The sequence below is a fragment of the Rhinatrema bivittatum genome, chromosome 4 (assembly GCF_901001135.1).
Source record: "Rhinatrema bivittatum chromosome 4, aRhiBiv1.1, whole genome shotgun sequence".
Taxonomy (NCBI): Eukaryota; Metazoa; Chordata; class Amphibia; order Gymnophiona; family Rhinatrematidae; genus Rhinatrema; species Rhinatrema bivittatum.
This window is the reverse complement of record NC_042618.1, coordinates 99,769,014-99,841,102: the sequence shown is the minus strand read 5'-3', so window position 1 is coordinate 99,841,102 and position 72,089 is coordinate 99,769,014. Positions and strand designations below refer to the sequence as shown.

The 72,089-nt window shown below is 43.4% G+C and overlaps 1 long non-coding RNA gene across 1 annotated transcript; it reads right to left on the bottom strand.

Moving 5' to 3' along the window:
• Window positions 1-22,519: 22,519 nt before the first annotated feature.
• On the bottom strand, window positions 22,520-63,498 carry LOC115089333. The gene is made up of 3 exons (XR_003856080.1): window positions 63,339-63,498; window positions 49,030-49,163; window positions 22,520-22,940 (listed from the first exon to the last, which is right to left on the bottom strand). It is a non-coding gene; the product is annotated as an uncharacterized LOC115089333 (long non-coding RNA).
• Window positions 63,499-72,089: the final 8,591 nt, after the last annotated feature.

Sequence of the window (72,089 nt, the reverse complement as noted above, 5' to 3'; positions counted from 1 at the left end):
CTGATGCTGGAGGCAGACTTGGACATTGTTGCTGTTACAGAGACATGGTTCACAGATTCTCATGTTTGAGATAAGGCCATATTGGGCTATAACTTGTTAAGGAAGGACAGAGAGGACAGAAAAGGGGGAGGAGTAGCTCTTTATGTCAAAAACAATATCCAAGCAACTGAACAGCAAGGAGTGTAGGGGAGAGAAGAAGCATTATGGGCCATCCTAAAAAAAAGATGGTGCATCCATTTTTAGTGGACTGGTTTACAGGCCTCCAACTCAAACGGAAGAACTAGACAGGGATCTGGTCAAAGACATCCAAAAGGTGGGAAAGAAGGGAGAAGTGTTCATTGTTGGAGACTTTAATCCGAACGTAGACTGGAGAATCCCTTCTGCAGAATCTACCAGAAGTAGAGAGATAGTGGATGCACTGCAAGGGGCTTTGTTCAAATAAATGGTAATGGAACCCATGAGGGAAGGAATTATACTCGACCTAGTGCTCAGTAATGGGGATAAGGTCTCTAATGTCCGTGTGGGTGCCCACCTCAGCACCAGTGATCATCAAACAGAATGGTTTGAAATCACAAGTAGGATACGGAGAAGTCTCATGAAGATCCAAGTTTTGCATTTCAAAAATATGAATTTTGTCGAAATGGGGAAGCACCTGGAGGTAGAACTAGAAGACTGGGAAAAAATGGGAGAGATGGAACAACAGTGGGCCAAACTAAAAGGAGCAATTAGAAAGGCAACAAATCTATAAGTTAGAAAAGTAAACAAAAGTAAGAGAAATAAGAAACCTATCCTGTTCTCAAAGGAGGTGACTGATAAAATAGAAACAAAAAGAACAGCATTCAAGAAATATAAAGGATCTCAAAAAGAGAAACATAGGGAAGAATATGTGGTGAAACTGAGGGAATCAAAGAAAGTAATTAAGTAAGCAAAAAGTCAGGCGGATGAAAGGATTGCTAAAGAGGTAAAGCAAGGTGACAAACATTTTTCAGATATATCAGAGAAAGGAGAAAGATCTGAAGCAGTCTAGTGAAATTGAATAGAGATGTGAATCGGAACCAGAATCGGTTCTGATTCCGGTTCCGATTCACATCGTGGGGTTTTTTTCGTCCGGCCCGATCGCGGTTTTATTTATCGGCTGAGCCCGAGCCGATAAACAAAAAACCCACCCCAACCCTTTAAAACTAATCCCTTAGCTTCCCCCACCCTCCCGACCCCCCAAAACCTTTTTACAGGTACCTGGTGGTCCAGTGGGGGTCCCGGGAGCGATCTCCCGCTCTCGGGCCGTCGGCTGCCACTAATAAAAATGGCGCAGATGGCCTTTGCCCTTATCATATGACAGGGTATCCGTGCCATTGACCGGCCCCTGTCACCTGGTAGGAGCACTGGATGGCCCGCGCTATTTTTAAAGATGGCGCCGGCCATCCAGTGCTCCCTCCATGTGACAGGGGCCGGCCAATGGCACGGATACCCTGTCACATGGTAAGGGCAAATTGCCATCAGTGCCATTTTGATTAGTGGCAGCCGACGGCCCGGGAGCAGGAGATCACTCCCGGGACCCCCACTGGACCACCAGGTACCTGTAAAAAGTTTTTTGGGGGGTTGGGAGGGTGGGGGAAGCTAAGGGATTAGTTTTAAAGGGTCAGGGTGGGTTTAGGGGTTATTTTTGAGTGCTTTTTTTCCCGCCCTCCCCCAAAACGATAAGAGAACCCCCACGAACAATTTCATGGGGTTTTCCTATCATTTTGGGGGAGCCCCCGATTTCTGACGATTTTGAAAATATCGTATGATATTTTCAATCGTCCGAAGCCCGATTCACATCCCTAAAATTGTAAGGTGACAAGGATCAATGTGAGGAGAGAGATGAAGAAATGGTGGAAATATTAAACAAATACTTCCGTTCAGTGTTCACTAAAGAAGACCCTGGAGAAGGACCATTGCTAGTTAACAAGACTGTGGAAGGGGGTGGAGTAGATGAAACTCCATTTACAAAAGAGAATGTATGGGAGCAGCTAGGAAAACTGAACGTGGACAAAGCCATGGGGCCTGAGATTCATCCCAGGATACTGAGGGAACTCAGAGATGAGCTGGCAGGTCCGCTGCATGACCTGTTAATAGATCCCTGGAAATGGGAATAGTACCGAGTGATTGGAGAAGAGCGGTGGTGGTCCCGCTTCACAAGAGTGGGAGCAGAGAGGAGGCTGGAAACTACAGGTCGGATAGCCTCACCTCGGTGGTGGGAAAATTAATGGAAACTCTGCTGAAGGAAAGGATAGTGAACTAACTACAGTCAGGAGGATTGCTGGACCCGAGGCAGCATGGATTCACCAGGGGAAGGTCCTGTCAGACAAATCTAATTGATTCTTTTGATTGGGTGACTAAATTGGATTGAGGAAGAGCACTCAATGAGATCTACTTGGATTTCAGCAAAGCTTTTGAGACGGTCCCACATAGGAGGCTTGCGAATAAAATGAGAAGCTTGGGAGCGAGTGCCGAGGTGGTGGCATAGATTACAAACTGGTTGACAGATAGAAGACAGTGTGTGATGGTAAATGGAACCTACTCTTAAGAGAGAGTGGTGTTAAGCAGAGTGCCACAAGGATCAGTGTTGGGACCGGTCCTGTTCAGTATCTTTGTGAGTGACATTGCGGAAAGGATAGAAGGTAAAGTTTGTCTATTTGAGGATGATACTAAGATCTGCAATGGAGCAGACACATTGGAATGAGTAGAGAGAATGAGACAAAATTTAAAGAAGTTTGCACAGTGGTCGAAGATATGGCAGCTGGGATTCAATGTCAAGAAGTGCAGAGTCATGCATCTGGGGTATAGTAATCCAAAAGAGTTGTATGTGATGGGGGGGGGGGGGGGTGAAGGGCTATTGTGCACGGAGCAGGAGAGGGACCTTGGGGTGATAGGGTCTAGCAATTTGAAGATGGCGAAGCAATGTGACAAGGCGATGGCTAAAGCCAGAAGAATGATGGGCTGCATAGAGAGAAGAATAACCAGTAAGAAAAAGGAGGTGATAATCCCCTTATATAGGTCATTAGTGAGGCCTCATCTGGAGTATTGTGTTCAGTTCTAGAGACCGTATCTCAAGAGGGACAGAGACAGGATGGAGGTGGCTCAGAGAAGGGTGACAAAAATGGTGGGGGGTCTCCCATCCATTGACTTATGAGGAGAGATTGAAGAACTTTAAATATATATATACACTTGAGGAGAGGAGGTACATTAAAACCTCTCAGATACCTGAGAGGTTTTAATGATGCATAATCGACAAACCTTTTCCATTGGAAAGAAATCAGTAGAACTAGATGTCACGTAATGAAACTCCCTGGAGGACGACTCAAAACCGTCAGGAAATATTTCTTCCCAGAGAGGGTGGTGGATGCCTGGAATGCGCTTCCAGAGGAAGTGGTGAAGACTAAATCAGTGAAAGATTTCAAAAGGGCATGGGATAAACACTGTGGATCCGTAAAAGTTAGAGGATGAAAATGAATAAAAGAGTGCATGGGGGCAACGCGCTGGTGTGGTAGTTACTACTCTTAAACAATAAGCCCGATACTTCTGATGCAACTCCAACATTGCTCTCTGCTTCAATGGCAAGATGTAATGGGAAATTGGACTCAGGTAGCAACCAACAAGGGCCCTGACTTTGACGGTTTGGGAAACTAAATATGGGGGTGACCCGTATGGCGCGGCAGACTCTAACATAAGCTTGTTGGGCAGACTGGATGGACAGATTGGTTCTTTTCTACCATCATTATCTATGTTTCTATGTCTCCAAAATGAAAAGATAGTCAAAAAGGAAAAACAACTCAGAATTGAAACTCCTCTGCATTGGGTCATTGACTGATCTATCTAGCTATTGGAGGCGAGATAGGGAGAAGCAGAATCTTCCCTACCCCTTAATCTAACCTTACACAGGGACTCCCCAAATGTGCTGTGAAGGGGTACTAAGGCTCTCACAGGAAAGGGTTCAAAAAATGGATCAAAAAGAGTAAATAAGCCAAAGTAGGTCAGATAAAAAGGCTGATCCACAAGAGAGGGCAACTCAGGAAAATCCTTTGAACTATGTTAGCAAAAATAATCAACAGGAGCTAGGGACACCCTCGCTTTTGAAACAATAACCATTAATCCAACTAAGAATCCAACAAAAATCCACACAGGGCTTATATACTGCTAAAGCACACCATCTGTAGCTCCCACTTGGGGAAGTAAACGCTGGCCGATTTGAAGATATCCCTTAAGCAGCAGTATGCAGGGGTCAGAATCAGGCAAGTCAGGCATGAAGTCTTCTACAGGGGTCAGGAGCAGGCAGGATAGGCATAGGTCTTCTGCCTGACCAGCCACCTTCCCTTCGGGTTGGGCCTTCCACTGCTGATGGCTGGCAGGTTTTATGTGGGGGGTGGTATGCAGTGGCAGGGGCCCCACTGGAACTGGCAGGCAGTGAGAATCAAGGGATATGAAGGTGTCCTTGCCACATTGAACACAAACAGGAGTGATTATCAATAACCCAGGGATGGACAAGTAAGCTCAAGACAGAATAGCTCTAGAGACCAAACAAGGAACCAGACAAAGCACAGAACAACAAAAGATAGCATAAGAGAACCTCACAGACAAGAGGCCACTGGAAAGCCTGACACAGGCAAGGAAGGTCACTGGGAGGCTCAACACAGGACAGGACAGAAGCTAGGAGCATGCAGGCAAGGAAGGCCATTGGGAGGCCCAACACAGGACAGGAGCAAAGCTAGGAGCATGCAAGCAAGGAAAATCACTGGGAGGCCCAACACAGGACAAGAGCGAAGCTAGGAACACGCAGGCAAGGAAGGCCACTGAGAGGACTTACACAAGAAATAGCAAATAACCTGACAAGACATTAAGAACAAGGAATCTCAGAACAGGGATACTAGTCAAAAAGTACATGGACAAGGGACCACAAGCAGAGAAGAGACTCCATGCTGAGGTGTGGAGTAACCTGTAAGGGAGGGTTTTATAGGGCTGGCTTTGTTGCATCATACAGCCTTCAAGGTAGAGGCTAGAGTGGGACCAAGCATTGCCCAGTGAGACCCCCTGCTGGCAAGGGGGAATGCTCAGCAACCAGCATCGTTAAACAAAACCAAACCTTTCCACTAAATATCTCGGAACCCCCCCACCTAGATAATACATTCCTTTTGGTAAGGAAACTAAGATTCCTTACATAGTGGAAAGGTTCACAGGTGTTCTTGGCAGTGCACCCAGATGTGGTTAGAATTTTTAAAGGGGTTAAACATCTCAGGCCTCTTTTCAGGGGTAGTTCCCTTCTTGAGATTGCGACTTGGTATTAAGAGCTTTATGTATAATACCTTTTGAGCCCATCGGAGAGGTTTTCTTTGAAGGATCTTACTTCATATTCTAGTGGCAATTTGTTCAGCATAGCATATTTCAGAATTGTAGGCCTTGTCCTGCAGGGAACCTTAAAGTTTTGTTTGGAAGGGTCTCCATTCCTACAGTGCCCTCTTTCTTGCCAAAAGTGGTCTCCTGTTTTCCCTTAGAACAGTCAGTGGAGTCGCCTTCCTTTAGAACAGTGGTTCTCAACCTTTCTAATGCCGTGACCCCGTAATACAGTTCCTCATGTTGCGGTGACCCCTCGCCCCGCCCTCGCCCTGCGAGGGCGGGGCGAGGCTGGATTTTAGTGCATACTTATTTATTATGACATTTATAAACAGAACCACCATTCCTCATAAAACAATAAAATTAAGAAACATAAAGCATCAGTTATAATAGTAAAACCATACTAATAAAAGAATATTTTAAAACTACTGATAAATAGAATTTCTATTAATTAAAATCATATACATTTTTATAATTTCCCAAACACCAATAATATTTCAAAACAGCACATATATCAAATAACACACAATAATTAAAACTAATAAGGATTTTAAAAAGCCCCTGCTGTCCATACATGGGAGCTCTTGATTTCCAGTCACCCTGATATTGTCGAGGATTAGGAGGTTATCCTCTCTCTCTCACACATACACTCACATGTCCATTCTCTCTCACACATACACTGTCACATACTTACACATTCATGCTCTTATACCCACCATAACCTCTCATTCTCACAGACACTGACACACTCTCAGGGTGTAAGACACTCTCTCTCTCCCCCCCCCCCCCCACTCACACACACTCTTACTCCCCTGGATTTTCTCATACACACTCATGCTCTCACTCTTACTGGCTCCCTCACAACCTCAGAGCCTCTCAGATAAAACTCTATGCAGCAGAAATAATGCTGAATGTTGAGAATTGTGTTATGCAGACTAATCTGGAAAATGCACTAATTTCTACATGAGTCATAATGAATCAGTCCTCAGCTGCAGGCTTCAATTGATTATCCTGGCTCCCTTTATGTTTGCCAAATACAGTTCATGTGTAACAGCAATCCTAATTCTCCACCAGATCAAGCTGATTTCACATCCCACTTCATACTTTGTCACCTCCAGCTGAGTCAAACAATTAACCTAATTACTGCCACTGCTGCCACGTGGCTATTGGGGAGGCACTGATTGCTGCTATTGGCACTGAAGCCCATTCTGCTGCCTCCTCTGTGCAGGCCCCGTGGGTTTCCACTTCCTCCATGTTGATCTCGTACATTGTGAGATCCGCCATAGAGAAAGTGCTACTCTTGCACATTCCCAAAGATTACATGTACCAATCAGTAAAAAGTAATTTTATTTTTTTTTTACATCTGCTTCCCTTTATTTTTTTGCCATTTCCTTTTATATTGCCTTTTTTTCTGTTTCTTTTCTCTCCACCTGTCTTCTTCCCTCAAACACACAGTCAGGTTCTCATTCTCACATGCATTTCTCTCTCAAACACACATACACACACAGGATCTCACTGTCACATGCTCTTTCTGTCATGCAATCATTCATACACAGAGTCTCTCACTGGCACAGGCTGTCTGAGTCTCACACACAGGCTCTCACACCCCCACATGCTGCCTTGCTCAAGCACAGGCTCTCACTGTCACATGCTGTCTCTTTCACACACACAGAGGCTCTCACATGCTGTCTCTGCAAACACACACAGTCTCTCAATTCACTCTCACACACAATCTCTCAACTCATCTCATACTCGCACACCTCTCTCTCACCTCTGGGCCTCTTCTTTACGGGTTACCACAGGATGGGCTCTGCAGCGGCCCTAGTCTTCCCGGCCCCGCTGCTCCTCTTCTGCACGCGGCTGACGCGCCTCCTCCTTCCTGCCCGTGTGGCTCTGGCAACATTTGTCTTCCGGGGCAGGGCGGGCAGGAAGTAAGTAGGAGGAGCACCGTGACGCGCTCCCTTTTGGGGTTGGAGGAGGCAGGTCTCCAGCTTCGCCCCACCTCCCCGCAGCAGCCGCGGCGCCGCGGACCGGCAAAAAACCCCAACGGCCTGGTACTGGTCTGCGGACCGGGCCGTTGGGGTCGGTCCGCAGATCAGTTTTGGTCAAACGACCAAAACACAGGCGACCCCTGTGTTTTGGTCGTTCGACCCCCGCCGGGGTCGCGACCCACAGGTTGAGAACCGCTGCTTTAGAAGGTTGAGTACAGATGCTAGCTCTCTCCATATGCTAGAAGGGTACAAAGAGTACTCCTTAAGTACATTAAAAGGACACATTTTTTTCCACAGGTCCTATCATCCGTTCATGTTATTCATCAGTCTCAGAAAGGGGAGAAAGCTTCAAAAGCTACTATTATTAGGTGGTTTAAGGAGGCTATTGCTACAATGTATGTTTGTAAGAGACTGGAGGTACCTGGAGGTCCCAAGGCTCACTCTGCTAGAGCCTTGGAGATTTCTTGGGCAGAATACCAGTTGGACTCACTGCAGAATATTTGCAGAGCAGCAAGCTGGTTCACTTTGCATTCATTTTCCAAGCATTGCTGTTTGGATGCGCAGACTATGGACACAGCCTCATTTAGAGTGAGCATCTTGCGTGCAGATCTTTCAGATTCCCTCTCAGGATAGAAGTGCATCCCTCGCCTCTGGAGTGGTCTGGTAAGGACAACGAGGAAGGTAAAATTAGGTGTCTTACCTGCTAATTTTCTTTCCTTGAGTCCTACCATACCAGTCCAGTTTTTCACTCTTTTGTGTACATAGTCCATGCAGATATATTGTGAACTGCCTCGCGACTAATAGTTTGCTGATAAGTTATTCTCTACTTCTCACCCCTGTTCGTGGGGAGAAGTTGATCTTGGGTACAATTATGCTGAGATACTGCAGGTGGCACAGTTCCTTATGAAGGTCTGACTCAGCGAAGCTTTTGTTCTCTGTCTTCAGCGAAGAAAAACCCATGCGTTTGGACTGGTCTGGTGGAACTCAAGGAAAGAAAATTAGCAGGCAGAAACTTAATTTTACCTTTTATAACTAAGCAGTGTAACCGACTGTTCATCTCTCTATGTAGCTAAGTTTGTAATTATAACTACATTTTGTCAACAAATATAATTAAGTTATTTTTTGTGAAAAGGCTCACAACTTCATGTGATTGGCTCTTTCCAAAAATAGAAACACAATGAGTGACAGGAGCAGGTTTGTTAAAACATTATAGTTTAAAGCTTGTTGAAAACTGTCCTTAAATTTGAACTAGTTCCATTAACTTTATTGTATTGCTATTATGCAGTTCCCTGAATATATTTATTGATACATTTTTATTCAGGATATAATTACGCTGTTATGGGTCCAAAGTAATTGGAAAAGTAATTTTGACAAAGTAGTTACTTTGTTTTTCAGTAACTTGTTAGCGTTAGTAACTTTTCCAACACTACTGGCCTAGAGACCAACTCTGTGTTTGGTCTCTAGGCCAGGGTCAGACAACTCTGGTCCTCAAGAACCACCAACAGGCCTGCTTTTCGGGACCTCCATCCTGAATATTCATCAGCTATATTTGCCTACATGTGGTTAATTTGTATATTCCGATTACCCTGGAAACTGGGCCTGTCGATGGCTCTTGGATTGCCTGCCCCTGCTCTAGGCTGCACTGCCAGCCTGTTATTCCTGGATTGGCAATGATTAGCTGAATTACCTGTTTATCTGCTTTTCAGAAAAACAACTCATCAGTTGAGAAAATTAAATCATGGCTAGGAACAGGATGCTGACTAACCTGGATTTAATTTTGAAATACCTAGTGGTCTGCCAACAAAGGGTTTAAGGCGGACAATCGTTTCACCTCATCCAGCACAGAAATACAGGCCACCAAACAAGCTGTGGGTGATATTATTAGACTAAATACATTTGTGACTGGCTTTTGAGAGTTGTACTTCCTTCATCACTTGTTAGTTGATCTTTATTTGTGCATATCTAAGTGGGCTATTTACCACTTTATGGCTGAGATCAAGCTTAAGGCCTGAGTCATGCATTTAGGATTGTCCCTTCTTGGCCTTTTGTCTGAGATTTAGAACCTGTACAATGCAAGGAGGGGGTAGAGGAGGTTAACGCCCTGTCACCCGACCCCACTGGGGACATGAAACTAGGAGGATTAAATCTCCAGTGACAAAACAAAACAATACACTTTACTTCATCCTGCCTGACTGAGACGCATTTTCTTTTTTTGCAATGGAAGCAGATACTATTTGACAAGCAAAACAGGGGGAAATGAGCTAACAAAAGAAAACCCCAGAAACTCAAAGGGTTGTAGAATTTAACAATGCAGTTTAATAAGGTCTGAGTCTGGGGCCAAAGATCTCTGGCAAGTAATTTAAAAACATAGTGGCCTGTGGAAGAAACTATGACTCGGGCTTACTGGTCTGGGAGCGAAAAGGCCTGCAGATATTTTGCTGAACAAGTTAATTCTTTCTCAGAATTACAGTAGTCCCTTTTTTTTCCCCCTTTGAAATCCGTGTCAGCATTCTTTGGTTTTTTTTTTTTTTTTTCCTTTGTCCCTCTGTGTCTCTGTTTTGCCCAAGGGTTTCTGAGCCTCACAAAGGCTGCTCTGTCTGTTGCTGGGCTCCTGTAAGAGGGAGTCGCATGCTTTTCCTTCTAACCTCACAGTTGTAAACGAAACATCCATCTGTGGCCAGAGCTGACCTTGTTTACGTCTGAAGGCCAAATCAAAACAGCAACAGTGGTGAAAGCAGCCCAAGACATGCTCCGAAGGCTCATTGCTTCAGTTAATGGGTACCAGAGCTCTGTACATCAGAAGTCGGTGGCTTTCTAGAACAGGCTTGAAGAAGTTTTAGCTGTCGATGCCGAGAAAATGGGAGACGATACTGCTAAAAAATGAAGTACTGGGCATGTGGCTAGGCATGGTTTAATGAAAAAAAAAAGCCAACAGGATTTAGTAATGGGAAGTCATGCCTCATCAATGTACTAGAATGTTTTGAAGGTGTAAATAAACATGTGGCTGGATTTTCAGAAGGCATGAGATACTGCACAAGTAATTAAACAGTCATGGGAAAAGATGCAATGTCCTCTTCTGGATTGTTAACTGGTTAAAAGAGAGAAAACAGAGAGTAGGTCTAAAGGGTCAGTTTTCACAATGGAGAAAGGTGATTATTAGTGAAGTACCCCCAGGGATCTGTAACTGGGTCCAGGGTTGTTACCATATTCATTAATTAATTGGATAAAGGAGCAACAAGCAAAGTGATCAGATCCGTAGATGACACAACATTTTTCAAAGTTATGAAAACATGAGCAGTCTGTAAGAAACTGCAGAAGAACCTCGTCAGTTGGGCATCTTAATGGCAAATGATACTTAGCGGATAATTTTAAAAGGAGTTACCCATGTAACTGTGATATGCTATTGTAGCAATTTTAAGGCTTCATTTACGCATGTAAATATCCCACAAACAATTCAATGGCATATATTATAGCAATTTTCAAAAGTCCACTTACATGGGTAAAGTGCCTTTACATGTGTAAAACCCAATTTTAAGTGTGTAAATGCTTTTTAAAATCAGGCCCTCTGTGTAGAAATGTGTACAGTGATATACAGAAAAAATACATTTAGGAAAAATAACCCTAACTATATGTACACATTGCTGGGTTTACAAAGAAATGTGACAGCAGAAAAATATGATATGGCCTATGTAGTCTGCCCATCCCAAACCCAACTACTCAGTAGGGATGTGAATTGGTTCCAGAATTGGTTCCGGTTTCGGCATTGTGGACCCGTGGGAAATCTTCGTTTCCTGCAGTCCAGAAGGGGTTTTTTTTTCAGCTGTCCCAAGCCAAAAAAAACCCCAAACCCACCCTGACCCTTTAAATCTAATTATTTAGAATCCCCATCCTCCCGATCCCCCCCCCCCCCCCAAAAAAAAAACTTTCCTAAAGTACCTGGTGGTTCAGCGGGGGTCCCGGGAGCGATCTCCTGCTCTCGGGCCATCGGCTACCAGTAAACAAAATGGCGCCGATGGCCCTTTGCCCTTACCATGTGACAGGGGCTATCGGTGCCATTGGCTGGCTCCTGTCACATGGTAAGAACAATGGATGGCCGGTGCCATCTTAAAATATCCATACGATATTTTCATCCATCAGAAAAACGATTCACATCCCTACTACTCAGCTCTACAATCCCTACTTCTCTGTGCTTACTGCTTATCCCATGCTTTCTTAAACATATATACTGTCCCTTGTCTCCATCAGTTCCATTGGAAAGCTGTTCCATGCATCCATCACCCTCTCTGCATTGAAACTGTATTGGATTTAAATATCTCTATCATCTCTCCCCTATTTCACCTTTCATCTATTTCACCCCGTTTAGATCTTTATGTCTGTTCTCATATGCTTTAGAATGAAGATCATTGACCATTTTAGTAGCCACCCTCTGGACCAGATTTATATTCTTTTGAAGATGTGATCTCCAGAATTATACATGGTATACCAAATGAGATCTCACCAGGCACTTACACAAGGGCAATATCATCTCCTTTTTTTCTGCTGACCATTTCTCTCCTAAGCATCTTTTTATCTTTTGCCATCGGCTTATCTGCCTGTTTGGCCATCTTAAGATCATCAGGGTATGATCACCCCCAGATCCTGCTTTTGTTTTGTGCTTAGAAGAATTTCACTGCCTATACCATACTGCTCCCTTGGGTTTATGCAGCCCAAATGGCCCCAGTGTACAACTCTGCACTTTATAGCATTAAACCTTAGCTGCCAGCCTCTAGCCCTTTCCTCAAGCTTCACTGGATCCCTCCTTATGGCTTCCACACCTTCCTAGCTGTCTATCCTGTTAAAAGTTTTGGTATTCGCAAAAAGACAAACTTTTCCTTTGAATATTTCTGCAAAATCACTTATGAAAATGTTGAAAAGAACTGGTCCAAGGACCAATCCCTGCAGCACACCACTAGTAATGGCCCGCTCCTCGGTATGACCTCCATTTATCACTACCTTCTGTTGCTGCCCACTCAACCAGTTTCTAATGAAGTCAGTCACTTTAAGGCTCACACCAAGGGCAGTCAATTTATTTATAAATCACCGATGCAGAACCGTGTCAAAGGCCTTACTGAAATCAAAATACAGTACATCTAGTGCTCTCCTCTGAGTCAAAGAAATTGATTAGATTTGTCTGATAAGACCCTACCCCTGGTAAAACCGTGCTGCCACAGATCATGTAATCCATTGGATTCCAGAAGCTGCCCATCTTCTGTTTTAGCAGTGATTCCATGTATTACTTTACCATGCTATCTAACCAGCTTGTAGTTCCTAGCATCCTCCTTACTCCTACTTTTGTGAAAAGAAACCACATCCACTTGTCTCAGGACCTTTAGAACTACTCCTGACTCTAAAGAAGCATTAAGAAGATCAGCCAGTGTTGCTGCCAGAATTTTTCTAAATTGCCTTAATGCCCTCGGATTTATCTCATCCAGTCCCCTTGTGTTATCTATGTTTAGTTTAGCTAGCTCCTCACATTTGTTTGCGGGTTCAATATTAGGTGTCACCATTGAAGAAATGGATTTTGGAATCATTGTGGACAAAATATTGAAATGCTCAGCTTAGGGTGCAGAAGCAGCCAAATAAAAAGGAAATAGAATGTTAGGAATTATTTGGAAAGGAATAGATAATAAAACAAAGAATAGCATAATGCCTTTGTATAGATCTATGGTGCAACTGCACCTTGAGTATTGTCATACCTGGGAACTTTTGACTTCCAGTCACCCTGAGATTACCATGGATTAGCGGAGGAGGGGGGACACTGCACAGTGGGACCGGATGCTCACAAATTTGCTCTCATAAACACTCTTACAGGTTCACACTTACTTTCACTGCTCATTCTCTCACATTCTCACATGTCCATTTACACCTTTACTTCTGCCAGTCTCCCACCAACACACACACACTCACTCACATCTCTCCCTCTTCCATACACACATGCCCACTCACTTTCACACCCGTGCTCACTTGCACTCAGCTCTCTCCTACTCACCTACATACACTCTCAGATCTCTTCTTCCATAACAAATAGTTACACACTCACTCACTCTCACAGACATGCTCATTCATTCTCTCTCCCCCCCTTTCAAAACACACTAGCAACAGCAGACTCTAACTTGGGCTCCTGGAGCAACATCAGCCTCTTCCATCTCCTGTGCTGCGGAAGTGGATGCTGCCTGTTTATTACTCCTTGTTTGATGCACGGGTAGGAAATCGCAATGTCGATGTTAGTGATGCGCCCGCCGGGAGGGCAGAGTTAGCAATCTGTTACAGAGTTGCTCCTCCAGAGAGGAGGAGTTAGCAATCTGTTAGTGCTTACCCCGGCAGGAGGGTGGAGTTCGCTATCTATTGTACTATGCTACAGGGATAGCAATCTATCACGCCCTCGAGGAGCGAGTACCGGATCCCGTCTTGGCAATCTGAAATCAAGAAGAGAGAGAGCGGAGCCCCCAAGGAGCGCGTACTCTTGGTAAGTTTGAAAAGGCCGAGCAGTGGAGAAGGTTTCCCCTTGCTGACTCGGATCGTTGTTGCAAGTAGTGTGGACTGCCAAAGCAAGTCCTGTTGGAGTTCCTTGCTAACTCGTTTAAGGTTAGCAAACAAAGACCTTTTAAATTGAAAATGGATGATGTCACTACAGGGGGACGCCCCCAAGGTTCGCGCCCTTGCTGGTACAAGTCTGGAGCGCGTGCGCACGCGCGCCCTTACATCATCAGGAACATGGCGGATCCGTAGCGTCAAGCCAGCCCGGGGACTCCGGGACCAAGAGGCAGGGAGAAGCCGCGGCAGCATCTGTCCGTCAGAGCCGAAGGGAGTCGCCACAAAGGTAGAGAGGGTGGAGCAAGGGCAAGAAGAGGCACGAACGCAACAGTCGATTGGCCAAGGCAAACAGGATGGGGCGGGCAAGCGGCTGGATACAGGAAACAAGCTGTGCAGGAGTAGGTGGTGTCACGAGGAAGCGAAGTTAAGAGTTAAAAAGGTCCAGAGATGGTAGAAATCACTGTCGAGTTCCTCCTTTTTTCAGCCACCAAGACGAATGACGTTCCTTTCTTCTTTCTGGGTCCAAGCAGATTGGTTTTGCTGCAGCACCCGGAGATTTCTGGTATTGGCCCGGAGACCCGGTAATTCATTTAGAATTCCGGAGTCTCCGGGCCAAATCCGGAGAGTTCCCATGTATGAGTATTGTATGCAGTTCTGGTTGCCCCATCTAAAAAAAGATATAGTGAAACTAGAAAATGACAGAGAAGGGCATAAACAATTATTATGGGGGATTGAATAGCTCCCTTCTGAAGAAAGGTTAAAGGGGTTAGGGTTCTTCATCTTGGAAAAGAGAGGACTGAAAAGGGAATATGATAGAGGCCTATAAAATTATGTATGGTATGGAACAAGTTAATAGAGAATGGATATATATTCTTTCAAATCATTTTAGGAGTAGGGGGACACCAAGAAATTAGCTAGTAGCAGATTTAAACAAATTTAAGAAAGTATTTTTTCACGCAATGCACAATTAAACTATGGAATTTGTTGAAAAATAATGTGGTCAATGCTAGTAGTATAGCTGAGTTAAAAAAAAGTTTTGGACAAGTTTATGGAAGATTGTTCCGTAAATAATTATTAGCCAAATAGGCTTAGGTGTCTCCACCTCTTACTTCTGGGAGTGAGCAACATGGAATGGACTTTCCTATAAGGATCTACTGGGTACTTTCAAATGAGCCACACAGTCCACCGTCAGAGACAGGATGCTGGGCTTGATGAACCATTGGTCTGAGCAAGCATGGCATCTCTTTTCATGTTCTCTTTCTTTTAAACCATTCATGAATCATGGTTACAGCATACTAATCAACTACCGGTAGTTTTGTAGTACTAACCTCATGCATTTGTTGACTAGCTTGTGGGAGTTAACATTCCCTTCCTTAGGTACAAATCTAAAGATCTTTTGCTGTCATCTATTCATTTTGTTCTGAGCTGAGGAAGGGAGTATTGGCTCTCAAAATCCAATAAAAAGTTGTCAACTTATATTTTTTGTTAACCTTTGTTCCCATGCATTCAAGTGGGCTAATAAGGCTACCACACTACTTTATTGTAACTTTCTGTAAATACTAGTTTTGTGGTCTCACTAAAAATTAAAACAGCATAAAACAGCATAACATTAAAACATCCCAGCTGTGCTGAATCTCGCTGAGGTAGGGATGAGGCTCAAAGGGACAGAGCAGAGAAAAACTGCTCTACTCCCTATTCCAGCCTCTACCACTCTGTGCCCTTCCTCCCAACCCATCCAGGAAGTAAAGAAAAGCCACTCTGTACTCTAATCCAGCCCCTCCCTCCCTGCCATTCAGAGACATGAAGGGAGGAGGTGAGCCTGGAGCAACAGAGCACAGTAAAAATGGCTGTGCCTTAGATCTTCTGCTCTGTTATCCATTGTATGGGGGAGGGAGGGAGCAACAGCACCACTAGTGCCTAGGTGCAGCAAAATCCTAAATCTGTTACTGCTTGTGAGTTATCTACTACATCATCTGTTTATATTGGTCTGTGTGACTTGAATTGCTAGCTGCTTACAGCTCCATTTTACCTTGATTATAAAAGCAGTGCTATTTCACAGCTCTGGCAAAGAAGAAACCTCCCTGATTTTTTTTTTTTTTGAGAAGGCATTCTCTTATCTAAACAAATTATTTTGTTCCACAAATTCTAACAGGCTGTGATACTTTTTGAAATAAACAGGAAGCAAGTAAATACATATATAGTAATATGTAAGCTCTGCTAGCTCAAAACAATTCAGTTCTAGTTAATTAAATACAGTCCAGCACAGTGTCATGAAACCCATTTTCAACATTCTCCCATTCATATGAATATTTGCTATGGTAATCTTCTTTAATTAGTCCAAATCATTGTATACAAAATTGATTCTTATTCTTTTGAAATAGTTTGGTCAAGGCATCTTCTGTTGAGATGTAGTTTAGTTTAAATTTTGTTTTTTCTTTTATCTCTTATCAATAAAAATTTAAGATCAATGTGTTTTGTTTGTGTGATGGAATAATCTACTGGAAGTGTGCCCTGAGGCCAGAGTGGCCAGTACACTGGCAAGATGAGTTAAATAAATTACAACTGGAACAACGACATGGCATCTTCTGCCTGTGTGAGTACCCTCAGGTGCTGGTGATCTTCAGGGCTTTAGAGGTAGAGCCCTGAACCAGGACTTGGCAGGAACACAGTAAGAAGCACAAACAAACTGGAAACAGGAAGATCAGATGAGACAAAATAGATCTGGAGAAGCAAGAAATATGCCAGAGTTAATTCAGTGAAACAAACTCAGGAAGAAGGATTCCAACAAAGGGGGAGGGGGGGGGGGGCAGAAAACCAAGCTGACTGGAAGCCTGGAATTATATTTGGTCAGCAGGAAGTGTGGGCCAAGAAGCTGGGAGGCCTGACCAGCTGGGCCTTGCAGCTTACAGAGACTCCTGCTGGGAGGAGTTGAGAACTGCCTATCAGGACCTCACAGTTTGCTGATGTTGAAACTTACTCTCTGCCAATTTCATCGCAGATTGGCTGTCAACTGCATTTCTTCAGTACTTGTTAAATCCAAGTTCTTCCAGAATTTTAGTTAACCCTTTGCCTCTTTCATAATTTTATATAGAGCGATGTATTCAGTTTCACAAATAGATAAACTCAGTATGGAAGCAATATTCAGCCGCACCACTGAATATAGCTATCTTAAAGATAGCCAGATAACTTTAGCTGGCCAACTATAGGACAGTGATGGGTAATTAGGCTACTTTTGTTAAAGCCACCAAAATACAAATAAGGGGGATTCAATGTATTCCTGATAAAACTATGGTGTTCGGAATCCCTACTCGAGGTTTGAATCACTTTCTGGTTTACTCTAATAGAGACAGGTACCTTTTTTGCTTTTATAACGTGACTTCAAAAACTTATATGACCTGAAGGTCAACTCTCCTTTAAAACCACTCTACTCAAATTATGTGAGCAACAGGCCAATCAAACTTATCTTATTGCTTGCAAAAGGTGGTTCTAAAAGGCTGAAGTCCCTCTTCGAATAGTAGAGCTGCATGTCCGCCTGACATGGTCAGCGATGGTGGTTAGGATAAGCCAGGAATGTGGTTAACTCTCCAGCTCCTGAAGCAGACACAGAATCCCCGTTGTTTGTTTTTTGGTGATTATTTTAAGGGGATTCTCACAGAGGCCTATATATATTTTTTGGTGGACACTACTTTTGTTATAGTCCATAACATCCCTCCTCAATGCTCCCCAATACCTTGGTATGACCATTATCTGATCACATCTGAACTCTATATCCCAGCCAACTCAACCCCCCCACCACCCAAAACTACTATCCATTTCAGAAAATCCTGCTCATCGGAAGACCTCAGCTTCTCTCTCAACACTGAACTTGTGAACATAGACCTGACCGACGCAAACTCAGCCATCACCACCTGGTTTAACATTACCAACAAGGTGGCAAATCAGCTATGCCCGCAGAAGGAAAAAGAGTTAAATTTCTCCCTCAAGAACAAAAAACCCTGGTTCACCCCAGAACTAAGGAACCTTAAACTAGAACTACGACATAAAGAACATCAATGGCGCAAGAATCCTAACACAGCCACCTTATCAGCCTACAAATCAGCTATGCACAACTACAGAAACACAATCCTTCGTACAAAGAAAGACTTCTATGCTCGCAAAATCCACCATTTCTTCTTCGACGCCAAGGCCCTGTTCTCTTATGTCAAAGATCTTACTCAGCCAGCCTCCCTCACCATCCCAGATGACCAAGCCCAATCCAAATCCTCAGAATTGGCTATCTTCTTTCAGAATAAAATCTTAAACCTCCTAGCCCCACTCGCCTCAAAGACACAACTACCCCCTCCTCATTCCTCCACCTTCACCCAGAAAACAAATTTCAATTCATTCGAATACACTTCCTCCCTCGAAATAGAAAATATTCTAAAAAAGATGAAACCGGCCTACCATCCAACTGACTCCATCCCTTCTAAATTACTGCTCAACATTCCTAATACAATTGCTAAGCCTCTCGCCGAAATTCTCAACTGCTCTCTATCTCATGGCTCAGTTCCAGATTCTCTCAAACTCGCCTCCATTAAACCCCTGCTAAAGAAACCGAACCTAAATCCAACCGACCCGGCAAACTTTCGACCCATAGCCAACCTCCCATTCATCGCCAAACTCTTGGAGAAAATTGTCAATAAACAGCTTTCTGAATTCCTTGAGGAACACAAAATCCTCACCCCTGCTCAGTTTGGTTTCCGCAAAGCAAGGAACACGGAATCCCTTCTAATCTCCCTTACTGATAACATACTCCTAGGCCTCGATAAAAAAACAACATACGTCTTGGCCTTACTCGATATCTCAGCGGCATTCGACACCGTGAATCACTCCATCTTAATAAAAAGTCTCTCCAACATCGGCATAGCAGGAACTGTCCTCAGCTGGTTTAAATCCTTCCTCCACAACAGGAAATTTAAGGTCAGAATAAACAACAAGGAATCTCAACCTATGAATTCAACACTTGGAGTTCCACAAGGGTCATCGCTTTCTCCTACATTGTTCAATATCTATCTTCTCCCCCTCTGCCAGCTTCTCTCAAATCTAAAACTTACTCACTTTATCTACGTGGATGATGTCCAGATTCTTATTCCAGTCACCGAATCTCTGAAAAAAACCCTCGACTTCTGGAACAGCTGTTTACACTCCATCAACCTCCTATTGTCCAGCCTAAACTTAGTTCTTAATACTTCTAAAACTGAACTCTTACTCATCTCGCAAAATGATAACAATTTGGCCCTCAGCAACCTACTGGCTCCCAACTTGACTTCCACCACACATGTGAGGGACCTCGGAGTCAAACTCGACAACAGGCTGAACCTCAAATCATTTATCAATAATACAACTAAGGAAGGTTTCTACAAACTGCAAATTCTAAAAAAGTTTAAACCCCTCCTGCACACCCACGACTTCCGCTCGGTACTTCAAGCTATCATATTCTCTAAAATTGACTACTGCAACTCTCTCCTACTCGGCCTTCCTGCTTCCACTACAAAACCCTTACAGATGCTACAGAACTCCACTGCAAGGATTCTGACGAATACCAAAAGAAATGAACATATTTCTCCGGTTCTAAAGAGCTTACACTGGCTCCCCGTCAAATTCAGAATCATTCACAAAGTTCTAATGCTGATCCACAAATCTATCCACATGCAGACCCCACTGGATCTAATCTTCCCGCTTCGACTACACACGTCAGCCAGACCTATAAGAGCAGCACACAAAGGCACACTCCACGCTCATCCCTCCAAGACCACTCTCAGAAAACGGGCCCTCTCCACAGCAGGGCCCACACAATGGAATTCCCTACCACCTGACCTGCGCCTAGAAACCTGCCAAAAGACATTAAAAAAAAAGCTTAAGACCTGGCTCTTCAGCCAAGCGTTTCCCTGAAGAACTGAAGCACGCCATATGACTCTTTATACCTAACCGCATTACTTAACACAGATATCGTTATTGTTACTTTAATGTTAATGTTATTAATGCTATTACTCTTCCTCCACCTCTATTCTTGTTTGTGACTCTCCCCAGAGTTGTTTCTCCAGGTCATTTAGCCAGATAATTCATAAGTTATCTGCCTAAACGGCTTTGAATATGGTCTCCCATCTGTTTAATCACTTTCCAGTTAATTGCTGCTTACAATAGCTTGTATACATAACTTCTGGTAGGTCTTCCATCTTGAGTCCAAGAATTCCAACCTGCAACTGAATAACCAATTATTCTTTCTCTCATAACACAAAATATTATATTTTGTTCCTTGAAGATATCTAAGAATAAGTTTGGCCATCTTCCAGCGTTCAGTTGTATAGCAAGTATTAAAGGAGCTCAAATAATGAACAGGAAATATAATATCCGATTGATGCATCTTGTACAGGCAACACACTCTTCCAATAAGACTCTGGTATGGAACATCTGGATGATCTATTCCTTGTAGATCTTCCTTTTCTTTATGATTTAGCTCAATGGAAGTTGATACTGGCTTACAGTCAATCATGCTAAAGATTTTTTAGGACCTCTTCAATATATTTCTTCTGACTGACTGACAATTTTTTTGTCTCCATTTCTCTCTGTGCCAATGCCTAAGATTTGACTTACTCTCCAAAATCTTTTAGTTCTATCTTGGTCTCTAGAAAAGTCTTTACCCTTGTAGAAACTTGTTGCTTGTTGTTTCTACTAGAAAATCATCTGCATAAATAAGTTAGTATAGCATATTCTTCTCCATATCGCAGTGTATAGATGCTTCGATCTGATTCTATTTGATAAAAAAACCTTTGTCACATAGTATTAGGTCTAATATCTTATCCCATGCATTACCTGATTGGAAACTCAAAAAGGCAAGAGGTTGATTAAAACAAACTCCTGTCATATTTTCCTCTGCAACAGTCACTGGAGATTACTCCATATAAACAACTTCTTTTAGTGCTCTATGAAGGTATGCTGATTATACATCAAATTGTCACATAATTAAATTTTCTTCATTTACTAAAGCCAATAATAATCTAACCATTGATATTTTCATTATGGGTGAATGTGTCTTGATAGTCTTTTTCATATTGCTGATCATAACCAACTGCCACTAAGTATGCTTTATATCGTTCCACATCATCTTTAGGACTTAATTTTAATTTAAATACCCATTTTGATTTAATAACTTTCATGTCCTTTCTTGGCAGCAGGTCTCAAATTGTATCCTGCTGTGAGATGAAAGTTCTTCAGCTATAGCCTCCACCACATATCAAGCTTCAATGCATATTGGTTCTTTTACTTAATAAGGCACACTGTTGCAATAACACTTTGCTTCTGCTTTGGTTTTGTCACGGTTTCGCCTGCTATGCACCCTCACTGTGCCCTGGTTCTAATTGCTATGATGCTTCCCCACCAGTAGAGGCCTCCAGCAAGCTCTGCTCCTAGCTACCTGAGCCACCTCCTCACTGACCACCTGGCTCAGCAATTCCTGCATTACTTAAACCAGCCTATCCAGTCCATCGATGACTCTTCATCGAGTCACCTCGGCTCTTTGATCAGGCCACTTTCTTGCTACCCTGTCTTGCCTTACGACCTACCCAGGCTTCCTGTCTTGCCTTGCAGCATACACAAGCTTTCTGCCTTGCCATGTGGCCTCTTATGGCCTCCTGTCTCACACTGTGGCCTTCCATGCCTCCTTGCCTTGTTCTCTGGCCTTCCAGGCCTACTTGCCTTGCTTTCTGGCCTCCCAGGCATCCCAGTCTCCTTGCCTTGTTCCCTGGCCCCCTGGGCCTCTCTGCTTTACCTTATGGCCTCTGGACCTCCTAGATTCTCCTAGCCAACCCTATGCCCTGTTGGGCTTCTTTGTTCATTATTCCCTGTCCTTGTCTAGTCCAGTCCTGTCCAGTCTTTGTTCTGACTTACTCTGCCCTGTCCAGTCCTAGTTCTATCTTGTACAGCCCTATCCAGTTCCTTGTCTGTTTCACTGTCCTTGCTCTTGTCCCTGGCTCAGCTCTGAACCTGTATGCAGTACCCAGCCTGACCTGTATGCAGTCCCCAGTCGGAGCCAGTAATCACCCTTGTCTGTTTCCAGCTCCTGCCACACCCTCATTATCAACTCAGCCTCCAGCCTTGTCTGTATCCAGCTCCTGCCAAGCCCCAGCACTAGCCCAGCTTCCAGCAGAGACCAGCCATGATGTCCACCAGGAGACAAGCCCTAGCGGCCCCCAGAACCCAAGGGCTCATCCTGAAAGAGAGGGGTTGGCTAGGCAGAAGACCAGCAGTCGTCCAGCCCTGCAGGCCTGAACTACTCCTGTGGGAGTTTATCCTGACTCCAGCCTGGCACCACATGACAAGTTTAGGTACTGATGTATCAGGGGGTCACAACTTATGCACTGAGCTCAATTTTCAAACCTAGCTGCTGGTTGAATAAATGGATGTGAGGAGATTAATGCTGGGATTTTGTTAACTGTGTGGGGGGAGCTACACAGTTTATAAAATACTACATATTTCTGCTCCGAAAATACATGCATATATTTCCAAAGCAAGAAAGCACATACTTTAGCTTCCCATTTTATAAACATGTGTACATTTCATTTTCATTTTATTAAAATTTGTTGATCACCTGTCACAAAATAGGTCTAGGCGATTCACAGTAAAAACATACACAATGTAATTTGATAACGTACAATACAGAAAGCAAACATACTATTAACATTCAAAAAAATAAAAAATAACAGACAGTAGAGACATTTGCCGGAGGAAGATAGTATTGTTAATATTCCCTAACCGTGTAATTCCATCATTATATATTTGAACAAGTCATAAGCATATTGAAGGAAGGAGGCTATCTTCTATATGCAACTCGTCGATTATTTAGAACATGCTGCATGTTGAAGCAGGAAGTCTTTTAATAAACGTCTACATTTTTTCAGATGATCTTGTGTACGCAACTCAAATGGGAGGAGATTCCACAAAGCTGGAGCAGCTACAGAGAATGATGTTTCTCTAGGAGAGGAAAGATGCGCAAGACGAACAGAAGGTATATCAAGTATTTTTACATGCAAAATAATTATGACACTGCGCAAATAAACACCCAGAATTAAACATGAAAGCAAGTATTTTATAAAGTATGTGCGTATACCATTGAAAATTCTTGCGCATGTATTTAGAATCACCAGTTCACCGACTCCTTCTCTAGTTCACCTAGCCCCTTCTAGCACATCATCCTGAACCCCATGAGTTTACCCCAGCCTCCCACCCAAAAACTGCAGTCAATAGACAATCCCAATTTCACTTGTGCGAGTTAATTGGGTATGAAAGTGTATGAAGAAGTTCAGTAATGTCTACATGTATACCTTTTACAAAATAGCATCTACTGGAGTACTTCAGAACCCTACCCCTGAATGATCCTAGGCAACTCATTTTTTTTCTCAGTAAAATGTATGCATGACATAAAAAATATGCATATACTCTCAAAGTTTATAAAATAGCATGTATGCACAAATATGTACTCCTTAACTGCATTTAAACTATCTTTACATGTAAAACCCCTTTGAAAATTCACTCCTGAATGGCTTGCTTCCTGCTTGTTTCTGATGAGATTTCACTATGCGTGTCTGCCATAGCCGATGGAAGTTCATATGATAACTCTATCTCATTATCAATTGACTTTTCATCATGGCTTCTTGGTATTTCATTAATATGATATTGTCCAGTGTTCTCTTCCTGTGGGAAATAAGTGACTTGATCATAATCCCTCGAACTGTCACCTCCATTTTCTAGAATTTCAGGTCTTGTTCTTGACTCAAAAAACTTTAGATCTCTGCGTGTCAGAAATCTCTTCATTTTGAGTTCATACAAGCAATATCCTTTCCTGTTTTCATAAAAAAGAACAAAGCTAGTAGGTTTGCTCATTGCATCTAATTTTTTCTGATATTGCTTGGGAATCCAGCATTCAGGCCTACATGAGACATCCAAACACATGGAAGTATCCCACTGATTGCCTCTTGAGTATCCATATTTCTTGTGATTTTTCTTTCAGTGACCTGTTGTTACAGATTCTTATACGAGTAGCAGTACTTACTGTTTCAGAATTGTTCATCATGTTCTGCATTTACATTTTGGGATAGTGAATATGGAGCTTTGTTTTCATGATGAATTCCAAACTCCTGTTGGTGTGATATAGATGGTTTCTCGAATGTTTACTTTTGACACGGTCCTCACATGGTTCAGAACTCCTGTTTTCAAGTAAATACCTTTGATTTTCCCAACTTTGCTTATAGATTTTAGATTGTCATAGTTTAAATGTGCAAGGTGTTCGTGCCACAACTTGGTATTAATTTCTTGTGCAATATTTTCATGATCGCTCACTAGCTACATATATATCTGTGGCATTCATCCAATAAATGCCACAGAGATGCAGAGAACAAAAGTTATTTGTCATTTTTGACATCACAACTATCCTGTCAAAAATCACTTTCAGTCCAGCATCTGGTAATTAGGAAACATATGAAATTGTCAAATAATTCAGGTACATAGAGTACATCTTCAGCTATCAGACTTTCATAGCCTCTGTCTCGATACGGCTTGAACTGAATACTTCCTATTTCCACTGCTTCCGTGGATGTGATGTGCCAATGGCCATTGTTATAGGTCTGTCCTGTGCTGCTGTATAGATTGCAAGTAATTCACTCTGTCCAGTTAAATGACTTGAGGCACCAGAATCTACTGAAATTGGCTCTTTGTTGTAAATTTGTCTCTCGACTCTAGATCGGGGGTTCCCAACCTTTCAGGGAACACGGACCCCTTTTCAGCTTCAAAACGTTTCCTGGACCCCCACACACTTCTCTTTCATTTTATCAGGCCATAACAAAACTCGATATGCACTCCAGAATCATTCATAATGTTTAAAGCTTTGATCTAAACTGAATACGTAGAAGGACAATTTGCACAACTATTTAAATATTGTCCTCATAATTGAAGGTCGAGGCCATTCCACCTTTCAATCCAGCTGCAATAGGGGAAAGGAAGGAAGTTCATAAAAGTTCCAGGCTGGCAACTTGGTGCCACCTGGCAGAAAATCATCCCTGGTACCTGCAGATCTGCAATCTCCTTTTCAAAGGGAAACTGCCGCTGTCCCTCCCTCCCTCTCTACCTCTGTCCAGTAAGATTTCTGGGGGGAGGTTCTCTCCTCTCCCTGATAGGCTGCCATCCAATCTCACTCACCTTAACCAGGCCAATCATGGCTTCCTGTCCCCCTCTTTCTCTTCCATTTCTTCATTCCTGTCTTTCTTCCCTCCGACTTTCTTCTTATACTGTCAACACCAGTTCCATTGCCTCCTATCTTCCTTTGAGCCATTCTACTCACTCTCCTTTCTCTCTGTCAGGCCACTGGCAGAGCAGTTGGCAGTGGTGGGAAATGTTTCTCACCACTGTGATAACCCAGCTTTCCTTTGCTTTCCTCAGTACCGTGTTTCGCCACAAGGGCTGCATCGGGAGGGACAAAGCCTAAAATTGTAACGGTAAACGCTGTGACCTTAGTATGTAAAGAAGGTAATGGAGCCCTGCAGAGGATTTCAATTCAAAGGCATGAGATTCAAAGGGTTTTATCGGCAACTCCTTCCAGGAGGATTTCTGGAGGGAGGAGAAACGTGTGAACTCTACCGAGTGTAACAATCAGTATGGCGACTCTGAATCTCATGCTTTAGAATTGAAATCCTCTGCAGGGCTCCTCTCCTCTTTCTTTGCGTCAGCAACAGAGATGAACCCGGAGGATAGGGCCATTGGGGAGACAGACTTGGAGCAAGAGTCAGTCTCCCCGGCCGAAGCCATCTCTTTCAGCCCCAGGGCTCCCAGTACTCCTACCCCACCAATATTATCTAAAGAAAATAATGGATTTTTTGCCCCAGTTTCAAAGGTAGTTATTAATTTGGGTAAAGGGACGGAGAACATTGCTGTTGGGGGTGATGAGGAGGATAAGTCTGTAACGGACTCAATTATACCTTCTAGGATATCTGAAGTTACCATGGATACTCTTTGGGCTGCTATTAAGTCTCTCGAGACTGCTATAATTAAGTTAACGAAAACTCATACTGATACTCAACAAAAGGTTACTGAAGTAGAAAAAGTAGTTGTCACTTATAATAATAAATTGGAAAAACAAGATGAACGATTACATAAAGTGGAAGATATTCAAAAAAATTTAGTTAAGTCAGAGATTTCGAATGAAAAAAGATTTGAATATATGGAGAACAATCTTAGATATTCTAATTTAAGAATATTAAACTTCCCCTTTCAAAGGACCATCACGCCAAAAGAAATGTTTATAGAGTATTTAAAAAAAATATTGAAGATGCCAGAGCAGGCTATACCTGCTTTGGCAAAAATCTACTATATTAAAAAAAAATCATCTAAAAGAGACAATCAACCGGAGCAATCCATGAATATTTCAGAAATCCTAGAAATGACAAATGAGATAGAAATATCTGTAAGGAAACCTTATTTGTTTCTTTCATATTTCCATTAGAAAGGGATATAGTCTTGCGGCTATTTTTACGTAATAGGGCACAGAAATATTATGGTCAACAGATCTGGATGTATCCAGACTTATCAAGAGTAACGCAATTAAGGAGAAGAGAATTCCTGAGATTACAAAATGACATCTTGTCTAGGGGAGTAAAATTCTATCTTCGATATCCATGTAAATGTGAAATATGGTATGAAGATCAAAAATATCTTTTTTATGAAGTTTCCGCGTTACAGGCATTTCTAGACGCACACCCCTTAAAAGCAGCAAATGTGTGAGAGCAGGAATTTTTGAAACTGTTGCATCTTTGTTTCCTTAACTTTGAGTATGATAACTCTATTCTTTTTTAAGTCGCTCATTAAATATATCAATGTCTTACACATTTCTATATGAATGAATTACCATATACTGATTGTAAGGACAAATTATGAGTCAACACGATTATATGAGTATATTTCAGTATTGTTAACATATATTTTGTTATAATCAGTGAAAAATGGAAAATAAAGAATAAAAAAAAAAAGAAACAGGAAGCAAATAAATACACACAAAGGCAAATTTTCAAAGCCCTGCACACACCAAAACCGGGAGCTACCTGCACAAGTTGGGTCGGTGTGCGCCGAGTGCTCTTTAAAAGCCGCCCATGGATGCATGTATCTCCCGCTGCGCGCACAAGTGAAAAGTTTCTAAAAAGGGGCGGAGCATGGGCATAGTCTGGGCAGGGCATGGGCACGTTGGCAAAGAAACGTGCACGTAAATACTTACGCGTCTTTGCGCATGCCGGGGTCACCTGCCAAGAAAATTTGCTTCTGCTAGGGATGGCGAGTAAGTATTAAAACAAAAAAATCTAGGCTAGTCAGCAGGGTTTTAAGGGTTGGGACTAACAGAGGGAAAGGGAGGCTAATAAATTAGTGGGGGGAGGGTTTTGTAAGTCCTATCTCTAAGCTGGGTGAACTGGGAAAACTAGATATGGCATATTGTATTGGTCCCTTATAAAATTCCCCCACTTACGTGGTAGAGGCGGCATGTGTGGGCACAAGCACCCATCCATTTAACATTCGGCACATGTACACACGTCCAGGCTATTTTATAACATGCACACATGCAGTTACATGTGCACACGTGCAGTTACATGAAATGCGTTTCCAACACAACTCACAGAGAGGATAACTTTCAAGCTCTGTGCATAGTTACACCATAGTATTTTAAAATCCACACATAGTGTATGTATTATAGAAGACATGTATCTTTTAGCCGCAACATGTGCACATACATATGCTTATGCACGAATATAGTTAATAAATAAACATCATATTTAAAGGCTACATATAGCTACCGCCGTGTAGTCTATATTTAATAGAGTGAGGAAACCTCATAGAAATGGCGGGCTTCTTGTGTGGTGGCCCGCAGGTTACCAACTCTGAAGCTTTTACAGACACTAGCGGAACTACGACTGTAATTTCCAGCTTATAATCATCGGTTTCCCCACTTAGATATTGGCCCAAGCAGAATATGTAACTTGGCAGATACCAGAAACGTATGTATTATCTAGGCAGCGAGATAAGGTAACTTTTGAAATTAATATATATGCCCATGGCATTATTTGTTTTTTCATTGTAGACACTGCACTTTATTGCCCCTGATGAAGCCTAAAGAAACACGAGCCTTGTCGGGCTGTGCGGTTTTTCAAATGCTGTTCGAGTCCTGCTTCGATAAAGTTCTTTATTACTGCCTAAAGGAATTATAAACTAAAAAACCTTTAAAAAAAAAGTTTTCTATAAAATGTTCCTTAATGAATGGACCAACGTCTAAGTGGGGAAACCGATGATTGTAAGCTGGAAATTACAGTCGTAGTTCCGCTAGTGACTGTAAAAGCTTCAGAGTTGGCAAGCTGCGGGCCACCACACAAGAAGCCCGCCATTTCTATGAGGTTTCCTCACTCTATTAAATATAGACCACACGGTGGTAGCTATATGTAGCCTTTAAATATGATGTTTATTTATTAACAATAGTTGATCATATATCGTATATTGACAGTTTTATTGAGTATGCACGAATATGTGCAGTGTACTGAAAGCAAGAATTTGAATGCATTAAGGGGTAGATTTTTAAAGAAGTGCGCTTCCCAGCACGCACACATGGACACGGCGATTTTATAACACGCGCGCATGTTATAAAATACACGGGCCGCACGCACATACGCGCCAGATTTTATAATCCGCGCAGGCATGTGCGGGTGGCATCCCCGCCTTCCCTAGTTCCCTACCCCCCTACCCTAACCTCCCTTCCCCTTCCCTTCCACAAGCCCTAAATCGTACCTTTTTTTTGTTCCTTGGTTTTCAACTTACGTCAGGGCCCGAACTGAAATAAGTTGAGTGCGCCGTGACAGTGATGAATGGCGCTGTCCCAGCTGGCCCCCCCCCCCCCCCCCGGCTGAGCCCCTTTGAAAATGCACGCGGTGTGCGTAAGGCCCAGCCAAGCGTGTAACCCCTGATTTTAAACACGCGCAACTTTTTGAAAATCTACCCGGAAAATGTATATATTTTTCCTACGTATTTTAAAAATATATATACACGTACACTTTACGTGAGAAAATAAAGTGGGACTTACAAAAATCAGACTTTACATGTAAAAGTCAGCATATTTTAAAACACGCGTGCATATATGAAATTACCAGTTTTTCAAATTACCACTAGTTCACCCAGTCCTTCACCCAGTCACTGAGACCCTCCTGGATCTTTAGTCTGACCCCCCTCCCCCCCCCCCCAATTCACCTGGCCAATAGTGCGCACTAAACACGTTTAGTATCATTTATGCAAGATAATTAGCAGGTGGAAAATCATGTAAGTTGGCAAATCTCCTTGAATGTCTTTTAAAATAGCAACTTATTCGGGTCAATGTTGGTCCCTCCCTGAAATGCCCCTAGGTCGCCCCCTTTTTACATGTGTATATGTGCATGCAAAAGCAAAAATACCCATGTTTGTTGAGATTTATAAAATAGCATCTATGCGAACTGATGCTACTTATGTGCATATCTGCTAACTTTTACATGTGTAAGTCTTTGAAAATTCACTCCTAAGATTCCAGTTTTCTCCTGGACCAGTACGGCTACAAGAATGCCGCACTACAGAAAATGAGATTGCGCATCAGTGGATTATTTCTAGATGCATTTTTATATGATACTTTAATGATAGAGCAGGTTGATGTAAACCAAGACTACTTTAGCGCACCGTCCATTAAAAATAAATAACTGATACTTTGTGTTTGGGATATGTCATCATGTATGAATCTCAGTACCAGACTGAAACAAGCAAAAGCTGAAATCAGGATGTCGATGATGATCAAGAAACCTGTGGGTGTGCTAAGTGAGGCGTCCAGGAAAACCCTGGCCGTCTGACCCTCAAGGGCTTCATCCCTCAGCTGCATGCCTGGACCATGCTGCCAGTGAGGGCCCCAGCTACATTTCCTATTCTTTTCTGAAGAATTATTGGTGGTATAGCGTCTGGTATGTTTATATACATTATTAGGAAATTGTTTTAAGTTTATCTTTTATTTTGCTTCCAGGGGATATGTCAGCTTACCCACAAAAGGGCCATTCATTCACTACCTATTCTGTTCCTGCATTTTACGTGTTCATAAGTTAAACCACTGATACTTGTTCACCATGCAGGCTTTGTGCTGTTTGCTTCATCTGGTTTCATTGCGGGCACCTTTGCATTCCAACCCATCCCGGGGCTGGGGGGGGCTAGAGAGCAGCTTAGAACCAAGAATAAACTCATGGTGTCCCTTGCTGGGTATATACTTTGCAAACAGTGCAGAGCAGGAAAAGTGCAGTTCCGTTTTCTTTCAGCTCGTCTACAGTGCTTTCCAGCTTTCTCCTTCCCCCTTCTGTTGCACTTAAAAGGTGCAGTTTGTTCCATTTGAGCTCTGAACCGTTTCCAAGGTTCTCTCAGGACAGCGAGTAGATCGCATGCAGCTGCCAAGTTCACTTAGTCAGAAATAAGCCATCCCAAGAGACCGTGCTTATGTTTTCAGTGCCGAAACCTCGCATGATGCGGTGGGCTCGCAGACCATGCGTTCTTCGCTTTGCTTTCTCTCCTTGCAGGTTATTTTTGAGGTTTGCTGCTCCCCTGAAACCAGCTCTTACTGGAGGAAGAAAACACGTTCAGGGCTCTGCTGACCTGAACTCAAACCCAAACCCCTCTCTCAAAGCTTTACAAATAATGTTGGAAATGGAAGAACTATATATTTAAGGGATGATGTTTGTGACAGTGCAGTGGAGCTTGTGCCAATATAAACACCAGGAACAGTATATTATCACCCTTCACTAAAGCAGCACTGGCAGGAATAACCCTCACTTGTATTTGGAGGTCTTACCTTATATGCCAAAGCAGTACTGCAAGGGTATATAAAAGGATTACTGCAACACTTAGATTGCAATCCCTGATTAAATAGTGCTTCTGTGAGCCTTGGTGTCACTTTTTAACTTTTTTTTTTTCCATTGTAAGAGTGGACTGATAACTCTTTAAATAGCAGCAGGCAAGAAGGCCTTTTCTGCAAGGGAGGGCTTCATCCAGGAGCCTCCTCTGCCTCAGTCACATTCAGACAGAGGACGCCAACTGCACAGCCCAGCTTGCAGACCGGACCAGCACAAAGACAATCAGAGGGCAAAATTACCTGGGACAGCTCTTTTTTTCTCCTTAATAATATAATTCACACAGCTGGCTGATTGCACATTTGTGAGGGACATTTTATGAGCGCTCTCATGGTGTACCTATTTTTTTTAGCATTTCAAACAGACCTAAAAAAATAAGAGATAATGTGCAGGTGAAAAGGCGGTATTTTGAAATGGGTTCTACACACTTTTCTTGCGCGTATATAGTTAAGGTAAAGGTTTTGCAAACAGTGCCACATTAATGAGCAACCCTTCCTAACCTCTATGCCATCCTTGACAGAGGTGTGATATAAGACATAGTGTTGTGAGGACGATGTATGTGAGCATGAGCCCCTACGCAGTGACCGACACAACCCCAAGGCTGGCTGTGGGGTCCATGCCACTGGCAGGTGAGCATATCCAGGCTTGCTGACACTGAAGACTGGAGACTTAGGACAGACCGAAGACTCGAGCGGAGCTGAAGACTTGGAACAGGAATAGATGAACCAGGAACCAGGAGACCTCGGATGAGAACCAGCAACTAGGGATGTGCAATCGTTTAGGACGAATTTGTCCTGGTTCGGGGAACCCGAAAACTGAACCAAATTTTCCTGAAATTTCGGGAAAATTCAGTTTTCGGGTTAGTGCCCGGGGAGTATTTGTTTACCGGTATCCCTCAACCCCATTGTTTCCCTATTTGATAAGTTCTTGCTCTACTTCTCGAAAGTGGAGAAAATTTGCTCTCTATGTTCACATAGTCTTGACTGGTTTACGTCTGAGCCACCATTGCCTGTTCATGCTGCATCAATTTTCGGGACTTGGTAGTTTCTGAAGTGAAGCAGATTATGCCTGCCGTGAATCCAGCAGGCTGCTCTTTTAATATCTGCCAATCCATGCTTTGGTAGCAATTAAGGAGGTCACTGCACCTGCAATTTGTAAAATGGTTAATCTCTCACTGAAGCACACCGTAATTCACCCTCTGCTGAAGAAATTTGATCTAGATATCCAGGAACTGTCTAATTACTGTTTGATATTATCCTTGTCGCTCTCTCTTTTTTTTTTTTTTTTTTTAGCAAAGATTGTTGAATCGTTTGTGCATCGTGAACTTGATCAGTTTCTGCAAGATAATCTTGTAATAAATTAATATCAATTTGGATTTAGGAAACATCAACATACCGAAATTCTCCTTCTGTCCTGTCTTGATGTTTTTAGGAAAGGATTCGCCAGGAGTCAGAGCTTTGTGCTAGTGTGCTTAAACATCTCTGCAGCATTTGACAAAGTCATGAGGTGCTGCTATACCATCTGAAAGAACGTGGGATTAGCAGTCGAGTGCTGAATTGACCAATCAAAAACTACTGAGGGTCCACCACTGGAAATCACTCCTCGTGGCATCCTTTGAAAACCGGTGTCCCCCAAGGCTCTGCCCTGTTTATCATCTATGTGGCACCTTTATGCAAATTATTGGCTGGGCTTTGTGAGGGATGCTGGTTGTTTACGGACGATATTAATTTTTTTCTTCTTGTACTACCATCTTGGGATGAAACGTTTGAAATGGTCTCTATTTGTCAGCAGTTAAATATTGGTTAGCCCACAATATGATGGCGTTGAACATTAAACAGACGGAAGTCACATTTCTTCAATGTTCCAATAGATTGACGGTGCCTTCCTCACTCATGTTTGAGAATATCTCTATTCCCATGGTAACCCACGTTAAGAGTCTGGTATCATTCTAGACTCTAACTTATGTATGTCTGCACTGACTGGGGCAATTGTTCATTTGGAATACTTTATTCAGCAATGATTTCAAAGATCTCACTAACCGAAGTTTAGACATGACTTTCGTTCAACCGTGCAAGCTTTACTTCTCCCTACTCTGGATTACTGCTCGGTGCACCCTCGATTCATTTGTGAGTATAATGCAGAACTCTATTGCTCATTTAATAGACGGGCGAGGTAAGCGGTAGCATATGTCCCCTGTGTTGAAAGAGCTATACTGGCTTCCGATCAGGGAGAGGATCCAATATGAGACCACTTTACTAATACATAAAGGGCTGGATTTTCAAAGGGTTTTGCTCTTAAATCCGCTGGATTTACACACGTAACCGGACTTACGCACGCCGGGCCTATTTTCAAAAGGCCCAGCTACGCACGTAAAGCCCCGGGATGTGTGTAAGTCCCGGGGCTTTGCTAAAGGGGCGGAGAAGGGGGCGGGGTGGGGTCAGAGGCTCCCGGCACAGCGGCCATTTGTTGCTGTGCGGGGAATCGCACGCCGGCAGTCAGCCGGCGCGCGCAACTTACTTCAACCCCAGGGCTGAAGTAAGTTTTAAAACAAGAAAAAAAAAGAAAAAGGTAGGGGGGAAAGAGCAGGGGAGGTAGGGGAAGGGAAGGTGGGGTGGGAGGGTAGGAAACGGAGGAAGGCAGCGCGGCTCTGTGTGGGCTCAGTGCACGCAAGGTGCACAATTGTGCACCCCCTTGCGTGCGCCGACCCCAGATTTTATAACTTGCGCGCGCCTGCGCAAGTTATAAAATCAGGCGTACATGTGTGCGCGACGGATAGCGCGCGCACATGTACGCCCGCGCGCACCCTTTAAAATCTACTCCAAAGTGCTAAAGATTGACTCTCTCTCCTGTGGATTAACTAATTGTTGAATGTATGTAATCCTCCTATAAATATGGGCTGGTTGCGGGACAGCCCCGCAACCAGCCGACTTACCCCGCGCCTCCGCCACGCCGGCACCACGTCTGAATGCAGTCATGTTCTGTTTTAAGATTTAATGTTGTTTTATGTATGTTTTATTGTAAGCTACTGAGAGCTATGGATTGGCAGCATTATGTTTTAAATAAATAAACCTAGACATTATTGTGAATAATATGCTGAAATCCTTTGCTCAGTAAGTAAATAGAATGCTAGGAATTGTTGACTTTAAAATCTAGAGGGTTAGCCCTTGGGGCTACATTCTATTTAAAATTTCCCTGTAAGTGCTCTGTGATCTATCAGAAAAATAAATTTATTTTTCAAGATCCTTCCCACTTAGAGTCTTTCTTAGTGGACAAAGAATTAGGTTGAGTAATGTAACTGCAATAATTGTTATACTCTCCTTATCTGTAAGGTGTACTTACAGATTTACTATGATACTATTATTTTGTTTAAGTAACCTCCGGTAATGTGGACTAAATATTACTGTTTTTTGTTCGTATGATAATATGTATTACCTGATACGGTGTAATGTTGTAAAACAGGGTATTTTCTTGTGTTTTTTTACAATGTTAAATTGTTTAAAAATCTTAATAAAATATAAATTAAAAAAAAAAAAGAATGCTAGGAATTATAAGGAAAAGAATGAAGAATAAAATAGAGAATATTATAATGCCTCTGTATCATTCCATGGTACGATCATATCTTGAGCACTGTGTACAATTCTGGTCACCACATCTCAAAAAAGATATAGCAGAATTAGAAAAGGTACAGAGAAAGGTGGCCAAAGTGATAAAGAGGATGAAATGATTCCCCTATGAGGAAAGACTAAAGAGGTTAGGACTCTTCAGCTTGAAGAAGAGATGGCATAGGGAAGACATAATGAAGCAGTCTATAAAATGAGTGGAATGGAACAGGTAAATGCCAATGGAGAAATTACTTCTTACCTGATAATTTCCTTTCCTGTAATGAAGGCAGGCTAATCCCCACAAGTGGATTATACACCTCTACCAACAGATGGAAAAAGAGTAAAAGATGATGTTACAGATATATAGCCCTGCCCTGACATTAGCCCGACACTATTTTCTGAAAATGCCAAATTGTAGACAAACTGAAAATACTTGAACATGATTATTAACAATCAACCACTCATGCTTCCAACACAAAGGTAACATTGAGCTCAGCCAAAATAATCAATAGTCACTAAACTGAGGAGTTGGTGAGACCACTTACCAGTCTTCAAATGAAAAACAAGAACATGCTGCAATATCCAAACCTAGAGGATAAACCAAAGGCAAAAATCAGCAGCCGAGGGCAGGTCGGGGATTGGCCTGCCTTCATTACAGGAAAGGAAATTATCAGGTAAGTAGTAATTTCTCCTTCCTCTGCACTCAGGAAGGCCAATCGCCACAAGTAGGATGTACCAAAGCTACTCCTGAACATGGCAGGAGGCTGCTCGCGGTCCAGTCAACATTGCCTGCATGAATGTGATGTCTTCCTGAGCCTGACCATCCAAGTGGTAATGCTTGGAAAAGTGTGTAATGATGACCACGTCACCACTTGGCAAATCTCAACATGAGACAACAATCGAATTTCCGCCCACGATACTGCCTGAGCCCTCATGGAATGCAGCCTAATTTGCTTCAGCAAAGGAATCTTGGCATTGACACTGGCGGGCGTGATGACTTCCTTAACCCAATGGGCAATAGTTGCCTCAGTCACTGGTTCACCTTGTTTACCACCACCATGGAGCACAAACAGGTAATCAGACTTCTGGACAGATTTAGTAACTTCCAAGTACCACAGCAAATGACACTTGATGTCCAAGGTACACAAAGATGATACTCACTCTCATCTCTGTTCCTGTCCAACATGGGCAGGGAAATGGATTGATTCAAATAAAACTCTGAAACCATTTTTGGTAAAAAAGAAGGCACAGTCCAAATCTGTATTGGAAACCTGACATACAAAACAGATTGCCACTAGAAAAATTGTCTTCAAGGTAAGCAGCCTCAAGGAAAGGCTAGGTAGCAGTCGAAAAGTCAGACCCGCCAAGGTATTCTGGACCAGATTAAGGTTCCACAGAGGCACTGGCAGGGAAGACGAAGATGCTTAACTCCCTTCAAGAACAGGGACAGATTGGGATGGGAAGACAAAGGCCCACAATTGTGTTGGAAATCTGATGTTAATTAGACTGCGAGCTCCTGAAGAGGGAGGAGTTGGCAATCTGTTGAGAATCTGCTAGGGTTCTCCGTGAGAAGATAGCAATCTGTTAAATCTGTTAAGAAAGCTGGGCGTTAGATTGGAGGAGCAATCTGAATGAATGGCTCCTAAGAAGGAGGAGTCAGCTATCTTGTGGTGTCTCAGATTCTGTTATATTCCGCTATGCTGGGATTTAGCAATCTGTTATGAATGTGAGGTAGTAGTGGTGAATCCCTGGGCTGGTGGCAGATGACCACGCCCCCGGGAGGATATCCCGAGAGGGACCATCGGCTAGGCTTGAGTATGGAGACAGACACACATTAGTTCTTTTATTAAACAGGTTTTGGAAACCACCAGAGGTGGCAGTAGTGAGCTGATATGCCCGGCAGGGCTGTAGTCCCTCAGACACTGGAACCGCGATCCAGGATGGCTGAGCTGTAGAGAAACTGTAAAGAGTGAGAAGGTTGAGTAGACAAGGTTCATGAACAGAACTAGATGACAAAACTCACATAAGGTCTCAAGGAAGCTCAGGAACTGGAAAGGTTTAGGCCCTCGAGGAGCGAGTACCTGGTCCCAGGGAAAGCTCTGAGAGAGCGATGGTAACTCACAATTGCTTGTAGCAGCAATAGCGAATCTTCAGAGTGTCCAGAAACATGGGCCCTCGAGGAGCGAGTACCGGTTCCTATCTGTAATCTGAAAGTAAAGAAAAGAGCGAGGCCCCCGAGGAGCAGGTACCTCTTGTAAGTCCGAGGAGGTACAGTAGCTTGGAGGAAACGTAGCCGAATCCATATCCGAATCCTCTCCTTGCTAACTCAGTTAGATAGTGAATTAGAGACCTTTAAATATTGGAAGCGGATGACGTCATCTCAGGGGTCGCCCCTGAGGTTTGCGCCCTTGCTGGTACTTCAATCAGAGCGCGTGCGCGCCCTAGGTCATCAGGCAACATGGCAGATCTGCAACGTCGAGCCGGTCCGGGGATGCCGGAGGAAGATGGCATGGAGACGCCGCGGCAGCCAGCCGTCCATCAGACCCAGAGGGAGTCGCCACAGAGGTAAAAAGGGCGGAGTGAGGACATCGAGCAGCGACGGACGCAACACATTGACTCACCCCTTCTAACAAGCGAGGGCTGCCACTTGAACCTTCAAGGTGTTAAAGAGCCAAACCTTTATGCAATCCTTCCTGTAAAAATTCCAATGTCAATGGAATATCCACTTTGAGAGGCTGAGAACCTCACTCCGTACACCAGGCCTCGAAAGTTCTCTGAACTCTCACATAGGTCAGAGATGTATTTTATTTATTTATTTATTGAGGCTTTTATATACCGACTTTCTTGATACAAATCAAATCAACTCGGTTTACAATGAACTAAGCAGAATATAAAATTAACCAATCAACAAGAGATACGGAGCATACAGTTACATTATAACAAGGAAGCCTTAACTTGGAGTAGGAAAATAAAGAAGGGGTGAACGGAGCAATAAATATATAAAGTGAAATAAATAGAATAAATACTATATACAGAAGAGGGGGCAAGAGGGCCAACCTCTTTAATGGATATTATGCATGAAAAAAATGGAGAATTTTGTTTACAAAGATGTGTGGTGTACAATTCTAGATCAGGCAATGGGGTTTGTAGTGGGGAAGGCTTGGCTGAACAGCCATGTCTTTAGTTTCTTTTTAAAAGTTGTTAGACAAGTCTCCAGTCTGAGGTCCGGAGGCATGGCGTTCCACATGGAAGGGCCTGCGGTCTCTGAGGTTTGCGTGGTGCACTAATTTGATTGTAGGAACGTGTAAAGATCCCTTGTAGGCATCCCTTAAAGGCCTGGCTGTCGAGTGCAGTCTGAGAGGATGAGACAGATCAAGCGGGGTCTGATGGTGGATATTTTTATGAATGATTGTGAGAGATTTATGCAGGATCCGGAAGTTTACTGGGAGCCAGTGGAGATCTTTTAGAATAGGAGAAATATGCTCTCTCCGATTGGTATTTGTCAAAATCCTTGCCGCTGCATTTTGTAGCAGCTGGAGAGGTTTAATGGTAGAGGCTGGAAGACCATGCAGAATGGAATTGCAGTAGTCGATCTTGGAGAACAGAATGGCTTGGAGGACGGATCTGAAATCGTAGTGGAATAGGAGTGGTTTGAGTTTTTTGAGTACTTGTAACTTGTAAAAGCACTCCTTAGTAGTGTGTTTTATAAAATGCTTTAGGTTCAGGTGACTGTCGATTAAGACTCCAAGATCTCTGGCGTGTGGTATATGTGGAATATTTTGTGATTGGAGAAGTATGGGACTACCTTCTGGAGTAATTAGTAAGAGTTCGGTTTTAGAAGTGTTGAGCACAAGGTTGAGGCTGGATAAGTAGTGGTTTATAGTTTGTAGATGAGAGTTCCATAACCTGAGTGTTGAGTCCAATGATTTGGATATAGGGATTAAAATTTGAAGATCATCTGCAAAAATATAGAATTTGAGTTTGAGGTTTGAAAGTAGGTGGCAGAGGGGGAGAATGTAGATATTAAACAGGGTGGGTGATAGGGAGGAGCCCTGGGGGACGCCAAAAGGAGCATTAGTATAAGGTGATTCCATGTAGAAAATTTCTTGGTCTGAAGTAAAGTGGAAATCACTGCAGGTGAATAGCCATGCTTTAACCACCTAGCCCTCTCAAGGTCCAAACTGTAAGACAAAATCAACCCGGATCTTCGTGAAGAATGTGTCCCTGCCACAACAGACCCTTCTGAAGAAGCATTCTGAGGGAACTGTCCACCAGCAATCTTTGCAGATCGGCATTCCATGGCCTTCAGAGCCAATATAGAGCCTCCAAAAGTACAGTATTGACCTGAATTGCAATCTTCTGAACAAACCTGCCTTTCAGAGGCCAGGGTGGGAAGGCATACAGCAGGCTGTTACGTGGCCTCACCTGAATGAGGGCATCAATGCCCAGTGCTTTTGGATCCTGTCTGCGACTGAAAAACCACTGAACTTTTGTGTTGTCGGAAGTCACCAGCAAGTCTAGGTATGGGCAGCCCAAGCGCTCCACTATGAGGTGAAAGCTTTGTCTGCTAACTCTTGCTCTCCTGGGTTTAAATTCTTCCTGCTGAGAAAGTCGGCCTGTACATTGTCCTTTCCAGCAATGTGGGAGGCAGATATGTTTAGCAGTTAAGAATATAAGAACATAAGAAAATGCCATACTGGGTCATACCAAGGGTCCATCAAGCCCAGCATCCTGTTTCCAACAGTGGCCAATCCAGGCCATAAGAACCTGGCAAGTACCCAAAAACTAAGTCTATTCCATGTTACCATTGCTAATGGCAGTGGCTATTCTCTAAGTCAGAGCTTTCCAAAGTGTGTGTCGCGACACTTTAGTGTGTCGCCTGAGGTGTGCCGGTGTGTCGCGCAAGCCCGGTGCACGTGACACACCGGCAAGTGGGGAACCAATGCAGCCGCCGGTGGACCTCATCCCACTGGCGGCTGAGCAGTGAAGTTTCGCTGGGCTGGGCTGTGTGCCGGAGACACACAGCATGAAGATCGGTGGGCCGTGGTGGAGCTTACGTCACCACGGCTCGAAGAAAAAGGTCACGCAGGTGCTCCTCCTCCTTCTTGCCCACGTGGCCCCGGAAGAAAAATGTTGCCGGAGCCGCACGGGCAGGAAGGAGGTGGAGCATCAGCCACGTGCAGAAGAAGAGCAGCGGGCTGAGAGGAGGAGGAGGCCCGGTAGCAGGGTCCCCACCGCGGATCGGCCCGCGAAGAAGAGGGACGCTGCTGCCGCGGATCAGCCCGCGAAGAAGAGAGACGCCGCTGTCGCGGATCGGCCCGTGAAGAAGAGGGACGCCGCTGCCGCAGATCGGCCCGCAAAGATCAGGGCCGCTGCAGAGCCCATCCTGCAGCGACCCGTGAAGAGGAGCCCAGAGGTAAGAGAGAGGCTGAGGGCCCGTAGAGTGCGTGTATGAGATGAGTTGAGAGATTGTGTGCATGTATGAGATGAGTTGAGAGATTGTGTGCGTGTATGAGATGAGTTGAGAGACTGTGTGTGGGAGTGAGGACCTGAATGTTTGCAGAGACAGCATGTCAGAGCCTGTGTGTGTGTGAGAGAGACAGCATGTGCCAGTGAGAGCCTGTGTGTATGAATGATTGTATGAGAGAGAGCATGTGACAGTGAGAGTCTGTGCTTGAGCAAGACAGCATGTGGGAGTGAGAGAGAGCCTGAGTATGTGAGAGTCAGACAGCATGTGCAAGAGAGAGACTGTGTATGAATGATTGTATGAGAGAGAGCATGTGACAGTGAGAGTCTGTGCTTGAGCAAGACAGAATGTGGGAGTGAGAGAGAGCCTGGGTGTGAGTCAGACAGCATGTGCAAGAGAGAGACTGTGTATGAATGATTGTATGAGAGAGAGCATGTGAGATCCTGTGTGTGTGTGTGTGTGTGTGTGAGAGAGAGAGAAAGCATGTGAGAATGAGAACCTGACTGTATGTTTGAGGGAAGAAGATAGATGGAGAGAAAAGAAATAGAAAAAAAAGACAATATGAAAGGAATTGGCAAAAAAAATAAGAAAGGAAAGGTGGAACAAAAAAGCCTGTGACCAACCGATAAAAAACTAAGATCAGACAGCAAAGGTAAAAAAAAAAAATTACTTTTTACTGATTGGCACATGTAATTTTTGTTAATGTGCAAAAGTAGCATTTTCTCTATGCGGATCTCACAATGTACGAGATCAACATGGAGGAAGTGGAAACCCACGGGGCCTACACAGAGGCTTCAGTGCCAATAGCAGCAATCAGCGCCTCCCAAATACCCATGCGGCATCAGTGACAGTGACAGTGGCAGCAGAGGAATGAGAGAGGCTCTTGAGGTTGCTGGCAAAAGAAAGAGAGGGGGTCTGCCTTTAGTGTGCATGTGAATGAATGGGAGTCTGCCTGGGGGTGTATGTGTGTGAATGCATGGGTGCCTGCCTGAGGGTGTGTCTGTGTATGAGAATGTATGGGTGTCTTCCTGGGGTTTGTATGTGTGAGAATAGGTGCCTGCCTGTGTGTGGTGTATGTGTGTGTGTGTGTGAGAATGAATTGGTGCCTGCCTGGGGGTCTGTTTGTGTGAGAATGAATGTGTGCATGCCTGGGGGATGGTGAGGGAGTGGTGTGAAAATGAATGGGAGCCTGCCTGGGGGTCAGTTTCAGTGTGTGAGAATGACTGGGAGCTTGCCTGGGTGTGTGTGTTTGTGTGAGAGTGATTGGGAACTTGCCTGGGTGTGTGTGTTTGTGTGTATGTGAGGGAGCCAGAGAGAGTGAGAGCATGAGTGTGTATGAGAAAATCCAGGGGAGTAAGAGTTTGTGTGGGGGGTGTGTGTGGAGGGGGAGAGAGTGTCTTAGAGCCTGAGAGTGTGTCAGTGTCTGCGAGAGCGAGAAGTTATGGTGGGTATAAGAGCATGAATATGTATGTATGTGACAGTGTATGTGTGAGAGAGAATGGACATGTGAGTATGTGTGAGAGAGAGAGGATAATCTCCTAATCCTTGACAATATCAGGGTGACTGGAATTCAAGAGCTCCCACGTATGGACAGCAGGGGCTTTTTAAAATCCTTATTAGTTTTAATTATTGGGTGTTATTTGATATATGTGCAGTTTTTAAATATTTTATTGGTATTTGGGAAATTGTAAAAAATGTATATGATTTTAATTAATAGAAATTAATAGAAATTCTATTTATCAGTAGTTTTAAAATATTCTTTTATTAGTATGGTTTTACTATTATAACTGATGCTTTATGTTTCTTGATTTTATTTGTTTTATGAGGAATGGTGGTTCTGTTTTTCCATTGTTAATACACAGAGTCTGGCTTCTTGGGGTTTCCATGTCAGTTTTTGTCAAATTTGTGCTCCTTTATTCTGTATTTGGTGAGGGTCTGTCTCTGCTCTGTGTGTGTGACCATGATGAGAGATTCTACTAGCATAGGGATCTATAGCAATCGGGTTTGTTTTGTTTCCTCAGTAGGTGGTGCATTGGTATTCTAGGACTCAGTGTAATATTTACCCTTGCTTATTCACAGGTAGGGTTATTGTTGTTTGAGTCCTTGGTGTTATTACTGTTATGTTACGATGGGATTGCAGTATAGATTTTGAGTGTCTTTTTTGCGAGGTTTTGTGTTAGTTCACAATGTGCCTGGCAGTGGAAGGTGTTTGTGCTGCTGTTACTGTGAGGTGACACCAGAATTTGAAAATATCTTTTAGTATGATGAGCTGTAAGGGAAACATCCAAGCTCCATTGTTTGGGGGAATTTCAGTGGATGCACAGAGTTACAGAACTGGAGGTGCAGGATTTATATTGACATTCTGTCCCTTCCTATAAATTCCAGTCTTCACTCTCATAGCCATATAGAATTAGTTGAATGAGGCTATCAAATAATTATATAGTGTGAAACTGGCCAGCTTTTTAAAATTACGCAGAAGACCCTTTGGACTTTCTTATTAACACCAAATATTCAAAATCTGTGTTCATCCCATCAAGCTCATATATCTCATTAAAGAGGTAAATTGAATAACACAATAACTTTGTTTTATTATTGTTATTCATAAATTAGAACAATAACATTAATCTTGGAATATTATATATTTTTAATATAAATGAAAGGTTTTCATGAGATAGGTTGTGTTGTGAAACATTTTATGAATATATTTAAGGAAACATACATAAATTGTCGAAATACATTTAGTTCGTTTAAACTTTAACCTCTGGTTTGCTAGTAAACTGAATTACTGTGTCCCGAAATTATGTTTGTCAAAAAAGTATGTCACCAACATGAAAAGTTTGGAAAGCTCTGCTCTAAGTGAACTTAATAGCAGGTAATGGACTTCTCCTCCAAGAACTTATCCAATCCTTTTTTAAACACAGCTATACTAACTGCACTAACCACATCCTCTGGCAACAAATTCCAGAGTTTAATTGTGCATTGAGTAAAAAAGAACTTTCTCCGATTAGTTTTAAATGTGCTCCATGCTAACTTCATGGAGTGCCCCCTAGTCTTTCTACTATCCGAAAGAGTAAATAACCGATTCACATCTACCCGTTCTAGACCTCTCATGATTTTAAACACCTCTATCATATCCCCCCTCAGTCGTCTCTTCTCCAAGCTGAAAAGTCCTAACCTCTTTAGTCTTTCCTCATAGGGGAGTTGTTCCATTCCCCTTATCATTTTGGTAGCCCTTCTCTGTACCTTCTCCATCGCAATTATATCTTTTTTGAGATGCGGCGACCAGAATTGTACACAGTATTCAAGGTGCGGTCTCACCATGGAGCGATACAGAGGCATTATGACATTTTCCGTTTTATTCACCATTCCCTTTCTAATAATTCCCAACATTCTGTTTGCTTTTTTGACTGCCGCAGCACACTGAACCGACGATTTCAATGTGTTATCCACTATGACACCTAGATCTCTTTCTTGGGTTGTAGCACCTAATATGGAACCCAACATTGTGTAATTATAGCATGGGTTATTTTTCCCTATATGCATCACCTTGCACTTATCCACATTAAATTTCATCTGCCATTTGGATGCCCAATTTTCCAGTCTCACAAGTTCTTCCTGCAATTTATCACAATATGCTTGTGATTTAATTACTCTGAACAATTTTGTGTCATCTGCAAATTTGATTATCTCACTCGTCGTATTTCTTTCCAGATCATTTATAGATATGTTGAAAAGTAAGGGTCCCAATACAGATCCCTGAGGCACTCCACTGTCCACTCCCTTCCACTGAGAAAATTGTCCATTTAATCCTACTCTCTGTTTTCTGTCTTTTAGCCAGTTTGCAATCCATGAAAGGACATCACCACCTATCCCATGACTTCTTGCTCTGCCCATACCATGAGCACACCGGTTGATTTCTAGTTCCTTGATGATTGATGTAGGCCACCGTTGTTGCATCGTCCAATATTATTAGGCCACCGTTGTTGCATCGTCCAATATTATCTGGACCACCCAAGCCTGTAGATGCTCAGTGAACCACAAGCATGCTAGCCATACCACGCATGCTTCTAATCGGTTGATGCGCTACTGCTGCTCCTTGGCATTCCAGCGACCTTGCACAATTAACTCCTGACAGTGAGTCCCCCCAACCTAGGAGACTTGCATCCCTTGTGAGCACTAATCAATCTGGCATCTCCAAGGAAACACCCTTCCTGAGATGATCTGCCTGCATCCACCACTGCAATTGGATGCTCACCTTCAATGGTAAGAGAAGCCTTACCGCATAGTCCTGCGGTGAGGCTCCAGCAGGAAAGCAACATGCATTGAAGAGGTCACATATGTGCCCTTGCCTGGAAAACCACCTCCAATGTGGCTGCCATCAAACCAAGGACCTGAAGATAAAACCACACTATCAGAGGAACAGTCCTTCTCAGGGTTTAAACTTGATTAATCAACTTCTGAATTCGATTCTCTGGTAGAAACACTCTGTTCTGCTTAGTATTGAAGCAAACACTGAAATATTTCAACATCTGAGACAGCTGTAAGCTGCTCTTGGCCAAGTTCACCATCCAGTCTAAATGCTGAAGTAAGGAGACCACCTTTAAGATATGCCATACTGGGTCAGATCAAGGGTCCATCAAGCCCAGTATCCTGTGTCCAACAGTGGCCAACCAAGTCACAATACCTGGCAAGAATCCAAACCTTAAATGAATAGACCCCAAGCTACTAAACCTTATTGATTAATAGTATGGACTTCTGCTCTAGGAATTTATCCAAACCTTTTTTAAACTCAGCTACACTAACTTCCGTAACCATATCCTCTGGCAATGAATTTGAGAGCTTAATTGTGTGTTGAGTGAAAAAGAGTTTTCTCCGATTTGTTTTAAATGAGCTACTTGCTAACTTCGAGGAGTGCCCCCTAGTCCTTGTATTATTTGAAAGAGTAAATAACCAATTCACATTTACACATTCAAGTCCTTTCATGATTTTGTAGACCTCTATCACATCCCCCCCCCCCCCCCCGTAACCTCTTTAGTCTTTCCTCATAGGGGAGCCCTTCCATTCCCTATCTCATTTTGTCACACTTCTCTGTACTTTTTCCAGTGCAACTATATCTTTTTTGAGATGCGGTGACCAGAACTGCACAGAGTATTCAAGGTGCAGTCTCACCATGGAGCAATAGCGAGGCATTATGACATCCACCATTTTATTCACTATTTCCTTCCTAATAATTCCTAGCATTATTTGGTATTTTGACCGCCACAGCACACTGAGTTGACAATTTCAATGTATTATCCACTATGACAAACAAAATAAACAAATACCAACATAACCCAAGGATGCTTTTCAATATAGTACAAAGCCTAACCAAACCCTCCAATGACCAGATATCATCAACTTCCAAGATCACAAGCAACGATTTCGCAGAGTTCTTTAATGAAAAAATAAAAAACCTCATAAATAACCTCAACAATAACTCGCATGACCCGAAAATATAAAACATTCAAACATCAGGTTGGCCCAACTTTGATACAGCATCGTCACTGGAAATCCAAAAGATCTTAAAAAAAAATGAACCCAGCTAAACACCCTATCGACTGCATACCCATAATGATGATCAAAGCCAACGAACCATCAATAACCAAAACGTTAACCGACATCGTAAACCTATCCCTCTCTGAAGGAAACTACCCCGAATGCCTAAAATCAGCAATTATCAAACCCATACTGAAAAAGACCAACCTTGATCCAGAAAACCCACTGAACTACCAACCCATATCAAACCTACCTTTCATTGCCAAAATCATCAAAAAAATCATCCACTCCCGACTCAGCGACCGCCTTGAAGAAAACAACATCCTACTACCCATGCAATTTGGCTTCAGGAAACAACTGAACACTGAGACACTACTCCTATCATTAAACGACACAGTACTCAAAGATTTCGAAAACAGCCACAACTACCTTTTAGTCCTACTTGACCTATCAGCAGCCTTTGACACGGTAAACCACTCTTATCATGATTGAATGTCTATCAGAAATTGGTGCAAAAGAAAAAACCCTACAATGGTTCACATCCTATCTATCACAAAGAACCTACCAGGTGTTGATTAACGACACCCTCTCAAAAAAAATAAACCTAGACACCAGAGTTCCTTGAGGCTCCGCTCTATCAGCAACACTCTTCAACATTTATCTATTTCCAATTTGCCACTTCCTCTCAAACCTTAAACTGACCCACTTCATATATGCGGATGATATCCAAATATTAATCCCAATACACAACTCTCTGGAAGAAACCTACAAAAAAACAGGCACTTACCTCAACAAAATAAAGCAACTACTAACCAATATGAAACTCATCCTAAACTTCGATAAGACTGAAATAATCATACTGGATAGAAAGAACAACGCTCCTCAACTACCACCACTCAACCTAATGAACCAAAAAGCAGCAATCTCACCTGTCAATCATGCCTGCAACCTTGGAGTCATAATTGACAAGGAACTTTCCTTCAAGAACCACATCACATCAAAAATCAAAGATGGATATCACAAACTCCTAGCCCTACATCATCTAAAACCTTTCCTCTCCCCCAACGACTTCAGAACAGTCCTTCAACTACTCATCTTCTCCAACCTGGACTACTGTAACTCCCTGCTATTCAACTTACCTATCAACGCCAACCAACCACTCCAAATCCTCCAAAACACAGCTGCAAGAATACTCAGTGGAACTAAAAAACATGATCACATTACTCCTACACTTATATCACTACACTGGCTCCCAATAAAATTTAGGATAGAATACAAAATACTATCCATATTACACAAAATAATATACGAAAAACAAACTGGCTAAGTACATCCATAAAATTGCATTCTCCAAGCAGATACCTCCGATCAGCTAATAAAGGTCTATTAAAGATTCCACCTGCTCGTTCCAAACAACTCACCTCAACTCAGAAGAGAGCCATATCACTAGGAAGCCCCAAACTCTGGAACACCTCCCAATCGAACTTAGAACACAACAAAACTTAAAAACTTTCAAAAAAGATCTAAAAATCTGGATGTTTACCAAAGCCTACCAACTTACCCAATGACTCTCAAACACCACTTCCCTCCTACTGATCCAATGCAAACATGTGGAACCAATGCAAGAAAGTAATAATACACATAACCAAAACCTGTATAGTTCGACAACCGAACTATGTTTATAAAACCAACAATATCTATGTTATGACGCCTGGATCTCTTTCCTGGGTGGTAACTCATAATGTGGAACCTAACATCGTATAACCACAGCAAGGATTATTTTTCCTTATATGCATCAGCTTGCACTTGTCCTCATTAAATTTCATCTGCCATTTGAAAGCCCAGTCTTCCAGTCTCACAAGGTCCTCCTGTAATTTGTTACAATTCACTTGAGATTTAACTATTCAGCATAATTTTGTGTTAGCCGCAAATGTTGCACCACAATTGTTGTGCGCCTTTTCATATTATTTATAAATATATTAAAAAGCACCAGTCCTAGTACAGATCCCTGAGGCATTCCGCTGTTTACCTTTTTCCTCTATGAAAAAAGACCATTTAGTCCTACTCCATTTCCTATCTTTTAACCAGTTTGCAATCTACAAAAGAATACCACTTCCTATCTCATGACTTTTTATTTTTCTTAGAAGCCTCTCATGAGGGACTTTGTCAAATGCCCTCTGAAAATCCAAATACTCCACATCTACTGGTTCACCTTTGTCCACATGTTTATTTACCCCTTCATAAAAACGTAGATTTGTGAGGCAAGACTTCCCTTGGGTAAATCCATGCTGGCAGAGTCCGATTAAATCATGTCTATCTAAATGTTCTGTGATTTTATTCTTTATAACAGTTTCTACGATTTTTCCCGGCACTGAGATCAGGCTCTCTGGTCTATAGTTTCACGGATCTCCCATGGAACCTGTTTTTAAATATCAGGGTTACATTGGCCACCCTCCAGTCTTCAGGTACAATGGATGATTTTAATGATAGGTTACAATAGGTCTGAAATTTCATTTTTGAGTTTTCAGAACCCTGGGGTGTATACCATTTGGTCCAGGTGATTTACTACTCTTCAGGTTTGTCAATCTGGCCTTCTACATCTTCCAGGTTCACCATAATTTGGTTCAGTTCATCTGAATCATCATCCTTGAAAATCATCTCAGGAATGGGTATCTCCCCAACATCTTCAGTAAACACCGAAGCGAAGAATTCATTTAGTCTTTCCTCAATGGCCTTATTTTCACTAAGTGCCCCTTTAACCGCTCAATCATCTACCAGTCCAACCAACTCCTCGCAGGCTTTCTGCTTCGGATATATTTTATAAAGTTTTTATTATGAGTTTTTGCCTCTACGGCCAACCTATTTTCAAATTCTCTCTTAGCCTGTCTTAATGTCTTATATTTATCTTGCTAATGCTTATGATTTATCCTATTTTTCTCTGATGGCGAGAGGCCCAGTGACTTTCTTCCACACTCTTGGCTCAAACCAACCAATTGTTCAGATATGGGTGAACTAGGATGCTGTCCTTGCGCAAGGTTGCCGCTACTACCATTATGACCTTGAAAAATGTTCTGGTGCAGTAGCCAGCCCAAAAGGCAAGGCCTGAAACTGGTAATGACGTCCCAGAATGGCAAGCCTTAGGAACCATAATTCCTTGTTCATTGTAACTGTATTTCCTGCACCAGTTTAGTTGTTCCAGTTCTATGTTTAATGCACAAACTGTTCAATGTAAACCGGTTTGATGCGACCCCTGGTCGTGAAAGCCGGTATAGAAAATAGTCAAATAAATAAATAAATAAACCATTAATGTTCCTGGTGTAGCATCCCCACCAGCCAATGTGGGGAGAAACCTGCCACCAATAGCTGGAGGTGTGCTGCAGCAGAAGACCCCTCCAGCTCCTATGTAATAGAGCCAGATGGAGGTTGCAGGGGTTTTTTTAGATACTGGGGCAAATGACACATCTACCCCAGATTCAATGCACTTAGTAACCCTATTCCTGAGCAGGTGAGCTAGAATAAACCACACATACCAGCTAGATGGTAGCCACCAGGCGGCAGTAGTGAGGTAGTCTGTAGTTGCAGTCCCAGAGACCTTGGCAGAGGGAGCCCTTCTCTCCACGATGACGTCAGGAGGTTCCGCAGCACATATCCCAGCGAGGAGATACTGTGGGTGAGACAGACTGAGAGTTAGAGTACTCACTGAGAATAGCTGTTGGTATGCAATTCCACCAGATAGATGAAGGTACAGGCACCGAGGCTGGGAGAGCAGGCCCTCGAGGAGCGAGTACCTGTTCCTTGAAAGGCACCTGAAATAAAGCAGAGGGCCCCCGATGAACAGGTAACCAAGTTAGTTGATACCCCGAAGGGCTGAGAGAAAGCTTCCAGCAGCAGCACGGAAGCGGCAGAGTAGCGTAGACAGGAACGGATTTGATCCTTGCTAACTCGGGGAGCTAGCAAATCAATGAGGCTGATATACCCAGATGGCATGACGTCAGCAAGAGGGAAGGCCCTTGAGATTCGCTTCAAGGGTTGTATAAAGACGTGGGTTGCGCTCGCGCACCCTAGTAGATACCTGGGAGGAGCAATGGCGGAAGGCTGCACCATAGCCGTTCTGGGGATGCCAGAGAGGTCGGCTTGTAGACGCCGCGGTAGCCATCTTGCCCAGGTAAGCGGGAGGAGCCGATATTAAGGTGAGGCAAGCGTGGTGAAGCCGTCGAAGACCAACGGATGCAACACCTGGTAAGCCTGGTTCAATTACTCTTTTAATTGCTCAATATACTTTAAATGACTTCTTGCAGAGAGTTTGGTCACCCCAAAGCTCATGTCTACTGGCAATTGAGCCTCCCGATCAAACATGAGGTCATAAGGTGAATAGCCGGTGGCATCATTCTTTGTGCAGTTGTAGGCATGAACCAGCCTGCTCATATGCCGACTCCAATGTTGTTTCTGTTTAGGGTCTAGAGTTCCCAACATATTTAACAGAGTCTTATTGAATCTCTCAGGCTGTGGATCACCTTGACGGTGAAGGGTGTGGTATGTGACTTCATGATACCATAGACCTAAAGCATTTCTTTAATCAGCTGACTTTCAAAATTTTGTCCTTGATCTGAGTGGATTCAATTAGGGAAGCCATAATGAACAAAATACTTCTCCCACAGTATCTTAGCCACTGTGGTCACCCGTTGGTCTCTTGTGAGGGAATGCCTGAGCATAGTGGGTGAAGTGATCGGTGACCACCAGGATATTACTGATGTTGCAGCGATCATTCTCCAGACATAAGAAATCACATAAGAACATAAGATATGCCATACTGAGTCAGAGCAAGGGTTCATCAAGCCCAGCAACCTGTTTCCAACAGTGGCCAAGCCAAGTCACAAGTACTTGGCATGTACTTAAACATTAAATAGATCTCAAGCTACTATTCCTTACTGATTAATAGCAGTTTATGGATTTTTCCTCTAGAAACTAATCCAAACCTTTTTTAAACCCAGTTACACTAACTGCTGTAACCACATCCTCTAGCAATGAATTCCAGAGCTTAACAAATGGACCTTTGCTGGTGATATTATTTAAAGGTACAGCTCTAGTGGGTAGCATTTTCCGCATAATACACTTTCTACAATTCTTTACATAAGACTCTACATCAGTGGACAGTCTAGACCAGTAGAAATGGGCTCTCACCAGTTCAGTGGTGTGATCAATCCCCAGGTGCCCCGTATTGTCATGTAAGTTTTGCAGGACACAATGGTGGAACTCTCTAGGCAATACCAGCTGTTTCTGGTATTGCCTAGAGAGGCAATACCAGAAACAGCTGGTATTGCCTCTGAACCCTGAATGATGTGGTTCAACAAATAGTCAGCCATCACCAACCGGTCCCACTCTTGGAGTAACAGGGGTATATCAGGGTGTTGAGAATGACCCAGCTAGCTGGTCTGTGGAGCTTTCTGGTTTTCCAGACAGCAGACAAACTGGGGTCCCTTTTCTGAGCTCGCTGTAGGTCAGACTTCCGTAGTGAGGGTAAGCCTTCCCCCTGTAAACTAACAACTTGGGTATAAGCTACTGGTAGGGCAGCAATGGACACTCCCATTGAAACTATAGCTTCCATCTCATCGATGGGGTGACACAAGGCCTTGACCCCCTTCCTCTGGCACTTGAATCCATTGATCTGATGAATCCTCATGGTGGGCCTGTCGTGACTGTGCATCAGCATCAATGTTGAGTTTCTCAGGATGATATTTTCGGTTGAAATCATATGTGGCTAAAGCAACCAGCCAGTCCAGTAGCATTCAACTTGGCAGTTGTTAGCACATAGGTCAGCGGGTTATTGTCTGTGCACACTGTGAATTTAGCACCATAGAGGTAGTCATGGAACTTGTCTACTATGGCCCACTTTATAGCTAATAACTCAAGTTGTTGAGCTGGGTTCTTCCTCTCTGGATCAGTTGGTTTCCAACTAGCAAACACCACTAGTCTCGCACCATTGAGGTACTCTTGGTACAGGACCACACTCAAACTCTCCAAGTTGGCATCAGTATGCAGGATATATAGCAAGCGGCTGTCCGCGAAGGCCAACACAAGAGCATGTGTCAGACAGTGGATAATTTTTCTAAAGCTGCCTCACATTTTGGAGTCCATCATATTCCAAAAGGTTCAGAAGGCTTGAAGTATTTTACTCCTGGGGTAGGCCTGTTCCCTTCTTTCCTCTTGGGGTGGGGGGGAGGGGGTAGCCCTTAGTGAGGTCTGTCAAGGGTAGCACAATCACAGAGTAGTTTTGAATAAATCGCCAAAAATAAAACTCCAAAAAATGATCTCAAAGTTTCAAATCTGTGGGTCTCTCCCAGGTTGCCACTGCGACAATCTTGTCTGGGTCAATAGCAATGCCCTTTTCAGACACTATATGCCCCACATACTTTACTTGGGGCAGACAGAATTGGCACTTGTCTAGGAACAGTTTGAATCCCTGAGTTTCCAACTGACCAACCTCTTCATCAGCCTAGTCTCATGCTCCTCTAGTTTCCTCCCAAATACTATGAGGTCATCTAGGTGTACCAGCCCTTCTAAGAGATTCATGTCCCCCACAGTTTTTTCCATCAAATGCAGGAATGTACTTGGAGCTCCAGTAACCCCTTGTGGCATCTGTTCGAACTAGTAGAACCCCAGTGGGCAGATGAAAGCAGTTTTTTCCTTGTCACTGTCCTTCACGAGTATCTGGTAGTACCCACTTCTCAGGTCCAGCACAGAGAATCACTTGCTTCCATTCAACAGTCTATTCTGGGCAGAGTGTACTGAACTGGAATAGTTCTCCTGTTCAGGGTTCTGTAGTCCATACACATCCTAACTGCCCCATTCTTCTGCCTAGCCACCACTATAGGGGAAGCATAGGGGCTTCTTGACTCCGCGATAATTCCTGCCGCTCATAGTTTCTGTAGGTCTTTTCTGACATGTTCGATATCTCCAGGAGCAAGTTGTCGGGCCTCCTCATAGAAAGGGTGTGAATCATGAAGGAGTATAGGATGTTCTACCCCTCTGGCCAGTCCCACATCCCACTCATGGATCAAGAATAACTTTCCATGCTGGGAGAGTTGTTGTTTCAGCCAGTCTTCCCACTCAGGAGGGATGAGAGCTTCCCCAAAGTTAAACAATGAGGGGTCAATGGGCTTAGGAGGAGCCCCCTGAGGGGAGCACCTGGTGACAACAGAATCTACTGAATACATTCGGGCTATCTCTGAGCCTCAGGCCAAGGTAATCTCCTTCTTGCATTCGTTTCGCACCCAAACATGCAACTTGTTACTATTCAGAGCCTGAGCAGGTAGAATGCTAGTGCTTCCTTTCTGCCTATGAGCAGTGTATTTTCTTTGAACAGAATGATAACTTTTCACCTTCCTTAACTATAAATATGAAGAAGGCTGAAAAGACCAGTTTTGCTCAAAGCCAAAACCTGTATAACCTCGTCAGCCATGCATTTTGTATCTAAAAAAAACATCATGGGAGACTTCACTTTTTTTTTTTTTTTTTAATTTTTAATTTTGCATTTTCAGATATATTACAATATCAAAATTGAAAGAAAATAAGAGATCATACATCATTTCCAATCAGAAATATCATTTTAAACAAGCAAATTACTATAATCTACATCTAGATCTCTACACTAGGTAAATGGGAGCCAAGAACTTAAATCAAGAAAAAGGAGCTCATTAACAATACTATCATATTTAACAGGAATTACCCACGCATATGACAATTCCATCCCTTTATTTCCCCCCCTCTATATGCCTCATAGCTTCCCGTCAAGAAATCCCCTTAGTTGTTCTGGCTCCAAGAATACATATTTTTCATTATGATATTTTACCAGACATCTACATGGGTGTCTAAGTATCATGCTGGCCCCTCTTTCTATTACTTCTGTTCTCATCAGTATGAATTTTTTCCTCCGTTCTTGTGTCGTATGGACAATGTCTGGATATATCCAGATCTGTTGTCCGTGGAAATGTGCCATTCTATTTCTAAAAAAGCTTTTCAGTACTAAATTTCTATCATATTCTAGAGCGAAAGATATTAGCAACGTTCCTCTTGTTGAAATCTCAGTTTGTACCAACATTTCCAATAGTTCAGTTATATTCATAGTGAGTTGTTCCTGATTTTCTGAACTCTGATGTGGCAGAGGTTTTCTTGATGTAAAAAAAGCTTTTGTAATGACCAGCATAGACTCCTGTGGAATTTTAAGACATTCTTTCATATGAATTTTAAACATGTCTATCGAAGACATTTTTTTCAACTCTGGAAAATTCACTACCCAAAGATTCAACAGACGAAGAGAATTTTCAATATATGCAAACTTTTTCTCAGATTTGATTTAATCAAATTTGTCTGTATGTTATCCATTACTGTTATCTTTTCTTGTACTTTCTCCAGCTTTTCCTGTTGTTGCAACACAGTCTTTTCCACATTTAAACCTCTTTTATTCTTATCGAGGACTGCTTGAGTCAATGTTGATATCCCTGCTTCAATAGACACTAAAGCTGACCAAACAGTATCTAATGTCACAGTCGAGAGTTTATTCAAGGAAAATATTGTACCTGAAATCAGTTTTTCCACTAGTTGAGGCGTATCGGGTTCTTCGGTGTTTGTTACTGGTATAGCCTTAGGGGGCCTGGGCATCGATGTGGTTCCTCCCATCAGAACACTCACGTCCCCCTCGTCCGCTCCTTCCTCACTCACTTCATGCAGGTCCAAGGGTGCCAGCTCTCTCTTGCTTCCGCACGGGAGCTGCGCCAGTTCTTCATCTCCACCTCCCGTCTGAAGTCGCGGCAGGGAAGGCATCTCTGGGGCCCCTGGGCTCAACGAAATCATTTCAGCCATCGAGGAAGAGCTGAGCTCCTGGCCCTCTCTCACCATGGCCCTCGTTTCCGATGTCTTGGTGGTGGAATCGAAGAAGCCCTCAATTCTGCTTTGCTGAGTACCTTCTGATTTCAAAGGTAAAACATTCTTTAATTTGGCTTTGCGCTTTGTATGCGGCATCCTGCAAAGCAACCAATTTAGAGGAAATATTAACAAGGAAATCCAAAAAAACGCTATGAGAGCTCCTCCTGCATGTCTTATGCGTCAGCCATCTTGGCTAGGGAGACTTCACTTTTAATAGTTGGATACGTTCTCCTTTTTCCCCGTGTGGCACCACAGGATGTGGGACCATGCTTCACTTGTCTTTTGCTCACTTTTGCTGAGGCGTGCCACCTTCGGCGGCCTGCTCCAGCATCCAATATTTAAAATAGGACAGCTTGGCTGTCCTCAGGATGAGAGGGGTTAGGCTTTGAAGAGCAGTGAACATTTATTTTGCATTCACTGGGAGTTCTCTGCAGGTTTTCTTGCTATAAATCTTTTTATCTCAGTAAAGGGCTGTCACGGTTGATGGATATTTTCCCTGTGTGGACCTTAAAAGCCGTTTGTCAATATTTGTATATATACTGTACTATTGTATATAATTAACCTCCTTTTTCTCTTTCTATTTTCCCCCTCCCAGTTATCAGCCCCTGTTAATTGTAACTGCATCTCTTCTTCACGTTTAGTTATGTTCTTGGTTGTTTCTTCACACCCCTGTTTCATGTAAACCGGCATGATGTGAATGCTTTCATGAATGCCGGTATAGAAAAACCTTAAATAAAATAAATAAAATAAATATTAAGTCACTTAAAACCCTTGTGCTGCTTAATCCAGAGACATATACGTGCTCATGGGGACAGGTACCCTTGTAACACTGGCGAACGGGAATATGCAGGTATGCCTCCATCAGATCCAAAGACGTGAGGTATTCCCCCGATTGTACTGCCATTATTAGAGTGTACAGTCTCCATTTGGAAATGAGTGACCCACAAATGACAATTGACTTCTTTGAAATCCAGAATGTGACAAAAGGAGCCCTCTTTCTTGGATACGACAAAATAGATGGAATAGCAGCTCGTATATTGTTGCAATTTGGGAACAGAAATTATGGCCTTCAGGTCCAAAAGTCTTCTCAATGTAGTTTCTACTGCTATCCTCTTCTGAGGGGAGTTGCACAGAGAGATCATAAAGGCATCCAGAGGAATGTAGAAGAATTCCAGAGCATGGCCATCCCGAATCACTTTCAGGACACACTGGTCGATGTGATCTGGATCCACCTCTGATAAAAGCAAGATAGACAGCTGCCTATCTCCTCCACCATCAGGTGAGTCTACAAACCTTCATTGGGAAGATCAAGAGGCTCCACTCTTGGAGCCCGCATCGTTCTGGAGCAAAAAGGACAGAGTCTCTGAGAGGAAGCTTCCCTATAAGGACAAAAATCACCTGAAATCTTGAGAGTGGCCACTTGTCTGTAAAGGTGTGAAGTTGGCTTCTTATCCTCCAGCAAAAACGAGGGACCTGGGCTTCTCCCCATCCATTTGCCATTTTCTCCAACTCACTGCCAAACAAAAAAGAAACCTTGAAGGGCAGTTTGGTGAACTGGACTTAGAAATAGTGTCTGCCTACCAATTGCATAGCCACAGCTGATGTCTAGCTGCTATTACGGTAACTACCCCTCTGGTGGCAGTGCGAACAAGGCCACAGCCCACAGCAGCTATGAAGGCCTCCCCTGGTTCCATTACCTTTCCGCCATCTGAAACAGTTCCCCCAGACTCCTGAGAGACACACAGAGTAGCTCGAGCTACCAGGGAACAAGAAGAAATAAACAATTTGCAAGTTCATTGCCATAGCTTCAAAGGCCTGCTTCAATCCTATCCTTTGCATCCTTTAGAGCTGCTCCTCCTTCCACCAGAATGGAGGTTCGCTTAGTCTCAGAACATACCAATGCATCTACCTTTGGGAAATGCAACTGCTCCCTTGCCTGCAGATCCAAGGGATATAAACCTGCCAAGCGCGTCTACCTTTAAAGCTTGCATCTGGTGCACTCCATTCAAGGTCAATCAACTCCTGAATCGCATTCAGGAGAGGAAAGAAACATGAAGCCTTACTTAGAGTTACCAATATGGGGTCCTTCTTCTGCACACCCAAAGAGTCACTCCCAGCCACCCCAAGCGTCTTCAGAATCTGAGAAATCAGACCTGGTAACTCCTCCCTATGAAAGAAATGGAGAAGAGTTCTATGTGGCTTTAAATCTGGGGGAATTTCCCCTTCCTCCCGAGTGCAGCAACCCAAAATCATCATCATCATCATCACTGTCATCTTGATCCACATCCACTTGAACATCGTCAGAGATTTTTGCACCATGGCAGTCAAAAGGGGATCCTAAGCATGTGATCCTGATTTAGGAGGCACTACTGTCTCTGAAGGATGCTCCTGCAGAAAGGTCTGTAGTCCCTGGAAAGATTCCATCCTGGGTCCATACCAGGCCTCATAGGTCGGAACCTGACATGCTGTGAGCGAGACTCTCCTGAAGATGTCTCTACCAGAGGATCAACCGAAGAAGGGGACACCCTTGTTGTGTCTCCTCCAGCCCCACTCCCAAGACTGAGGGGATGAACCAGAGTTGGCAAAATCAGTAGGGGGCGAATCATCTCGAGCATCCAGGCAGCTTTGACACAGGCTCGCAGAAAGCTCTGGCTGTATTGTGCTTCTTTGGTATGCAGCATACGTTGCTAAACACAGACTTCTTTGACACCAGTGCCATGGTGTGCCAGTTAACGTGTGCCTCGGTATGATACACGCTTAATACACACTCAGCTAAGCGGCCAAGTATGCATTTTACTATGCTCACTGCTACATGCTTAACTATGCACACAATACCCGCTCAGCTATGCACTTAACTACGCACACATATGCACAATGCATACTCAGACAGCCATTCTACAAAGTGCGCATACCAAAAGGCCACATAAGTACGTGCACAACAGGAGACGCGGATCTAGATGCACAAGTCAGTGTGCACGCACGCGCCGTCACACACAAAAAATGTGTGAAGGAGCAGCCGTGGCCTACCACACAGCTGGGGATAGGAAGCCTGGAAATAGGGCCTAGCCAAAAAGCTGCTCAACCCACCAAGCCTGCATTGCCTCCACCCTTCACTAACTCCCCAGAGACGTGAGCAGGAGACACGGAACGCCAACACCGAGAAGGAAGACGCGGTAAAAATGAAGGAGAGCTTCACTAAAACTTTTTCTTTTTTATTTTATTTTTTTTACCTGAGCTCAGCCCTCCCTGGCTGAAATCAGAAATAGGTCTCTGGCAACAGGAGGAGAAGGTGAAAGCCTTCACTGCCAAGCTTCTCTTAGCCTGCAACCACTACTTTTTAATTTTTTTTTTTTTAAGTACATGCCAAAAAAGGCTACCGGACTCAAGGCTCTCAATGGTATCACTTCAGGAGGCAAGCGGTGCCATTCAGTCTCTCGTCTGCTCCAGAAACCGTACGTCTTACTATTACTTTAAAAAAAATTTTTTTTTTTTTTTACAGACAATCCCCAATAGGGAAATATATGTCCACCATTTGCTGGAGATGAAGAAGACTGGCAGGCTGATGTCAGGGCAGGGCTATATATCCGTGACGTCAGCTTTTACTCTGTCTCCATCTGCTGGTAGAGGTGCATAACCCACTTTTGGGGATTGACCTGCCTGAGTGCAGAGGAACGGTTGTTTACTCTTTTAAAAAGCACAAAGACTAGGGACAAGCAATGAAGTTACTATTTACTACATTTAAGACACTTAGGAGAAAATATTTTTGTACTCAACACCAAAGGACGTGGTAAAAGCTGTTTGTGTAGCTAGGTTTAAAAAAAGGTTTTGACAAGTTCCTGGGAAAAAAGTCCATAAAACTTTAAGGTGGACTTAGGGAAATCCACTGCTAATTCCTAGGATAAGCAACATGGAATCTATCAACCTTTTGGTTTCCTGGACTGGCCACTGCTGGAAACAGGATACTGGACTTGATGGACCTTTTGTCTGACCCAGTATGGCATGTTCTTATGTTCTTATGAAAAGTCCAGTTTTCCCTTTGTTTCTTTTACTCTTTGTGGTGGAGGTAGAGAATAGCTATATGCACTAAGAAAGTAATCAGCCTTCTTGTGGAAAACAGGTATACGGGCCTTACAATAATAGTTAGAAAAAAAGCTTCCCTTCTCATTGATCTGTCTGAGCACTCCAGAAACGTTATGTTAGCGCTTCATAATATTAAACTCAAAGTGCCTGTGGAGGGAGGGTGTTGAAGAAAGAGCCTCTTATATATTTGTACTGGCCTCCCACCACCTCATCTTTCTATACACCCCATCTTTTATCCAATACATACCCCAGGGAGAGTTCCACTTACATTAACTACTGCTTTAAAAACAAACATACTTCACTCTGCACTCCCAAACCAAGCAAACAGCCTAGGGCAGAAAACCTAAAACCAGCCCTTCTTCTGAAAGTGCGGATTATAATTTTGGAACCCCTGTCAGCTGTTATTGTTTGTTTCTCTGCTAGTGATCTTGTTCTGCAAAATGTTTATGGGCTCCAAAGTTTCTCAGGATGATGCCAGTTTATATTTTCATTTCATATTACCAGCGCATTTCATTTATCAATTTAATTGGAGTGGGTCAAGGGATTTTATCCTTATCTGGACAACCTTGAATATAAAGTAGGAGATTTATGGCATTGATCTTCAGCTCTGCACTGTTCTATGGTGTGAAGACTTCAGTGCTGCTGACTCGAGTTTTTAAGCCCATCTAAAAACATTAACTTATCTGCTTTGTCATAGGATAGTGTAATTATAACTCAAACACTAAACAAAGCTCTTTCTAGTCTTGGTTCCTATTTGTGAGGTTTCATCTGAGGTTTCATTGGTTTAAATGGTTGATACCATGCATGCAGGGCTGGTGCAAGGGGATTAGGTGCCCTAGGTGAATCTTCTTCCTTGTGCCTCCCATCCCCCCCCCCCCCCCCCCACCCCCGGTCTCGGCCCCGATTCCTACCTCATTCTTGATCACGCCTGCCAGGTGTGTGGTTTTCTGGGCCGCAAGCAGGTTGGGCACTGCTCGCGGCTCGCCAAATCTCCACTCCTCTTTGCTGTCGCTTGTGGCCCCATATGACTCGCGCCCAGTGGCGCACCAAGGCTCGCTGGCGCCCAGGGGCCAATGCATTTATGCACCTCTCCAGCACCCCACCCCCCAATCCTTCTTGTACTAATGCTTAAGGCCACAGAAAATCAGTGGCGTCTCTAGACAGAAGAATTTGGGAGGGGGGGAGCCAAAATGACATTTCCTCATCACACCCACCTCCATAGCATTGCCCCCTGCTTTAAAATTGGCTATAAAAAAAAGTCTTAATAAGAAAGTCCAAAGGGTCTTCTGTGTAATTTTAAAAAGCTGTCCAGTTTCAAACTTCTAGTAAAACTACTATTAAAATTATTTGATAGCTTCATTCAGCTAATTCTATATGGCTATGAGAGTGAAGTCTGGAATATATAGGAAGGGACAGAATGTCAATACAAATCCTGCACCTCCAGTTCTCTAACTCTGTGCATCCACTGAAATTCCCCCAAACAATGGAGCTTGGATGTTTCCCTTACAGCTCAATATACAAAAAGATATTTTCAAATTCTGGTGTCACCTCACAGTAATAGCAGCACAAACACCTTCCACTGCCAGACACATTGTGAACTAACACAAAACCCTGCAAAAAAAGACATTCAAAATCTATACTGCAATCCCATCATAACATAACAGTAATAACACCAAGGACTCAAACAACAATAACCCTACCTGTGAAAAAGCACAGGTAACTATTACACTGGGTCCCAGAATACCAGTATACCACCTACTGAGGAAACAAACTGTCCCTACACAGATTAGACACTACACGCTAGCAGAATCTCTCATCTTAGTCACACTCACAGAGCAGAGACAGATCCTCACCAAATACAGAATAATCTCTCTCTCTCACAGACACTGACACACTCTCAGGCTCTAAGACCCTCTCTCCCCCCCCCCCCACCCCCCCCCCCCCCCACACAAGCTCTTACTCCCCTGGATTCTCTCATACACCCACTTGCTCTCACTCTCACTGGCTCCCTCACATACACACAAACACACACACTCAGGCATGCACACATTCATTCTCACACACACACACACACACACACACACACACAGATCTTCAGGCAGGCACCAATTCATTCTCACACACACACACAGGCAGGCACCTATTCTCACATATACAGACCCCAGGAAGACACCCATTCTTTCTCATACACAGACACACCCTCGGGCAGGCACCCATAAATTCACACACATACACCCCCAGGCAGATTCCCATTCATTCTCACACCGCTCCCTCCCCAATCCCCAGGCAGGCACCCATAAATTCACATATATACACCCCCAGGCAGCTCTCATTCATTCTCACACAGCTCCCTCCCCAACCCCCAGGCATGAGCACATTCATTCTCACACACACAAGAGACCCCCCAGGCACCTATTCTCACACAGACGCCGGGAAGACACCCATTTGTTCTCATACACAGATTCAGCCTCAGGCAAGCACCCATGCATTCACACATATACACCCCCAGGCAGATTCCCATTCATACCCATGCACACACTGAAGGCAGACCCCCTCTCTTTCTTTTGCAAGCAACCTCGGAGCCTCTCTCATTCCTCTGCTACCCCTGTCACTGCTGCCGCATGGCTATTGGGGAGGCGCTGATTGCTGCTACTGGCACTGAAGCCCCCTCTGCTGCCTCCTCTGTGCAGGCCCCGCAGTATTAAAAATTTGTGGGTCTTCCTCTTCCTTCATGTTGAATCTTGTACATTGCAAGATCGGCACAGAGAAAGTCCTGCTCTTGCACATTCCCAAAGATAACATGTGCCAATCACTAAAAAGTTTTATTTTTTTAAATTTTTTTTTACCTTTGCTGTCTGATCTTAGTTTTCTAATCGGTTGGTCACAGGCTTTTCTTCCCACCTTCCCTTTCTTGCTTTTTTTGCCAGTTCCTTAGAGGGTCTTTTTTTTCTATTTCTTTTTTCTTCATCTGTCTTCTCTTACACACACTGTCAGGTTCTCATCTTCATATGCTTTCTCCCTCACTCTCACACACACAGGCTCTCACATTCACATGCTGTCTCACGCACCTGCAGCTCTCACATTCTCTCTCTCATACGCACCTACACACTCTCTCTTGCACATGCTGTCTTCACTCTCACATACACACAGGCTCTCTCACTCCCACATGCTGTCTTGCTCAAGCACAGGTTCCCATTTCAAATGCTGTCTCTCACACACACACACACACACACACACACACACACACACACACACACACAGGCTCTCACATGCTGTCTCTCCAAACATTCAAGTCCTCACTCCCACACACAGTCTCTAAACTCACTCTCACAGACACACACACTCTACAGGCTTCAGTCTCTCGGCCTCCTCTTTGTGGGTCACTGCAGGATGGGCTCTGCGGCGGCCCTAATCTTCTCGGGCCGCCTGCAATGCGAGATCCATGGTGGCACTGTACTGGGCCTCCTCCTCCTCTTCTTGGGCCACCCGCGATGTGAGATCCATAGTGGCACTGCCACCAGGCCTCCTCCTCTTCTCGGGCCGCCAAGATGTGGGATTTGCGGCGGCCCATAAATGTTGCTCTTCTTCTGCATGCGGCCGATGCTCCTCCTTCTTCCTGCCTCGCGGCTCCGGCAACGATTTTCTTCCGGGGCCGCGCAGGCAGGAAGGAGAAGGAACACCTGCAGGTTTGGACGTGATCTTTTTCTTCGGGCCTTGGTGAGATGAGCTCCACCACAGCTCTGCCGATCTTCCTGCCATGCACATCCAGCACATGGCATAGCAATAGTTCCCTGTTGAGCTGCCGGTGGGATGAGGTCCACCGGCAGCCACATGGGCCTCCAAGCTGGCTATCAGCGCTCCTATGGCCCTGAACCTGGGGGCATTGGCTCCCCCCACCCCCTGCCTCTCCCTCGGTACGCCACTGCTCGTGCCCCCTAATGGTCAGCGCCCTAGGCCCAGGCCTAGTGCTTCCACCGGCCTTGCATGCATGAGGACATATTTTTAGCACTTTTTTTCTTTAAAAATTAAATGTATGTATTGCTGTGTCTGGGTATACGTTATCTTCCAAACCATGTTTTCAAGATAGGTATTAGTTATATAAGAGACAGAAATTCAAATAATGTTTCTGATAAAACTTATGGACTGAGGACCAAAATAATGAAAAAGTAAAACTAAAACAGAGAATCATTTAACCTTTGCATCTCAACTCACCCAACATCTGTGGACTTCCTCCTCATAAATTAGTTCATAAAATCGAATTTTCAGCATCTCTTACGCATGAGAGCTCTTACATAATCTGTGTCACTTTATTTCCAGACTAGGATTATGTCTGGGGGTAGGACTGATGCTACGGGACTGTGTGTGGGGGGGGGAAGGACGGCAGTGTAGCTCTGGGCACTGTGCGGATATCCTTTCCCACCAGCCCTCCTGAGGAACAAGAAGTAATATTTGACAGCAGGGGGGGGGATGGGCAGAACTGCCACAGCAGGATAGGGCCTCCAGGGCTCCAATTGCTCTTCCTTCTCCATTATGCCTACCCAGAAGGGGAGGTAGGACTAGACTTTAACTTATATTCTGCAACCTTTCCAATTCCTTTCTTACTTGTTTTTTGGGGTTTTTTTTATGAAGTAAAGTAATTGGGACTAGGAGATTTCTTCTGAAAAGAAACTGAAAAATAAATGCTAACAGAAAGTAAAAGGCAGGAAAAGCAGAAAGAAAGATACACATACACAAGTTGGGAGGAGGGAGAAAGAAGGAGAGGGGGAGAGAAGGAATAGAAGAGGACCAATTAAAGAAACACAGTGGTAAAAGAGAAGGAGGCAATCATTTTGCTGACCTTGTTCAGCAATAAATCACAAGACCAGTCCCACTACTGCGGCTGCTCAGCAGAAGGCACACAGAGGTCCTGACTTGAAGATTTGAGCCGCAGCAGTCTCACAACCCTTTGCTTTAGTTCTCTAAGAAGCTAGGAGTTACTCCTGCTTTCCCCGCACACATAAACCCCTGCCATCCTGCGTGCAAACGAGGCTCTTGAAGAACTCCTATTTATCTGCACATGCGCTCTACGATTGTTTTGAAACCTTCTCAGGGTTTACATAAGGTCACTTGGCTCCCTCCAGCATAAGGTCTTGCAAAGTTAAACAATATACCCTGGCGTGTTCTGTCTGAGTAAATACAGGCCATACTGGAGTAAATAAACAGCCAGGCACAGCCCCAGACAATGGACTTTACAATGAATTAATAAACTCGGCATCTCACATTAGCAGAGTGTGACTGAAACTGGCGGCCGTCCCTGGCTGCTCTCCAAAAACAATTATTGCTAGACAAGGCCAAGAGCAAACTGGCATGGAACATCCACAGCTGTAGGTTAGGTAACAGGAGCAAGGCGCTAATGTAAATGCCCTTCTGGGCTCCATAAGGTCACATTTCTTTCTCTGCTCTTACCCCTTCACCCCATCATTCACTTTCTCACCTGGATTACCCTGAGGGGAGAAAGCCATGCCTCGGTTTCCTGTGGTGCCTTAAAATTATAAGGCAGAAAAAAATGTGAATTTGCCTGGGCATGCTCAAAAAACTAATTGGCAGAGCTTGGAGGGGCAGACAGAAGTGCAAAGGTGAAGAATATAGTCCTTATTAGGTCAGACTTATTAAATGATGGAAAACTGATAGAAGGGCGCTCGGGGGTCTGTGTGTGCTGCAAAGATTATCGGGGGCTACTTTTTCTCTGGAAAAGATGTTTGGATTCAGTTATATTGTCCAGGTGTCTCAGCAAACCATTCAGAGCCTTACAGCAGATCTTTGTATCCCAGCAGCAGCAGCTAACAAATTAAAGGAACGTCTTCTCAGTCTAAGGGGAACTAGATTTCCCCAGCCAAGGAGGGACTCTTCACGCAGAGGGCTACAATCATGGACTATTTTGTCAATGGCTACAGCATTAAAGAACACGAAAATAAAGCTGCAGGAGTTTTGCTTTGTTTTGAAGGCGAGATTGATGGGTATGATAGTGTAATTTTAAAAAAAAACTAAAATAAATAAATAGACTCAGTGAAAGTACTGACCCAAAGACTTAAGCTGACTGCCATATTCGAGGCGGATCTAGAATGTGTTCTTCACCATGCTGTAGAGTTATCAGGATTTTGAACCTAGTTTTTCCCTAATGCTTGGGTTCTTTGATTCTTGATAAGCATTGATCAAAGATGCTATATAATATTAAATAGAAATTATCTCACTAATTAACATTGAGTCTTATGGTTTTTTGTTTTTTTTAATATCTTGTTGTATTTATATATTTTTACTTTTTACAATTATGAATGGTTTTTATTTTCTGTTTATTGCATATTGTTATACTATATAGAGCGATGGTATACAAATAAATGAAATGAAGTGAATAACTTAGACCAGAGGTTCCCAAACCTGTCCTGGAGGACCCCTGGTAAGTCAGGTTTTCAGGATATCCACAATGAATATGTATGAAATAAATTTGCATGCACTGCCTCTCTAACAATGACTTTTTTGGGTTGGGGGAGGGGAGCCACTAGGCCCTAGGAATTCTTCTTTATTTTGATATGAGGAAGGAATGGGACAGAGAAGGGTTCATATGGGTAAGGGGAGGTGTTGGGAAGGGAGCTGTTCGTAACCACACAGTTTGCATATATTTTTTTTGAGGGGGGCGGGAACAGTGCTGCCTCGGAAAGTGGCAGTGGGGGAGGGAGCAGAGGGGTTTCCAAAGACCCCTGGGTGATTTAGGCTAGATTGGGAGAGACATGAATTTTTGGGACAATAGCAGCCTTGGATGAGGTGGGAAGCCATTGCGTGGGAAGGCCCCCATAAAGTGGTGTCATTTTTTTCTTCTGCATTTGTGCTGCAATAAAAATCATGTGGCGGTACTGCCACGATAGTTTGTCAGCAAGGGGCCAAATATCGCAGGGATGCCCACCTGTGAAATTTGGCCCCTCCCATAATAAATTATTGCAGCTTAGTAAGTCTCCCTATTAGATTGTAAGCCCTCTGGGGAAAGAGAAATAACGGCAGAAATGTGAACAGAAATTAGGGAAGCTAACAAAGGGGCCATTGCAATAAATATGTGCAGAAAGCAGGCGCTGAACAGTCAGCGCCCGCTTTCTTAATGTGTCCCCCATGAGCCCCCCTGGGGGCGCCATGCAATATTTAAATTAGGGAGTCGTGATAGCAAGGAGGCGCTAGGGGAGATCATGATAAAATGAGGAAAATGATTAGGAAAAAACTGAAAGGAGCAGCTGCAAAGCTCAAGAGTTTACATCAGGCATGGATGTTGTTTAAAAATACCAACATGGAAGCCCAGACCAGATGTATTCCATGCATTAAAAAAGATGGAAAGAAGGCCAAATGATTGCAGGCATGGTTAAAAGGTAAGATAAAACAGGCTACTGCAGCCAAAAGAATATCTTCAAAAAAATGGAAAATGGATCCAAATGAAGAGAACAGGAAACAACATAAGCATTGGCAAGTTAGATGCAAAGCATTGATAAGTAGGGTCAGTGCTGCCATTAAGCAAACTAGGTGGTTATCTAGAGCATCAATATTTTGTGGGCAGCAAAATCTGCTAGCACAAGACTCAGAGGGGTGCAGTGCCAGAGCCACTACTGCTGGTAGGAGAAAGCACTGTGCTGGAGCTGCAACCAATAGGTAAGCTGGGGGGGGTGCATGCCCGAAGGTTTGCCTAGGATGCCCAATACTCTTGCACTGGCTCTGTTGATAAGGAAGGCAAAGAGTTACAGTGGGTGAGGTGGAAGAAGCTCCAAACAAAGATTATAATCCACTATTTGGGAATCAAAGGATTTTTCTTTCAAAATAAGCAGTCCATGGATAAAGTACAAGTTAGGAAAGTTGTGCGTCCCAGAACACATCTGTGTTTCACATAAAAACTTGCATTCCCTTGCAAGCAATCCCTTACATGTTCAACTATTATTCTGTGCAGTTCCTTGTTCCTCCTGAAGCTTTTATGTGAAACACGGACGTGTCAGGGGATGCACAACTTTCCAAACTTGCACATTATACTTGAACTGCTTATTTTGAATAAAAAATACTATGATTCCTAAATAGTGGATTATAATCTTCGTTTGGAACTTTTTCCACCTCACCCACTGTAACTCTGATTATTGCTTGTGAGGGTAGCACTTTTCACTTTTTTGTTTTGGATAAGGAAAGCAAAGACATAATTTGAAAAGAAGCTCACTGTGGAAGCCAAAACTCATAATAAAAACATTTTCAGGTACATTCGAAGCAAAAAGCCCATGAGTCAGTAGGTTGGACCATTAGGGACAAGGCCAAAGCAAAGAGATTAAATGAATTCTTTGCTTCTGTCTTTACTGAGGAAAATGTAAGGCAGATACCCATGCCAGAAGTGATATTTAAAGCTGATGATTCACAGGAACTGAAACAAATCTTAGTGAACTTGGAAAATTAATAGGGCAAATTTACAAACTAAAGAGTAGCAAATCATCTGTACTAGATGATTTATATCCCAGAGTGTTTAAAGACTGAAAAATGAAATCTCAGACCTATTGTTAATAATCTATAAGCTATCATTAAAATCAGCTACAGTACCTGAAGACTGGAGGGTGGCCAATGTATCACCAGTTTTTAAAAAGAGTTCCAGGGTTGATCCGGGAAACTGCAGACCAGTGAGCTCGATGTCAGTGCCAGGAAAAATGGTTGAAACTATTATAAAGAATAAAATTACTAAATACATAGATAGACATAGTTTAATGGGACAAAGTCAACATGTATTTAGCAAAAGGAAGTCTTGCCTCTCCAATCTGCTACATTTTTTTGAAGACCTGAATAAACATGTGGATAAAGGTGAGTCAGTTGGTATAGTATATCTGGATTTTCACAAAGCATTTGTCAAAGTTCCTCATGACAGACTTTTGAAAAAATTAAAAATACCGCTTTTCTGTACATCCTCCCTCTTAATATCATGGCGATATTAAGTCGGAGGAAACAAAAGATTAAAAACAAATTTTTTTTAATTTTTTAAAAAACTGGGGGTCAGATTAGTAGTAAAAGGGGCGCTCAATTAATTAGCGTCCATTTTCCTAACCCCTGGCTGTGCACAGGTTAAGAAAACAGATGCTCTTAAAATTGAGCGTCTGTTTTCCAAACCCGCTGACAACCACCTCTCCTGGAAGCCTGCTGCCAAGGAGGCGTTAGGGGGTGCAATTTGTCCCTAGCATCTCCTTGGCAGTGCGACCTCTCGTTTAAACCTCAATCTCGGGCCCAGGAGAGGTGCTGGGCGTGCGTTAAGAAAGCGGGAGCTCAACACTAAGTGCCCATTTTCCGCGCTGATTTATTGCATCACCCTTTGAGTCAAAGGGTGCGTGCATGTATAGGTTTCTGTCTCTGACACGCCCACACAGTCTCGGTCTCAATGTGTGGTTTTATCTGTATGTCTGTGAGAAAGTGTCTGAGAAAGAAAGTGTGTGTCAATGTATATAAGGTCTCTGCAAGCTATAAATCTGTTTGTGTGACTGAGCATGTGTGTGTGTGTTTGACACTGGCTGGCAGTGTAATTGTCTCATTACTTTCACTAGTTCAGGAGCTGCTTGGTTGGCCAGACCGGGATATTTGTGTGTGTACATTAACTGGATTTGAATGGAAGGAATGGGGGTCTACAGGTTTGTTTACTCACTGCTGGTCCAGAGTAAGCTCTATTTCTTAGTTATTTAGGAAAAAAATGTGAAATTTATTTTGGAGATATTTAGGCTTAATTCTATCAGGTTTGAGTCGACTTGGCATGCTTTAGCGAGCTGTTGACACACATGCTGCAGAGAAAGTCAGATATCCCGTGGGCCGGTTTCGAAAAAATCCCCCAGCTAATATTTTCCTGCAAGCCACCCTTGAGAGAAAACCAAATTATAGCTACATAATGCAAGGTTCCACACTGGGCATCACCACCCAGGAAAAGGATCTAAGCGTCATTGTGGGTAATGTGTTGAAATCCTCTGCTCAGTGTGTGGCAGTGGCCAAGAAAGCAGATAGAATGTTAGGAAATATTTTTGAAAGGAATGGAGAATAAAACAGAGAATATCATAATGCCTCTGTATTGCTCTGTGGTGCGACCACACCTCGAGTACTGAGTGCAGTTCTGGTTACTACATCTCAAAAATAATATAGCGGAATTAGAAAAGGTACAGAGAAGGGCGAACAAAATGATAAAGGGGATGGAACAATTCCCCTATGAGGAAAGGCTAAAGAGGTTAGGGTTTTTCAGCTTGGAGAAGAGACGGCTGAGGGGATATGATAGAGATCTATAAAATAATGAGTGGAATGGAATGGATAAACATAAATCAGTTGTTACTCTTTAAAAAAGTACAAAGACTAAGGGATATGCAATGAAGTCCTAGGTAATACATTTAGAACAAACAGGAGAAAAAATATATATTTTTTTACTCAATCCATAATTAAAGTCTGGAATTTGTTGCAAGAGGATGTGGTGAAAGTGTTAGAATCGCTGGATTTAAAAAAAGTTTGGACAAGTTCTTGGAAGAAAAGTCCATAAACCATTATGAAGGTAGAATTGCAGAAATTCACTGCTTATCCCTGAGATAAACAGCTCGGAATCTTTCTACCCTTGGGACCCTGCCAGGTGCTTGTGACCTGGATTGGCCACTGTTGGAAACAGGATACTGGGCTTGATGAACCTTTGATCTTATGTTCTTACGACAGTATCTGAATATAACTTGCCTTGAGCTAACACTAAATAAATATGTGATAGTGATGTCATCATACCAAAGTACAAATCCAGCAAAACACTAGAGCAGTGACTGCACTCAAAATGAATATATCACCACGATGAATGCAGAAAATGTTTGCATAGTCCATTATAGTTGTTCAAATAAATCTTTTTATTCAAATGGCAACTCCACTGTTTTTCATTGATATTTTCAAAGGGGTCCCCCGACACGGACCCGTGTTTCGCCGAGGCTGCGTCGGGAGGGACAAACAGTTTACATCAACAAGTCTAAAGGCAAAACATAAAAGGACTATGTTAGTCAATGGAACATATGCCGACAGCAGATATTATAGATCAGACATTAAAACATACCTTTATGAAGCTTACAAATGTGTGGCAGGGAGCGCGTACATCAATACAACAAATGTGTTTTTAAGCACTGTCAAAAAAAGGCGCCAAACCACGTGGACCAATCAGCTTGCACAGGGAGAAACAACCAATCAACGACAGGGCAATATAACCAATCAGAATCAAGTGAAGTACATCCACTCAAGTTCCTTATTCAGTTCGTGAGGAATGACAGTGTTTAAAATGTATATCCATTTTTGCTCTCTACGAATCAGATATTCAGAGAAATTGCCCCCTCTACTAGGAAAAGCAACAACCTCTAAGACAAAGTAAAATAGATTTGATACAGTATGGGGTGGATTTTAAAAGGCCTGCGCGCGTAAATCCTTCCGGATTGGCGCGCGCAGGGCCCTCGCGTGCCGGCGTGCCTATTTTGCATAGGCCGCCGGCGCACGTAAAGCCCCAGGATGCACGTAAGTCCCGGGGCTTTGGAAAACGGGTGGGGAGCGGGCATGTCGGGGGCGTTCCCGAAACGACGCAGCGTTTTGGGGGCATGCCGCGGCGTTTTGGGGGCGGGCCGGGGGGAGTGGCGCCGGCCCGGGGGCATGGTCGAGGCCTCCGGACCAGCCCCCGGGACCGGAACACGGAGCGGGGCTGCTGGCCGGCGCGCGCAAAGTTAGGGGGGGGTTTAGATAGGGACGGGGGGATGGGTTAGGTAGGGGAAGGGAGGGGAAGGTGGGGGGAGGGCGAAGGAAAGTTCCCTCCGAGGTCGCTCCGAAATCGGAGCGGCCTCGGAGAGAACAGGCAGCGCGCGCTGGGCTCGGCGTGCGCAGGTTGCACAAATGTGCACCCCCTTGCGCGCGCCGACCCTGGATTTTATAAGATACGCGCGGCTACGCGCGTATCTTATAAAATCCAGCATACGTTTGTTCGCGCCTGGTGCGCGAACAAAAGTACGCGATCGCGTATTTTTTTAAGATCTACCCCTATGTGAACACTGAACCCAATGGTCAACAAGAGGTGCATTTTCACGTGTGTGCTTAATGTTAGACCTGTGTTCAATAATTCTAATTTTTACCCACCTGAACAGGCTGGTAAAGTTAAAAATCGGATTTCTAATTAAGCAACTAGGTCCAAACCCCCCCCCCCCCCCAAAAATTCCAAGCAGCTTTCCATAGAATCTCCCACTCCCTGTATTACTTATCTCAGCCTAAGGCACCATTTAGGTAGGCAGCAGGAACCGGGTACCTGAGGCCAGCTGAGCAAACAGAAATGGTCAAATTCAAAATACAAAAATACAAAACCAATTTTCTCTTGATGTGTCATATTCAGGTTCTGATACACTCACTCTGGCATCAAACAGAGCTCTAATACAGCGAGATTCAGATGAGGATAATTTATTTCACACATCTTCGTTTTATGTTGTCCCATCCTGAAAACTCTTTTAGAAGAGTTACGGAACACTGTTAGATTGTTAGCATTTTTTTAACAAGAAAAAAAATGCATATATGTGTCCTTCCCTATATGTATTCCTGCCTGTACATATCATCTCCCAAACTATCCAAGCTACAGTAACATTTTTAGATTAGCTATATCCATATAAAAAGGCAGAAACAAGAATAATATTTCCTATAAAACTTATTAGATCTAGCCTAGAATTTAAAAGATTGAGACATATTGTTATACAACCCTTTTCTTACTTTTGTATGATGGATTTGACCATTTTGCTCAATGGACTCTTTTTGTGGTTGGTTGGAAGTGTCTCTTTTCTGTGTAGTGTTGATCTGTGTGACCAGTCCCAGGGGAGGAATGGGATAGGTTGTTGTCTGCCAATCAACATTTTCTTGGCCTCTGTTTTGTTAAACTGACTGGCAAAGAAGGCAGCAGTGTTAGCATTTCCTGTCCCTTCCCCGTGCCCTGCTGCAGGAGTTTGCTGCTGCACTGCAGATTCAGCACAGCAGTAACACAGTGGCCTTTTCTGGCTGTATTTAAATCCATAACAAAGTAGGGAGAGCGGGAGATAGCTGTGCTGTATTATAGGGGTAAAACTGACATAGATAGGGGGTACAATAAGACAGAAACTACAGAACAGATCTGACTGCACCGATACCACTGGAAAGGTACAGGTTTAATGCTTTAGACTAACATGAGTGACCCAAATAAGTTTTAAACTTGGCAATTTGTAAATCAGAAGTGGCAGGTCAGCAGTCTGAAAGAGCAATAGAGAGACTAAATCCCAATTTTCAGAAATATCCTCCTCCAAACTAAAAATAAGCATGATATAGAATCCCATAGAGAGATCCTCACTATCTCTCCTCCTGCTAATGCCCAGAGACTGATGTTACACTTTTCTGTCTGTGTTAGACAAAGAGCCTCCCAGAAACAGGTTATATGTAGGGTTGTTTGGGCAGAGGCTAATCCGTATTTATACAGGAATGAACAAAACAGTTTTCCTTTCCATCATGAATACAATGCAGTCTTCAGTGCTACGAAAGTACCTTCTGGGAGTCTTCTTGGCAAATCACT